Source organism: Pinus tabuliformis, chromosome X (genome assembly GCF_031772625.1).
Source record: "Pinus tabuliformis cultivar Carrire ecotype Pingquan chromosome X, CPIR1, whole genome shotgun sequence".
NCBI classification, from domain to species: domain Eukaryota; kingdom Viridiplantae; phylum Streptophyta; class Pinopsida; order Pinales; family Pinaceae; genus Pinus; species Pinus tabuliformis.
In genome coordinates, this window is record NC_142308.1 from 1,358,408,165 (window position 1) to 1,358,480,253 (window position 72,089).

A 72,089-nucleotide genomic window follows, 5' to 3' on the forward strand; every position below is an offset into this window, starting at 1 on the left:
GGACACAATGGAATCGAACCAACAACCTCATGCTTATAAAGCAGGTGCTCTACCATTGAGCTAGAACCCTTTAAAGAATTATGTGAGAATTATGGTAGTTCTTGAAATTGCATATATAGGCATTGATTTTAAAACTATCAATTGCATTGAGAAGTGAAAAGGAATGTCGATAAAAGTGGGAATGTGAAATTTCATATATAAGCATTGATTTTAAAACTAGCAGTTACACTGAGAGGTGCAAAGGAACACCGATAGAAGTGGGAATGTGGAAGCCCATAAGCAAGTGAAATATATGGAAAGTGCAATTACAAAAAGTCAAAGACATCATATCAATCCATTTTACCCTACCTTTCTTGCCCAATAAAAGTTTTGGAGTACTTATTCTAGCATTTTATAAGCTACTTGAAAAGAAAAAAGGAAAAGACACAAAAACCAATGTAACCTGCAGCTAGAAATTTATAAACAATTGCAATCTTCTTGGAAGGCAGAAGGTCAATATTACTCCAAGCTTGAACTTTTGTTTTTTAAAACTAGGCCATTATCCATCTCCAACAACCAAACTCTGAAAAACTACAACTGAAACACTATTTATTGAAGGACCTGCCCAAATAAGAAATAGTCTCCCCAAGATTCATAAGCTTTCACTTATGATTCAGCTAAGTAGGGGATTCATCTTGGCCAAAACAAAACCCTGATTTTTTCTTTCTAACAACTACTCTTGCTTCTTTTGCAAAAATGTCCTAGTAAAAATTTGTACCTTCCATAAATTGTTGAATCAATGAATGTGTTAATCTTGAGCCATGTGCAAAGTGGAAATTTTGGTATATTACAATACATATTTTGAAATTTGATATCATATGGATAATTTACATAAGGGAAATAATGAAAATATTTTACAAGTGAAGTTTTTGAGACTGAATATCAATTCTCCAACACCTTTATTAGAGGTAATAATACTTTGATATTTTCTCCAAAGAATATCTAGAATTCAAATAATGAGGTGGATATTGCAAGTTACCTTCAAACTATTGTTCATCACTCATTCCAGTGACTAAAATGGTCTATATATCAATGCATGTTTTGTACATAGTAAAAGTGGCCAGCTTTTAGGAGCTCTTTTTGGTGGACAAATTCTTGAACTAGCCCAGTGATATTATAAGGTTGTGAAAGGCTTGACCTAACACTCAATCCATTCCCTACATCCCATCAACATCTAGCACCATTTTGTGATCTTTCTTCAAGAATGTATCCAATCTTGAAAAATCTAAATACCTTCCTAAGATTGTATCTAGATACAACAAATCTTGTTGCTCTTTGATTTTGTGTTCGACAAAGAGAAGAAAAGAAACAAAATTTAGGAAAAACTATCTTCTATAATGGTAATTGTGTCCTCCATCTCCAGGTAACAAGATACTAGAAATAAAAGAGAACAATGGGGCATGAAACTAGATCATAATAGTGATTTCCAACACCAAGGCTGGCACTATCAAGCAAATACAATTTTATGTTACCTGTGTCTTCTCAGAAAGACTGGTTGGGCTTTGGGAATGCTAATAGAGGTCTCTAACAACATCTCACTAGACAGAATCCAGATGCAACAATCATGCACATAACAAGTAAAACAAAACAGTTCAACATGCTCAAACTTATATGCATTACTGGTAGTGAAGCAACATCTCAATTTAAACATACCAGCCCTTTAACAAGCTCCATTTGACCCCTCCTAAATGTATTCTCCAACATCCACTACAGGTTCACAAAGGAAATGAAGATACCATAAGGGAGAAAATATATTTCTCCTCACCAAATCATTAACACACAAGCTAAAATCAACAATACGATTTTGCATAATTAACTTCTTGTATTCTTTTGAAGTGAACACCATTCAATCAAAGATTTTTACCTCAGCGCAAAATACATGAACCCACTGGCCATCAGTAGTCCTCTTAAAACCACCATTCAAACCACCACATAGAGCACAGTGCATACCACAAACAAGCATACCATGGCTAGCTACAGTTGGACACCTCATGCCTTGGAGTTGGTATTGCCAGTTTAAAGCTTCATATGGTTGGCAGTACCATCCTCCAAAAGAATTCCTTAAAATACCATAGTTTTCTTGGTGAACTGCTACCTGCAATATAATGTTGACATGAAAATTTTCAAATACCCACTATAATCTACTGTAACAATATTGTAGTAAATAGAGAGATAAAAATAAAATAGAGGAAGGAATAGCTAGATTACCCAATAGTAATTGAAAAAACAAATCATGTTTGATCGAGTAGATTATGGAAATATACAAATATCACACAAAAGACATTCTTCTATTGGTTAGATAGATGACACCTAGTAACAATCAAAATGCCTTTCCAATGGAAATTTTGCAACAAGGGGCTGGGACATTGTCTCTTTAGCCCGCAACATTGTCTTAGAAGAAGAGCCTGGGCATCCAACAATAATTTTCTCTTTATACAATCAGAGAAATATTACCGAACAACTAAATGTATCAAAATAAATATGAAGAATCGTGTGCTAAGAAAGTTCTCTGATAAAAAAGTTTAACAGAGTTAAAATTGCCATAAACTTAAATTTAAACAGAAACATAGAACAAAGACTTCTAAAAAAAATCTCAATTTAGATGATTCAGGGTTAGGTCAAAACACACATGTTATTTAACGCACTGCATAATTAACATTTTGGATGCAATGGAGTCATCAAAGATGGGGTCAATGATTTTTGAACATAGTTATAATTGTAATTTATGAAACAAACAAACAACATATTGTTTCTGGGAAAACTTGTATTCTTAAAGAATGCTAGCCCTCTAGGTTTGGCAGCTACCCGAGAAACAACAGTTTAAAGCAATTCAATGATTTCTTCTATGTATAACAGATAAGAGAAAGATAATGGACCCAATTGGAACTTCTGCTTAATCCTTTGCTTGATCTTTCTCTCCTTTGACAGATCCTACAACTCCTCCCTATAATTAACACGCTTGGAGAGTACCTACACAAGTACAGTAACAAAGAATCGTCAAAGCGTCGTGATCTATTACAACATAAACATTATAGAATCAGATATATAATGAACAAATGATAGCATTCACAAATGATAACATTCATAATTGCACAATCATATGGAAGAAAACTTGAAGAGCTTTATTAATAGAAAGGAGAATTACAACCCAGTTTTTTGATCCAGCATCATCCTCCCGGCTTCAATCCTTCTTCACCTCATGAAATAGCAAGATCATTCCAACAAGAATACAATTCTCTCTCCTCAATTACAAACTATCATCACTTACTTGCAATTCACAACATTCGAGCCTCTAGATCTCTTGGATGAGGGATCCATTTATAGATGTGTGCAAGGGTGTGAGTCATCCATGGAGTTTGATTAATGTCATTCCACTTGTTACAATTGGTTCCACAAGAGAAGGGATTAGAGATTTTCTTAGATCCCTTACTCTTCCTTGGGTGAATTCAGAGAGGCAAGTGGCATAGAGAAGTTTCTAGAAGATTCCATCAGCAACCACTTAGCAAACTGTCCCAGATATTTGTCCATCCTTGCCCATTGCACCCTATAGAAGGCCTAAATAGTATGCAACACACCCTGGTAGTGTACCACTCAGTATGCATCGGACTTTGCCAATGGAGCAGCTAGTATGGTTCAATTTAGGCAATTTCTGGATGGTTTCTCAGGTGGAACCTTTGGGGAATGATGTATTCAAATGACTATGTTCCTTTAGGGTATGAAACAACTCTTTTAGGGGTTGAATGAGCCCTAATACATTGACATATAAGTTTGGTGTTGATGTGCCCAAATATGTCTATAACACATATATTTACTATTTTCCTAGGCACTTATAAGTGTATTTTATGAAACGAACAGACATTATACATTTACCATTTCCATAAGCACTTGTATGCCTAAAATATTAATAACTACCACTGCTCCTACATGACACAATTATTTGATATTAACCACTTCACATTTAAAAAAATATGATATTCAATTAAGACGTGCCATAATTTTTTCCATGACAAGAATGTCACTTAAAAATGAATAAATATGTTGAAAAATACATTCTTCAATATCAAAACCATATAATCCATTGCCCAATATTCTGTGGCATCATATTAGTTCTAGAACAAGCATGACTCCAAGTAAACTTTAGATTTCTTGGTTAAAATAGAGAACCAACTGCACTGTAAAATCTTAACTATCAATCAAAGACAAAGTACAAGGTTTAGTCCCTATGCTGGAACTAGCTAGAAAGCAATATGCTTAAAGTCCCTCCCTCTCAAATATTATTATCTATAGAAGATACAAATGAATTTTAGATATTACTGGCCCTCAAATTTGCTTTTAGTTCCTCCTTATTTGCTGTTAATGAACATTAACATGGCGTTTAACAATTTAGAACACTTTGTTGTGTGTTTGATGATGATCCCGTGTTTGTTGTGAAAGGATCTATCCTCACCCAAAGCAGGGAGAATATGGATGAAAGAGAAATTTACCAAACAATAACTATTTTTGGTGTCTAGTTCTCGTGACCCATTAATCCCTTGAGGAATGGATAAAGATGAAAAATCACCCACAAAGAGAAAAACAATTTTCCAAACAATGGACCCCAAGATTAATAACCACTATTAATAACTTGGGAAACATCTGCTACTACACCAACAAGATTTACCACAAGCAAAGTAGTTGGAGGGATGAGAAGACTGCTCGACTTAAAAACATAAAGCTCAGCAAATTCACCATCTTCATCTAAAGACTTTGATGTGACAATAAAGTTTGTATCAATCTCCGCTAGAACTTTAAGTAGCCCTTGAAAGACGGAAAACAGATGTGCTAATACACCTCCAATAACCCATAATTTCTCATTCCTCCACCATTCATTGATGCCAACTATACTCCAGCGTAGCTCTAGAATAGAAATTTTAAAAATGGAAATAAAATATAATATGAAGAACACACTTGTAAAGTTGTTAATCTGCAGATCAAAATAAATATAAAAATCAGGGGAAAAATGTGAAGCATTGTATAAGAACAAAATCCAAAAAATCTAAAAGACAGGTTCCATTAGAGGTGAGTAAAGCTTGACAAGATTAAGGTAAGTAAGGGTTGACAATCTTACCTCAAAAATGATAAACTTCACTATAAGAAGACAAACAACTGGCAGGGTACAAGATGCAACCAGTTAGAGGGCTGTGACAGGATAAACTATGGTATTGATGTATGCTAGCCTCTGCAATTGGTGTAGCCATACCAAATTGGACAATTCCTGCTCAGTAAAATTTCAATAGAACCAAGGGCCCGTTGGAGCACTTAATTCGAATGATTTGAAATATTGATTGGTGTAGATCCCTTGAATGCAGGACGTGCATGCATGCAGCATATTGAAATCTAGCCTCGAGCATGCATTTTAAACCCAGTCAAAATATCTTATGTGACAGAACCATAAATCCACCCAATCTACACAAAATATGAGAACCCATTCATATTAGATATTTTCTTCAAGAACAGTTGCCTGGTGCTTTGTTGCCTAAACAAAATGTTTCCTTATTTTGAAGAGAACTTATGCACATTCAGGAAAAATGTTTATACAACATCAATATAGAAAAAACTAATTCAATGAACTAAAAAAAAATCCATAACATCATCAAATAGATGTAGATCCACCTCTACTCATACCTCTTTTCCCATTCGGACTTATCTTCATATCCACAACTGATAACATGAATGGATCCTTTCAATAAAGAAGCAGGATTCACAGATTGTGGAATACCACCATTTTCCGTGAGGGTAGATTGAATAAACACTGGTGATTGACCAAATATTTTCTCTAAGCTCCTTTGGGACATGAGCAATGATTTCTAATCATCAAATCTTGCAATACAAAATTTCAAAGAAGGGTGAGGGAGAACAATGTTTAAGGGTAAATGAGTTGTCAGAAAATACAAATCACTAGTTTGGACTTGGGCTCACCTTCAACACCCTCTTCTATGTCTCCCAAACTAAAGATGGGTAAAGTAGATTTAGTTCACTTGGTTCTCTTCTTATTGTCATCATACCTTTTGTTTGCTTTGCTGCTCTTCTTTCTAGATCCCCAACATATAAGAAAACATGTTGGTTCAAGATCCTTTTCAGTCAGAACATGATCATAACCATAGAGTGCTTGTCTATTAAAAAACACCCTGTACCCACATAAACAGGCCCTTGGATACCATTGAAACCTCTGAAGATGATCTGTAAAGATTTCAGAATTAATATGCTAGGCTGAAATTATATGAAAATTGCATAATTGCATATAAGAAAACATTTTGGGTGTTCATCAATGCTTACATCAAAGAACATAGTGTTACGATTAGCATATTGATCGCATGAGGGATTCACTCAATGAACCTGTGACATAGCACCTATGTTCATGGCATACTAAACAATACATTTAATTTGACTACATATTAGAAGATACCTCTAAAAATCACATTATTTAACCCCCTACCAATATGAACCCAATACACCTTCCTAATTTAAAAAACCCCTATTTTCAATAGATATTGTAGGTATCAATTTTTTCATTAACATTGTTTATACCCCTTTATATTTTTTTGTTAACTTTGAGCTCCATTTTTTATACCTTCTAATATAAAAACCCTTTACCCCCGATTATATGCTCAATATATTATCTCATTTTTTCCTCAATATATATCCCCCAATATGAATGCACGTGGTATGGTATTGCTTCCCTAGTGAAGACCATGTGATCAATCGTATTGATCAATGCCAAAAAATATTTAAGGAAATTGTACATAGCAAGTTTTCTTCCCAAGAACTGGATCTATTAGAAAACACATTGCCTAACGAATAACTTAACAATGTAAACTTTGAAACGGGAACTATAAACTCAAAACGGGAACTCTGGCCAAAAAACCCCGAAAAAACATAAAAAACAGTGCTAAAAACGAAAAGTGTTGATGCTGGAATAACACCTTTTTTTTTCCAAGCTAAATTTTCAACATGTTTTAAAAATGACGGTGAAAACGAATTTTTGGTGCAAAAATTGTCCAAAAAATGCCCTCAAAATGAAGTGTTGATGTTCGAATAACATTTTTTTTTTCTCAATGGTAAATTTTGTGCAAAAAACACCCTCAAAACGAAAAGTGTTGATGCTGGGATAACAATTTTTTTTTCAAGGGTGAAATTTCAACATTTCAAAATAATAGCATAAAATATTTTATCATGACCCCGAAAAACATTAAAATTTCAAAAAATAAAAATAAAAATAAAAATTAAAACAAAAACAATGAAAAAACACAAAACAAAAAATAAAAAATAAAAATAACAAAACATAAATAAAAATATATACTAAAAACAAAACATAAAATATAAAACACAAAACAAAAAAAATAAAACATCAAAAATAAAATCAATCATAAAAATGTAAAATGTAAAAAAAAAAAAAAACAACAAAACAAAATTAATCTATAAAAAATAAGAATTAAAAAACTAGAAAAAAATTACAAATTATAAACAAATAAATAGTAAAAAAAACATATCTAAAAAAATTAGGGAAAAAACAAATATGTAAACCATAAAAAAAATTGGGAAAAAAAGAAAAAACACATTTAAAAAACTATAAAATTAAATAGGTAACAATAGAAAAATTAAAAAAAAACATTAACAAAAAAACTAAAAAAAATTAAAATTAAAAACAAATTAGATTTAAAAAAAAAAAAAGGAAAATTAATCAAAAACAAAAAATAAAAATTAGCGAAATTAAGATTAAAATGATGATTACTTAAAAAATAAATGTAAAAATACATATATATGAGACAAAATATAAATAAAAAATATTAATTTTTTTTTTTGTTTAATCATAAAAGAATTTGGAAAAAAAAAATAAAAAAATAAAAAATTTATATATATAAATTTAAGTAAGTAAAAATATAAAAATTAAAAAAATCATTAACAAAAACTAGCCAAAAAAAAAAAAAAAAACTAGATTAAACAAAAATAGAAAATTAACAAAAAAATAAAATTAAAAACTAGTAAAATTAATATTAAAAACATGTAGAAAAAAATAAAAAGACAAAAATAAGCTCAAATTATTAAAAAAAAAAGAACTAAAAAAATATGGAAATTTTAAAAATATAGGTATTTTTCAATAAAAATAAAAATAAAAATTATAGAACATTTTCAACTTAAAAAAAAGTCTTTTTGATTTAAGAATAAATAAATAAATAAATTTTTTTATTAAATTTTCATTATTTATTTAAAAACAAACAAAAAAAATTAAAGATAATTTTTTTTTTTAAATGTAATTTTTTTTTTTTTAAATTTGAAAGAAAAAATTCATTAAACCGTAGCAATAAAAAATATTAAATTTTAATTTATTAAAAAAAATTAATAAAAACAAAATTAATAACAAAAATTATTAAAATATTTTAATCAAAATTAAATTTTAATTTTTTTTATAACTTTTGTTTCAAAACAATATGTTATTTATTTTAAAATATAAATCATAAAAAAAATTTAATTTTTTTAAAACAAATTTTAATTTTTTAATTTAAAATTTAAAAAATTAATAATTTTTTTTTTAAATTAATATATTAAAAAAATTAATTATAATTGTTATATAAAAAAATTAAAAAATATTATTAAAGTTTTTTTATTTTTTATTTATTAATTTTTTTTTAAAACATATTAAATTTTTTTATTAAATATTAATGTTTTAATTAAAAAATAAAAAAACTGCGCGCCCCTTGGGCCCCGGTCGCGCCACCAGCCGGCGGCGGGAGGGGCTCGTCGATTCCCGGAATATATTTTCTAGTCATTTTCTTAAATATATTATTGATATAAGTGTGTAGCTTATAGATTTGTGGGTGACTATTTCTACTAAAATAGAAATTAAGCACATGTTATCACAATATTATTCATACTCACTATGAGGTATTTCATAGTCGAATAGGAAACATTAGCTATTGCGGCATGTATGCCCTTTGAGGTTCCAAGGTTGAGCATTAATGTAGTCGACGGGTGATATTGCATGGAATAGTGGTAGTCTCTATGACCAATGCGGTATGCAAGCACGATGGCATGGTAATTAACGATTTATAAAACCTATGTATGCTCATTCGAACTCAGCCGAGGAAGGCCTGTGGAAATTGGTCTACAATAACAAGAGATTATCGTGGGGGCTAGAACGTGTCGGTCATGTGTACAAATGTATTTTTATACCGGTGTGGCAGTGTCATCGATGCTACATGGGTTGTAGGTGGAAGTATTACTCTATGGAATATGGCACACTTCATCCTATATCAATACCCTTGTCGATAGAATACATCCCCGTGCCATGGAGTTATTTCGCTCAAGATTCATATGTCTCACGCAACTGCGAACAATGAATGAGGATAATTCAAGGGTATGGACAATAGGTATGCCGATCACTAACTATGTCGGACTATAACACCGGCGGATCTGCCGGAATGAACACCGGTGGACAGAAGGGGTGTGAACGATAGAATGGATGGTGAATCTATCCGACATGAGCATTGTGGTAGTAAAAACAAGACAATACGAGGAGTGGCGCGCATATGATGTTATGCATATACACCGCGTAACGATGTCTGATGTATGCATCGGGAAAGATAAAACTCGACCCTGTATGGCATACGATGATGTATGACATATACACCTGCATACCTAAGATGTCACATGGTGTAGAAGTAATCTCCGAAGAGTATCGTTTGAATGACAACTGGCATGGGACCATCGAAGAACGGTGAACCCAAGTGTGAGTCTAGTGAACAATTTTATCAATAATATATTTAAGAAAATGACTAGAAAAGCATTAAAGCACCACAAGAATCCATCATCAATAATATATTTAAGAAAATGGCCAGAAACGCATTAAAGCACCACAAGAATCCCATTATCACTTCTCTGGAGATTCAAACCCCTCTGAAACTCGATCTTCTACGAAGATCGCTATCTAAAGCATTTAATTAGCATTATCATTGATAAAGATTTCGATATTTTTATTAAAAACAAATTGAAGTGCTGCCTTGCAAGTTGATTTTTCATATTTACAATTAATTAATCCTATTTTCTTATTATTTAAAATTTTAAAAATTTGCATAAATCATGAAGTGTCTGCATGATAGCGACACGTGTAAACTCCATGATTTTGCTTGAATGGCCTTGGGAAGAAAGGAGTAATTAGTATTTCATAAATTTAGCGTGTCTCTCTGCCCATCCATAAACAAATATCCCAACTGTTACACAATCTATGCAAGCACATATCCTCACTATCAAATTCTCTATTCTGTTATGGTACCAATTCCATATTTAAAGAATTACTGTGCATTTTCTTGGAGTGCTTTCTATGGCTCCTAAGGTACCAGAAAAGAAGAAACCCACAAAGAATAACCCTGCTAAGAGGAAGCCTATCGAAAAGAAAATTATTGCAAAGAAGAACCCCACTCCCGAGGCTAAGAAGAAACTCCCCAAGGAAGGAGCAGGCAAGAAGGTTAAGAAGAGGCATAAGAGGAATGCGCGCAGCCCCTTGGCCCCCGGCCGCGCCACCAGCGAGCGGCGGGAGCGGCTCGTCCACCAGCGGGCGGCGGGAGGGGCTCGTCGATTCCGCTCCCGCCGCCCGCTGGTGGCGCGGCCGGGGTCCAAGGGCTGTACCGTTTTTTTATTTTTTAATTAAAACATGAATATTTAATAAATATTATAAATATGATGATGGATGGGATATTAATTCAATGAACTTCGCTATTGTTCATCATATTCCAAAATCTATTTATTAAGTTCGAATTTCACTCGCTTCATATTAGAAAATATACATTATTCTTCCGAGTTATTCCAATACGTGTAGAATAATACAATGAAAATTGGATCAGTATCTCTAAATGCACCTTCTCTACAAGGAATTTATAGACATAAGTCTCTCCAGGGTTTATGGCACACTGTGTAATGCCTGCAGTTCCATCTGCCCACGGAGTCCCGATCTGCCATCATTACAACCAAACCAAATCCTATATAATTATAGCCCACACAATCCACGACCAAAATTAGTGTTCATGCAGAATTCATATTTGTCCACAAATCAAAAAATAAGACCTGATGGATGCCATGCCAGTGTATGACAACGCCTTCAGTGGGCATCAGATTCTCCACTTCCACGACGATTGTATCGCCAGCTCTGGCACGAACTGTGGGTCCTGGAAATTGCCCATTGATTGCAATAACCATTCTCTCCACGCAATCCGGCGACCAGAACTCATATTTTATCTGCCATCTGTAGTGCTTGTCCGTTGTGCTCTTGCTTTGTGTCGCGCATGCTTGCATCGCCGCCGCCACCATCACCACCAGCAGACGCAAGAATCTACTTTCTTTGCACCCCATACTCACTGCAAAAAAGCAGATACTTGCACTTTTCTGCACAGTGTAGCCAAGTTTAGTATATTATAAGGTTGCTTTCTGGCAATCATATTCTAACATATTCAATGAAATTTTTTAGATGCTGAGAAATTATGGGTTTGATCAGAAGCCGAGGGCTCGCACCAGGAATAGATGGCCTTTTTCTATTGAATATGCAATTTTGGGCTTAATGGGGATTTGTATTTCTCTCTACCTGAACAGACAAACTGATTTAAAGTGAACAAACTGTCAACATGGGGAGCCACTTCATAGACTGGAAATGAAATATACAAAAACATTTTCTGTGCAAAGGAAAATAATGGAGTATTTGAGAATATGTATACCTCACTGATGTGAATGCAATATACTGAAACGCTGGAGTGCTTTTGGAATAAAAATGCATCAATCAATTACCATGATGTGGTTGATGAAAGCGCTTCTGTTCGAGCCCGAACAATACCAATCCTCATTTGTGAAGCGTGAGATTAAATAAGAAGCTTCAGAGATGAGGTGAGTGCAGGTCGATTTTTCTGAAACGAAGCGGAACGGCAATGTTCTTCTCACTGCGCGCAGCCCCTTGGGCCCCCGGCCGCGCCACCAGCGGGCGGCGGGAGCGGCTCGTCGATTCCCGGCCACCAGCCGCTCCCGCCGCCCGCTGGTGGCGCGGCCGGGGGCCCAAGGGCTGCACCGTCTTTTTATTTTTTAATTAAAACATTAATATTTAATAAAAAAATTTAATATGTTTTAAAAAAAAAATTAATAAATAAAAAATAAAAAAACTTTAATAATATTTTTTAATTTTTTTATATAACAATTATAACTAATTTTTTTAATATATTAATTTAAAAAAAATTTTATTAATTTTTTTAATTTTAAATTAAAAAATTAAAATTTGTTTTAAAAAAATTAATTTTTTTTTTATGATTTATATTTTAAAATAAATAACATATTGTTTAAAAAAACATTATAATTTTTTTTTTTTAATTAAAAAAAGATGGTTTAAAAAAAATGTAAATTTTTTTTTTTTTTAAACATAAAATGAAGGTTTAATTTTTTTTATTTTTTTTGAAAATATAAAATTAAGTTTTAATAATTTGAATTTTTAAATTAAAAAATAATAATAATAAAAAATGTTAATTTTTTTTTTTTTTTAATAAAAGACAAGATTGTTTAAGAAAAAAAATTTATTTATTTAGTTTTAAATAAAATAGGTATATTTAATAAAAGATAATTGTATTTTTGTTTTTTTTAATAAAAAATAACCATTTTTTTGGGTTTATTTTTTTTATAATTTAATTTAATTTTTGTTTTTTTAATATTAATTTTACTAGTTTTTTTATTTTTTCCTTAATTTTCTATTTTTTTTTTTAAACTAGTTTGTTTTTATTTTTATTTTTATTTTTTTTCCTAGTTTTTTCTAATGTTTTTTTTAATTTCTCTATTTCTACTATATATATATATATATTTTGTTTCTTTTTTCCAAATTCTTTATGGTTTGTGAGATTTTTTTTTTTTTTTACATTTTTTGTTTTTTTTTTAAATATTAATTTCACTAGTTTTTTAAATTTTTTTCGTTTTTTTTATTTTTTTTTTAAACTAGTTTGTTTCTATTTTTTTTTTTCCTAGTTTTTGTTTATATATATATATATATATATATATATATATTTTATTTATCAATATTTACTTACTTAATTTTATATATATATATTTTGTTATAATTGTTTTTTTTTTTCCAAATTTTTTTATGGTTTATGATATAATTTTTTTTTAACATTTTTTATTTTTTGTTTTTGTCTTTTTTATATATATTTTTATATTTGTTTTTTAGAGACAATTATTTCATGTGGATTGAAAATTTAATTAATGATGTATAAATATGTAGAATATCGAAAATGTAAAATATCGACCTTCTTCTTTAAATATGCAAATCAATAAAAGCCCCACTACAAAAAAAAAAAAAAAAAAAAAAAAAAAAACTAGAAAATATGAAGAAGAAGATCACTTCCAAAATTATTAAATTTACGAAATAATTATTTACATAGAAAATTTAAAGTCAAAAAATAGGTCTTTTAAAAAAAGGGTTACGAAATAATTATTTACATTTCACACACTAGAAAATTTAAAGTCAAAAAATAGGTCTTTTAAAAAAAGGGAGTGATGCAGAATACTCACTTTTTAAAATCAGCATGAAAATCACTACCATTCTAAAACTTGATTTCATCCTTGAACATGAAAAAAAATTAAAGTTCCAAAAACCATGTTCTAAAAAAAACATGTGTATTCTGCATCACCACTTTTGAAAATCGGGTCATTTTTTGCTATCTCTACGAAACGGGTAACAGTATCAGTTCTCGTTTCAAAGTTTACATTGTTCTTTGTTGTTGTTTATATAATGATCACAATCAAGGTTCAATAGAAAGAGGCCATTTGTGAGGACAACAGATACTTGAACCTAGGTGGAGCAATGGATAACAATCATCAGCATTAGTGTAATAGTTAATAAATTTCATATGAGGAAATCAACAAAAAAATAGAGATGTGTACATAGCTAGGAATATACCATTGCATTCATTGTACCAACTTTCTTGTGGTGTTGGAAACCAGACCTCTTTTCACAGGATACATAAACTAACCATGGCAATTCATTTCCATCATTGTCAACTCCCCCACTATGACCTAAGAATACCTGAAGCGGAAAGTGAAAAATTCAGTAGTAGTAATTTCCATTACTTGCAACATATTTATAAGCATGTTAACAAAAGGGAGAGAAAATTATGATACTACATATAGATTACAAAGGAAAGATAACACTTTGGGGTAAAATATGAGTATCTAATACTTGGATCATCCCAAGATGGTCTCGAGTGTTGTTGTCTAGCCATGGAGTTCCATCCTGCATGGTCCATCCCTCTTCTTACACTTTTTGTGCTTTGGCTACAAGAGAACTAATTCGGACCTTGTACTCTTCATATTCCCTCTGATATTGGCACAAAGATGGAAGATGTCAAGAGAAAGAAAAACCAATAAGCCAATAGAAGTAGCTCTTACATTTGGATACTTTAATGTGCACTTGCCTTCATTGCTCTTTGCTCTTTAACAAAGGAAGGTTGTAATTTATCCTTCAAATAATCAATCTTCTAGGCAAAGTAGAATTTTGGACCCCTGGGCTCGATACTATATTTTTTGCAAAATGGCACCCACTTCCTTGTGAATTATGAAGTTTTTGAAAGGGTTTAAAAAGTTAACATTGCTGCTCCATCATCAAAAACATAGCATGAAACTTTATGGACAGGATAATCCACGACAATGATAGATAGAACAATATTTGTTGTGACAAGAGGAGGCTCCTTTAGAGGGTCCACTGTACTAACAAAAATATCAACACTGACCAATTGAGATGGCTCTCCTTCTCTGTCAAACCTGTGAGATTGCAAAAGAAGAAATTCAATCTCACCCACAAGGTTCCTAAAATACACATGTTGTCTGCTTTAATAGCCTTAAATGAGTGGCTTCTTGAATATAATCCTAAAAGTAATATGGCCACATCTGAAGCTAAATGCCAGGGATTATTAATTGATTAATACTCCTCAATATGGTAAACTAACCTCAAAGAAAGCCTGTCAAGATATGTTTCTTGGTTAATGGGTATCCATTTAGGAAACTGGTCAAGAATCCATGATACAACAAACTAGACCTCACATATCACGAAGACCAGCCAAAGTGGGTATGCATCATTAACAGGTGTCAACACTCGGTATTGAAAGAAAACTCCCATGATTATGAGACGAAGAATAATCACAATCCTGTAAGGAGTAAGTTTGGTGGAAGGAAGAGGCACAACCTTATTCTGAGGTTTCTATGTGTCATCAATTGTGGCGCACACACACACATACAGACACCAATCAATAAAATAAAATCTACTATCAAAATAAATATAGTATCATAGAATCACTCCAGAAACTCAAGATTTACGAGAAAAAAATTCGACAAGGAAGAATGATATTCTTATATTGAATCTTAAAGAAAGTATTGGTAAGAGATATTGTTCCATTCCATGAATTGTGACAAGTAGCATACATTGGGAGGTCTTCCCCATTGGACCCAGTGCCCTCCATGTCCCCTTTTCCATCAGCATATCTAGCTCCACTGGTCATTTGAAGCATATTTTTTTCTTGTTTAATCTTCCATCTTTCAACTCTTTCTTTCCAGTCCACATTTCCAACTCCATAAGAATTCAAGTCCTTCGAAGGGTCCACAATCCTTGCATTGTAAAAAAACATCATGAAATCCACATAAAGCATCCATATCTAATCAATTCAAACCCCAAATGAACATAGTTGAACAATGAAATCCCAAGACCAGTTCAAGGCTATGTTGTTATTTATTTGGTTTAATCTTCAATCCTATAATTAGCAAATATCGCTTATATTACATAAATAATTCAAATACCTGGTTGATTGGGATCAACATAGGGGACCGAGTGAACACACTTTCCATGTCCAATACTAGTGACTTGCACATGCTCGGGGGAGACATCTTGAAACTCCCCAAAAACCTGCCAAAAGGAATTACAATTACAATTACAATTAAATCCATACAAGCTAAGTTGATTATAAATAGTAGTCCATACAGTCACATTTCAAGTCCCAATTCCAACCACAGATGCAGCTAAAGGAGAATGATAGTGCAATTTTCTCAAAAGTTATTAGAAACTACACTAGTTGACCATTTGTGAGAAGAGGAAGTGGAGTCTGAGGATCTTGTGTCGCAGAGGTAACCAAATCGATATCCTCGTGTCGCCCATGCATTTGCCACAACATTGTCACTTCTGCCCTTTGTTTCCTGTCATATCTTCCAGCATGAGTGTAATTTAACTCATTCTCCAAATCATCAACATCATCTTCTTCCACGTCACCTTCCACTCTCGGACTCCCTATGTCAAAACACCCAATATCAAAGACATCTATCAGTTACTACCTAGACGCTTCTACTAGACAACCAAGTAGACTAAAATTCTCATAATCCAGATTTGCAAAAATGCCACGATCATTTGTGTAGTATATCCTTCATGAAATTTGGGGCTTCCATGACTTGCTAAACACTAAAACAACAAAAATATATATATTGACCTATGTGTTTATTATGTTTGGTCTTGCATTGAGGACAATACTGGTTTCCATCCTTACACTCATATTCATAGCAAGGCCTACAAACTGGGAATCCACACTCATTGCACGCCACAAAGAGCTCCCCATCTAATGTGTTATGAAACCAACTCACAAAAAGATAGAAAAGAGAGATAAACTGTTATAGCTTTGATACCACTTGTTATAGATCTAATCCAAAAATATATGAGAATAGAGAATAACCCAAGAATAACAAGATCGAAATAGATAGAAATGATTCACTTTATTGATCAAACCCTTAAGGTAGGGCAACACCATACATTCACTCCTTAAGGAAGGAGAACACTCCACAAGCCATATGCTTGTTCATACAATAATCCTTGACTATACTCCTTGACTTGGAGTCTCTAGCCTCTATAGCTCTAATACCACTTGTTATAGATCTAATCCAAAAATATATGAGAATAGAGAATAACCCAAGAATAACAAGATCGAAATAGATAGAAATGATTCACTTTATTGATCAAACCCTTAAGGTAGGGCAACACCATACATTCACTCCTTAAGGAAGGAGAACACTCCACAAGCCATATGCTTGTTCATACAATAATCCTTGACTATACTCCTTGACTTGGAGTCTCTAGCCTCTATATAGGCCTCATACATACAATACCATGGTTCCCTCATACCATCGACTAATACCATGGGCCCATTACATTATTACTAACTACTTGTGGTCCCTTACATGATATGGGTTAACCACCTTATTTATTACTATGGCCCATCCCATTATTACATTATTACCTTGGGTACCTCCCTTGGTACCCCATTTTATCCCCCCTAGGTATATAACATTCCACCCCCTAAGCATGTTTCGTCCCTGAAACATGGGAAGAACACAAATAATAAGATCTACTCAAAAGAGTAGTCCACTGGTACCATGCATGTGCATCTAGCCATCCAAGAGAAAGGTGAACCCTCGATCTCGCTGGTGCCTCGCTCGCTTGAGATGGAAGTTGACCATGGCAGCTCTTCTGTGCTGATGTGTAGTAGGTGGATCTTCGCTCCTCACTATTCATCATACAGGGGTTGTTGTCCTTGTGGCTAATTGGTTGCCATCTTGTTGGTTGTTTTCTTGCGGGGTGATGTGGGTGATGATATGTTGAAGTTTTAACCCACGGTGTCTTTTTCTTTAATTCTCCCTGCTGTGGTGCTTGTTGTGGTGTCTTCTTTTCCAATATGACTTCAACCACTGAGCCCTCCTCTGATGTATCATCACTTGTAACCTTTTCTTCTTCAGCCTCTGTTTGTGTTTGATTGTTGATCATCAAAGGCTCATCATCTGATAGGTCAGTCCCTGGAACATCTTCTGCTTCCGCCTCCATGTACTCTACCTGTTTATTGATGGAAATATCCTGTAATGTAATTTTCTTCTTTTTATACCAGAGCTTCAGGAATTTCTTCTGCACATTAATATTGATTGTACCCGCAGATTCCATCCAAGGATATCCAAAAAAAACATCCATATTATCCATATTTGAAGCATAAAAATCACCATGAAACACATACTTATCCATAGAAAGCTTCAAATCCTTATAAATTTGAACATCCTCATCATCAACCTGTGTATTTTCAATTTGTTTTGTTGGAACTTGCAATTTTTTTGCCAAATTAACATTGATAAAATTATGTTTACAACTAGGATTGATAGAAACAATGATCTTCTCTTTCTGAATTAATCCATGAACCTGCAATAAGGATATACCAGTAGGAAATAACCCCACATGTTTCTCCTTATCTTGTTTTCTAGCATGAGACCATCTGTCTAAAAGTAACTTTTCAAATTCTTCATCGGGCAGGTTGGAACACTTCTTTTGGTTAAGTAATCCCCACCATGTGGTTGCCTCATCTCTAAAGTTCTGCACCATCCACCATTTCCAATTGTTGTTCCATAACCACTTCTGTTTTTTTATGTATTCTTCAATAGTAGGACCATTATCTTTTCTTGTAAATAATAGAACCTTGCTAGAAGCCATGAAGAGGGTTTTGAAAATTTGAATTTGTCACAATTCTGTCAATATTGCTCAGAATCCCTATTATGAATTGTTTTCAGAAATGGAACAATCATTCTGCATCTACCCATGTGATAGAAATCTTGATCCAGACACTAGAATTTCAAATCTATGCTGCAACTCTCTCGCCGTCACCCAAAATTTCTGAAAAAAGAACCGATTTTAAATCAGCGATATCTCCCTCATCTGGACTCCGATTCGACTGATTTTTTTTTTTAAATTGGGTATGTTTTCACAAAGAATCCAGATCTACAATTAGATTTTGCAGATCTTGCACCAGGACATCCAGATCTGTGCCGCAAACTCGCTGCCCTGAAAAATTGTCTGCAACCCCACTAATTTTTAGATCAGCGATATCTCCTTCATCCGGACTCCGATTCAACCGATTTTTTTTTTGAAATTGGCTATTTTTTCACAAAGAATACGGATCTGCAATTAGATTTTGTATATCTTGCACTAAAACGTATAGATTGATCTGCAAACTCGTCGCCCCCGAAATCCTGCAAAAAATTAAAAAAATTTCTCCACTTTTGTGCCTAAGAAAGTGCTCCGATACCACTTGTTATATATCTAACCCAAGAATATTATAGATCAGATACAAAAATATAAGATAATGCAAATAAACCCAGAAATAATATGAAATGATTCTTTATAGATCAAACCCTTAAGGTAGGGCAACACCATACATTCACTCCTTAAGGAAGGAGAACACTCCACAAGTCATATGCATGTTCATATAATAATCCTTGACTATCTCCCATGTGGAGTCTCTAGCTTCTATATAGGCCTCATCCATACAATACCATGGATCATTACCATGGTTCCCTCATACCATCAAACTAATACCATGGGCCCATTACATTATTATTAACTACTTGTGGTCCCTTACATGACATGGGTTAACCACCTTATTTATTACTATGGCCCATCCCATTATTACATTATTACCTTGGGTACCTCCCTCGGTACCCCATATTATCCCCCCTAGGTATATAACATAAACACATTAGAATTCAACCTCTTCGAGTGGAAAACCTCCTTTACATTACACAAATGAACAAATATTAGATGATACAAATGACAAGACCTCCTTTTTATATATAGGAGTCGAAGGGGTCATAATATAATTAGAGTCGACATAACAATAATAATGTAAGGGCACAACAATAACAATAATGGGCTTTTATGGGGCACAATAATAACAATATGGGGACTACATGGGCACAACAATATAATAAGGGGGTTGCACTAATAACAATAAGGGGTTACACTAGTAGTATAGGGACCTAACATGCCCCTTTCCTTCAAAAGGTGTTGTCCTCAACACTTGAGTAGTTCTGGATGATTTCGTGTAAAATTTAGTGGGTAAGTTCTTCCATTTGATGAGATAATTGGAAATTGATCAATTTCGTAGCCGTTGATTTCTTGTTTCTGTGGCTGCCTTAGGTTCCAATATGATTTTTCCTTCCTCGTCGTGTTTTGGAAATATTATTTGAATTGGGATCTTCTGAAACTTTTAAGTGGGTGGCCACACTTCTTCATCATTCTTCCATTCATCCCTTGCTTTGTTTATCCAATCTAGCTAGATAATAGAAATAGCACAAAACAATGTTTCCACATCCTCATCCTTTCTTGAGAGTATATCTGCAACAACGTTTTTCTTCCCTTTTTTGTAGATGATTTCAAAGTCACAACCCAACATATTTGTGACCCATTTTTTATGTTCTTTTGAAGATAATCTTTGTTCTAAAAAGTATTTGAGACTATCATGATCTGTTTTTACCTTGAAGTGTCTTCCCATTAAGTAAGGTCGTCATTTGCTAAGTGCATGTGGCATTTCCAACATTTCTTTCTCATAAATAGCTTGATCGAGGGACATTTGTTTGTATGGATGTAGTCGTAAAAATACCCAATCACCTACATCAAAAATTATTTCACAGTGATGTTGATCTCCATGTTGTTTCATTCGATTCTGCACCAAAGTGGCATTATCCTTTAAAAGTTGGAGAATTTGTTGTTGATGCTCGATGTGATATTTCACTGCTTGAACCTTTTTCTTCTTGATATGTCCTTCTATCTTGAGAGTTTGAGGAGTGGTAATTTCTGCCAATGCATTACAAGATATGGTGACATTCATTTCTTGATGCTCGATGTGATCTTTCACTTCTTGAACATTTTTCTTCTTGATATGTCCTTCTATCTTGAGAGTTTGAGGAGTGGTAATTCTTGCCAATGCTTTACAAGATATGGTCAGATTCATTTCTTCTTTCTCTGGGGTTGGTTCCTGGTGTACATCCTCTTCTTTTGATGTTTCTTGATCCTTTTCTTCTCCTCTTCACAATCTATGTCAAATAATTTCTTCTCAGCACACTTATGACCATTAGTGTATTTGCTATCACAAATGAAACAAAGCCCTTTTTCTCCTTTTTCTTCCAATTGTTTTGGTGTAAACCTTGTAGGTTGTGTAACTCTAGGTGCAAAAACACTTCCATATTTATATTTTTTAGTGGTATGATTCCTTGTTTCCATAATTCTGCTTTCAATTTTTCATGCCAACTTGAATGTCTTCTCGAATGAATCAGGTTCCCAAAGATGAACCTCATGTTGAATGTTATTCTTTAATGTCCCTATGATGACAACAATCCTTTTCTTCTCTGGAATATCATTTACCCTTATATTCAATTTTTGGAAGTCCTCAATGTGCTCTATCATTGATACCTTTTGTTTGAGATTTATCAATTGGCTAAATAAGGTGTTACTCTTTGTATCCTCATAATGTGCTATCATTTCCTCGATGAAAATTGACCAATTGACAAGTGCTTTACGAGAACAAAGCCCTTTATACCAAAAAATTGATTTGGTTCTAAATATAAATATGTAATATGTACCTTTTGTAATCGTTTCTATTCATGTATATCAAAGTATTGCTCCATCTATAGTATCCAATTTACCAGATCCTTGACATCAAACTTCCTCATATCACTTTTTCTTGATTTTGGGAGCTTGATCTTGAAACAACTGTAACTCTATAATTTTGGAAATTTAAGTTCTAAAATTTATGTCTATTATATCCCTCTAAGTCCTCTTTCTAACTCCACAATTCTGATCACAATTGGATTCTCGAAGGAAGAGTTATGCCCAATCTCCCTCAATGACCTAATTATAGAATGGTTCAGTAGAGCGATCTTGTATGAAGCTCCACATGTCACTGTTTTGACCTTAGGTTCTGAAAATGATACTTAGCAAATGAAAGTTTGTCTACTTTATGTCACATTTACAAAATTTCAATCTGATGCTCAAGGATATTGTTATGATGATTTTCCCAAAGTCACCTGTTTGGGATGTAATTCGAGACCATGCAAAAAACCTAAATGTCTTGGACTGTATCTCCGAAAATATAGGGAAACAAGATCTGAAATGAGGGACCAAGATTCGCCAAGATTTCTTCTCAAATGGGTTTTAATTTTAGAGTTTGAACCTTCGTAGAAAATAAGTTATAGTGAACATTGCATGATGACCTATTTGAGATGGAAATATGGAGATTAAAAACACCCTAACTTCCTCAGATCATATCTCCTAAAATATAGCGAGACAATATGGGAAATACAGAACTAAGATTCAAAGCGAGTTCAACTCAAATGGGTTTTTGTTTTAGCTTCTAAAACTTCTTAGAAAAAAACTTGTATTGAAACTTCCACGAATACCTGTTTTGAGTAGCGAAGCCCTAGAATCCAAGGCTCTGATACCAAATGTTATGAAGCCAGCTCAAAAAAAGATAGAAAAGAGAGATAAATGCCTTAGAATTCAGCCTCTTCGAGGGGGCACTCCTTTACATTGCACAAATGAACAATTCTTTGATGATACAAATGACAAGGCCTCCTTTCTATATATAGGAGTCTAAGGGGTCATAATATAATCAGAGTCGACATAACAATAATAATGTAAGGGCACAAAAATAACAATAGTGGGCTTCTATGGGGCAAAATAATAACAATATGGGGACTACATGGGCACAACAATATAATAAGGGGATTGCACTAATAACAATAAGGGGTTACACTAGTAGTATAGGGACCTAACATGCTATCATACCAACATTATCTCCATAGATCTGGCATACTTGGTTGCTCGAGTGCTTCAGAGGCTTCGCTTGCACACCAATAAACACCTAGTCTCAATTACATAAACCAAACAAACAAAAGTTGAAAAATAAAATCTACAACTTGGGCCACTCTTCTCTGGGCTACACTGCTGAATGAGAGAGAACATTGGTAGCCTAATATAGGATCATGTTAGGGTTTCAACCTAGTCAACCATTCATCAGTCTTTAAGTCATGGGATCTGAGTCTGTAAATCCTGTAAGTTTGCATTGTTTTAGCATTATTATTGAATACCAAAAGAGAAGGCAGATTGAGTTGTCTTGTGTGCTCATGATAATTGCTCCATTCGGATTAAATTGCACTGTTAGCTTATTGTGTTTATTTTTATTCTGTTTTAAGTCTTAGCTCAGTTTAGCTTGGACTTTTGGGAACCCAAACGGCATAATTTTTCTAAGGTATTATCAGACCAAAAATCAATGCAATGTCGTTTCTCAATTGCACTCCCAATCCCAATCCCTATTAGGGGTTCTCTAGATCAGTTTATTATGTAGGACTATTTTCAACCGAAAATACGAAGTGGGTACTCTGATAAAACTAAAATGAAATGCCAAGAGAGTGGGGGGCTCCTTCTATTACTATGTCCAAGCCTTTTAAGGAAGCCCTCAAGCCTGGTCCGAACTCTTCGAATTTTAAGGATCTTTCAAGTCCATGATTTGTGGTTGAGCACTCACTTGATACCCCTACCTTTTAAGCGATGGATACTAACACTACTATGAGGGTGATAGAATTTGTAAATTAACTAGCCAGTAAGGGAATATATGTGAAGTTCCCAATTGATTCAGAAAGCTTGGGGTATTTTCTTGATAAGGATCAGAAGCAACATTCATATTCATTAAAAGTGTCATGTCATGAAATTGAAGAATGTGAAACTACACTTGAGGAAAAAATCATTTAGTTCTTTTGTTTCCCACTTAGAATAGTACAAATCAATGTGTCTTGGAATGTCTAGAATTTTCTTGCGGAGTGAGATTGGAATAGAAACTAAGATCATATAGGAAACTTTTGAATTCATTAATTGAAATTCTATTGGGATTGGGATTTCTATTGTAATATATGTGTGCATGCTTCGAATTAAAATTGTTTGTGATCTCCTAAATTCTTGAGTAGGTGGAGATCACTAACCAAATGGTAAGATAACAACATGTAGGCTAACTGGCAAGGAATAGAGATTACAGAATTGAATTTATGGAATTGCATGAAATTTTCATAGATTTTGTAACTATAAAAATTATTGTACCCAAACTTTCAATGGGAAAGGTCCAACTTAGAAGTACAACCCCCAACATGCCTTTCAAACCCAACTGATGATAAGGTGGAACTCCATTATCTAAAACTGGATTTCTTTTGGAACTCCATTATCTAATACTAGATTTCATTTGGATTTTTATATGTTGTCACATGCCATGGTTGGGAAACAAAAGAAAAACAACAACATTGGTCAACAATTTCATATGGATATTATGTGGAAATTAAGTATTGGAGAGATACCCTCCCAGTTATCAGGTTTGGGGTTTTGTAACCCGAGGAGGATAACTAGAGGAAGATAATCATACTTATCTTTAAATGATAAGTAATCTAATTAGAATAATTTGAAGATAATCTAAGAAGGATAATAATAAGCCTTTAATGATGAGTAATCCTATCATGAATATGAATTGAAGTAGTGAAATTTTCAAGCACTAGGTTGGAACATAAACACTAATTTCCATGGATGGGAAAGCGTTGTGGTGCATGTGGGCATCAATCATATATTCCCTTCTCTTTTAGAACCTTCAAAAGAGTTTCCAAATGACATTCCTACATCTATAAAGAGACAAGTTTCAAAATCACATTCCTACATCTAGAAACACACATCATTTTCCTCTAATTCAAAACTTGAATCGTTCGTTATTAGATTGTGTCAGATTTGTATCCTTGTTTGAAATTGATGTTAACTCCATAGTTAGTAATCAAAATTTGTTAATAAAATAGTCATTGATGATTATTTTCTACATCACTATCATTTGTCATTATGAAATAAATAACATGAGATTAACAAAAAGTTTATGCACAATTTAAGGATGGTTTTGGATTATTTATATATTTCTATAATTTGGTGAGATTGAAGTCTTCTAAGCATAGACATAAATAAATTAACAAAAATGTATTTTTGGTCAATCAAATTCAAGTCATACAAACATGGGATACCAAGGATCACAACTCCAACATAGATAAAGAAAGCAACATGGACCAAGAACTGGGATTGCCATGAAAGAATGGATGATATCCAGATCAAAGATTGCAAGCTTTATGCTTAAATTTAGAAATTACTAGTCAAGCCATGTCAAGCTAGTGCAAGCTCAAATCTGAATGTACACTAGGAATCTTATCGCTTACCTACTATCATTACTGATTACATAATATAGAAAATAAGACATGAGCATTATTGGAGAATGATTGGATTTTTATAGTGGCAACAGAGGAAGACATTTAACATGACGATCAATAGAAGTATGTTGGTATCTCTATGCTAAAGGATGTAAGAAGATAATAATATTTTTATAATTTTATTCATACATGTACTCAAAACTATCTCTGTGATTATCGAATCATGCGTCTCTATAAACTTGATCCAAAATCCGCTAACTTGTTGCCTATATTACTATCATAAACTATTTCCTCTAATAATATCATTATTTAATTATGATATTGGAACAAAAGCTATAAAACCAACCAGTCTTCCACTAATTATGATAATCTAAAAGTATGAGATGTGTAGTGTTAATGGGCAAGGCAAAGGAAGTAGCATCATATCACAGATAATATCGATGACAAGTCCCTAGACATATAGATGATCTATCAGACAAAGAAAAACAAAAACAAAAACTACATCACACTGCACTAATAGAGAAACAAAGCTAAACGCACAAATGGGCTGAACTTAATAAACTCACAATTGAGTTAAACATTGTTATATATGGAAGGCATAAGTGAAGTTTGACATATAATAATGTTTTTCTTTGACCCTGCAGGAGTTGGGAAAAGGCTAGCTGTCAAGGCAAGCTAGTGGGTAACGAAAACATTATTTTGGTTTTGTTTGATGGACCATTTCTAGGTTTCATCTTGTCATGATTTGTGGCATCGTTAGAGTAAGGAAAAAAGTAATACTAAGCATGGGAATAGTAAATTGAGTTTGATTTTTATTGTCTCTTAGCAAAGGATGCCACCTAATTTCTTAATGTTTGGTACTTGTAAATCTCTCACTGATAGACTTTAGTGGGCTTCAAATACATCTTGAGGTTAGATGATTCACAGTACAATGTTATAATCAAATCTCACCTATATTCTTTAATTATAAGTTCTAGAGTATGTCCTAGTGAAGTATTGTGGATGGATGAATAATAACTATCAAAATACCTTCAAGATTGCTTGGAATCTCTAATAGTCGAATCTTGGTTGAAGGAGATTTGAAGAAAAATGATGGTTGGTCACTTTTATATAGATATCAGAGCTATTATGGAGGATTACTCCTAATCAAGATTCATTTAGTGAACAAACTATGGATGAATTGGTCACCTGGAGGATGCATCATGCAACAAAGTGATTGTTCACAGATATCTAAAGAAATGTGTTGGATGAAAAAGTGAGGACAATAGTTTACAGCCCAAGCATACCTTGCAATCAAATTTATGGAAGCCTATATGAAAAATTGAAGAGAAGCCATTATGAACTAACTAAATCTATGATCATTGGGTAATGGTACTTTGCTGTTAATGCTTATCTCGAAGGTGATTTGGGAAGATAAATTTTGGTGGATATCTCTAGCATACTAGAATGATAGTGAAAAATGTTCATGGTGAATTACAAGTAGTTACGATGACCAAAATAAAAACACCTTATCATTAATATTATAACCAATTTTGAAAGTTGTTATTTATGATGTTTAGGGAGTGACTAAACTACCCATTTTCAAGGTAGTTGAAGTTTTTCTTTTGTGTTGTAATCTCCCCAAATCCTTTTTGAGTTAGTCTCTTATCTAGTTATCCTTTTCTAAAATGTAGACATTCAGATTGTTAGATAATGAATCCATACAGGTCAGGATAGTTTTAGAAGAGGAGGAATGACCCGTTATAGAGTTTTGTGAACCCAACGTTTCGGACTACCAAGTGAGTCCATCATCAGGGGATGCGTCAATAGATATTCTCAGATATTATTGATTTATCCATGAGCTCTATATATATATATATATATATATATATATATATATATATATATATATATATATATATATATGTATGTATGTATATATATATGTATATGTATATATATATATATATATATACATATACATATATATATATATATATATATGTATATGTATATATATATATATATGTATACATATACATATATATATATACATACATACATATCTATATATATATATATATATATATATATACATATACATATATATATACATACATATATACATACATACATACATATACATATATACATATATATACATATATATATATATATATATATATATATATATATATATATATATATATATATATATATATATATATATATATATGTTTTTAAAGAAAAGTTATATGAAATTTGGTCGGCCTATTAGTTTTTCATTTATTTAATTATTTATATTTATTTATTTATTTAATTATTTGTTAATTTATTAATTTGTTGATTTATTAATTTGTTTAATTAATTAGTTTATTAATCAGTTAAAGGGATAAATTAATTTTATTATTTATTGAATTAGTTATTATGTTTACTAATTTTATACAAAATTAATTATTTAGATAATTTGTTTAAATAATTAATTTATTTATTTGATTAATGTTTATTTATTTATTAATTTGATTAATTAATTAATTAATTAATAAGTTAAAGGGATTAATTAATTAATTAATTGCATCATTTATTGATTTAATTATTATGTTTATTAATTTTATGTAAAATTAATTTTTTAATTAATTTGTTTAAATGATTCTTTAATTTGTTTGATTAATTAACTAATTTGTTTGATTAATTGATTAAAAGAAAATATTAATTAATTAATTTTATTGTTTATTATTTATTAATATGTCTATTGATTTAATTTTATGTATTTTATTTGATTAATTAATTAATTTAATTAATTAATTGTTAATTGATAAATCAATGAATTAACGAATTAATCAATTAATAAATTAATTAATTAACAAATTAATAAATCAATAGTGAGTTAATTATTGATTTTTTAAGATTTCAATTAAAGGTTTCCAGGTGTTGCTTAGTTTTAATCCATTGTCCCGGTTCAAGTTGTTCTTCCTTTTTTCTATTTCAATGGCTTCTTTGATATTCATTTCAAGATAGTGGTCTTCTCTTCTAACCAGTTTGATTTCTTCCATGCAGATGTAATGAGAGAAAGAATGAACATGTTCAGCTAAGGTTGATTTTGAGGACCTTTCTCTTCTTAAGTTAGCAGTGTGTTCTTTAATTCTAATATTAAGAGACCTACCTGTTTCACCTATGTATTCCTTACCGCATGAGCAAGGAATCACATAAACACCTTTTTGAAGGTTAGGGTTTATGGGATCCTTGACTGAGTTGAATAATTGTCTGATGGTGTTAGCAGGGGTGAAGGCTACATTAATGTTATGTTTATTAAGAATTTTAGTAATTTTATCCGTGGTGCCTTTTATGTATGGAAGGGAGACCTTAGGAGTTGATAAATTTTGATCTTTAATATCTTTGTTATTCTTGTTTAGGGATAGGTGCATGGCTTTCTTGATGGTATTTCTATTATAGCAATTTAGTTGAAACACTTTGTGAAGATGGTTGAGTTCATCATTTAAATGGTCAGGATTAGATATTTTGGCCGCCCTAGTGGTTAAGGTCTTAATGATGCCAATATTCTATTTAAGGTGGTGATGGGAATTTGCACGTAGATATCGTTTTGTATTGGTTTTCTTTCTGTAGACTTGGAAACCAAGAGACCCATCTCTTTTAGTTATAAGGATATCAAGAAAGGGAAGCTGGTTGTTATTTTCAATTTCAATAGTGAATTTTATATGGTTAGAGAGGCTATTTAAGTGATTGAGGAATAGGTCAAATTTTTCTTTCCCATGACTCCACTTCGCAAATATGTCATCTACAAACCTTTTCCATTCTTCAGGGGTGTATGGAAATGATCTAAGAGCCTTTTGTTTGAAGTGCTCCATAAAGATGTTGGCAACTATGGGGGATAGAGGAGAGCCCATAGCCACACCATGAGTTAATTAATCAAACAAATTAGTTAAGTAATCAAACAAATTAATGAAACAATTAAACAAATTAATTAAAAAATTAATTTTACATCAAATTAATAAACATGATAATTAAATCAATAAATAATACAATTAATTAATTAATTTATCCCTTTAACTTATTAATTAATTAATTAATTAATCAAATTAATAATTTAATAAATGAATAAACATTAATCAAATAAATTAATTAATTATTTAAACAGATTATTTAAATAATTAATTTTGTATAAAATTAGTAAACATAATAAATAATTCAATAAATAATAAAATTAATTTATCCCTTTAACTGATTAATAAGATAATTAATTAAACAAATTAATTAGTTAACAAATTAGTAAATTAATTAAAAAAAAATATATATATATATAAATAATAATAATAAATAATTAAATAAATGAAAAACTAATAGGCCGACCAAATTTCATATAACTTTTCTTTAAAAACCTATATCTATATATATATATATATATATATATATATATATATATATATATATATATATATATATATATATACATACATATACATATACATATACATATATACACCATAAATAGATCTCATGGATAAATCATTAATATCTGAGAATATCTATTGACACATCCCTTGACGATGGACTCACTTGGTAGTCTGAAACATTGGGTTCACAAAACTCTATAATAGGTCATTCCTCCTCTTCTAAGACATTAAGATTTTCTATAATAAGAAACAAAAAAGGTATGTAACTTGTGTCTATATATATGGTTGACGTCATACATGTTTTCCTATTTATGATTTCACTTTGGGGAATGAATCACTTTGCCTATTAATGGTGTTCCCTTTTACATAACTCCCAACAGAATCTTTTCCAAATTGAGGTTGTGAAGTAGATATCCTACTATTCACATTAGAATTCCACCATTGGAGTCCAATTTCAAACAAATAGAGAGGAGGAGTGGTTGATGGAGGGGTTTTGTAATTCTTCCCATTTGGTTTTGAATTTGTCACAATGACCTAATTAGATAGAGAAATCAATACAAATACCAGTGAAGCTTCCTCCTTATGATCAATTTGATGGTGAAACACAAATGTTCCCATGAGGTATTGCTAAGAATTTCACATGAAAATAAAACCGAAGCCCCCATGTGTAACCATGAACATAACCTATCATGGTGATTAACAAATCAGGCCAATTAGCTAAGCTAAAACTACGCCATACTACAAAAGTGAACACACAAGCATATTGAATTAGGGTAAAACTACACTAATGGCATGGAAAAACAAGAGTTAAGAAACTTGACCCTCCACATGAACGAGATGATGTTAAGGAGACAAAGTAGCTTTTAAATACCCTGCCCCTTACCATCATTGCAAGGTTGGACATCGGTTTGCTACCATTAACAAAAAGAAAGCTGGACATGGGATTGCAGAAACTAATACAAGAAAATCTAGACTTGGGATTGTTGAAATGAAAGGGTTGGGGCTTCTAAGAGGAAATGTACCTGGAATAGAAGCCCCAATATTTTTGAGAAAGAGCATTGATCATTGTTTCCAAATGGAGGTTCCTATGCAACACAACAAAAAAACATTAAAATATTGAATGAAACCCTCAAGGCAATGCTGAATAATTTTGAGAGAATAAATCAAAGTTCGTGCATGATATCTAGATATTTGAGAGAGATAGACATATATTTAATTATTAGGTTCTTTAGAAAACCTTACATCGCCACGATGGAAACTGGCGATAAATTTTTGCAGGGAAGGGTGCAGAGGTTACCTTGCCAAAAATCTGGAACCTGTGAGGGAGAAGCTGTTTGGAAACCCTACAGAAAATAGCGTGAATGAACCTCAGCCAGCATGGATTGGGCGGGTAGTTACCATGACCAAGCTCAAGAAAACCTTCACCATTGGATGGGCATTTGTGTCTTGGACTGTTGATTAGATCCAACTCTTGAGATAAAGATAGGTTTAAGGATTATAAAAGGTCTCCATAAGTTTCCAGTGCGTAAATTCATTGTGGGGTAATGTCTCTAAGAATATGATAAAAATTCATTTTACTTCATTGAATCCAAAACCATCAAGGTAACTTAACACATTATGGTAATCATTTTACGGAAAGATAAACTCTTGTTCATTTTTATCTTCAAGTGCAACCTCCCAATGAGCTAATGCTCAAATACAATCACTATACTTAACCAATCCAATAAGGAGGACTCAAATATTATTCATTTATAAAACCTAAATTTTAACCATTATTGGTGCCTATGCTAATGAATAGGCCATATTACATTTATCGCATGAAAACTACCTAGTGTGAATTATTTAATAATAACTAACATAACAAACTTTGTAAATATTACATTAAATGACCACCATACTTATAATATTATTAACCATTATGGACCCCATTACATCACTAGGGGGGATCCCACCATTTCATCCCCTTTGAAACACATTGCTCTCAAATTTTATATCTATGATGTATCTCCATAAGCCAACTTCCTGTGTATGGGCATTGCCCCCAACCCTAAGAGTGAAGTAGTCCAAGAAATGTCTCCATAAAGGGATCATCCATAAACCAAGGTCTCGTGTACAAGTACTACACTCCACACTAAGAATGAAGTCATCCAAGCAATGCATCCAAAAATCCAACTATCAAGTATAAATGTTTCCTTCAATGTTGACAATGAAGTCATCCAAGAAAGGATTACATAATCTTATATCCTAGGTACAAGTGTGCATGTTGGGTCCTAATTAATCACACATGAAATTGTGAATATATATGAGGATTTTGTTAAATAGTATCACCATGGTCATATGGATCCAAACGTCTTTCCACCAAGATACTATGTCATCCATAACCAAAATATCATCCACATAGATACAAACGGTTAGTTATTGATATGGAGTTATGTACTCTATGGTACAAGCATTATTACACCAGAATGTCATGACTAATCATTAATGAACTTATTTTACCAAGGTCCCTTGAGTTTGTGGTAAAAACTTAGCAAGAAGAATTGAAGTGGAACTTCAAAGTTTAATTTGATTTACTATGACTAGGTTAGGTGTGAATAGGTTAGGTATAAGGCACCATCTGAGATCCTGACAACAATATCAATAGATTTTACCGAACAACTCTCTTTCACCTGGTTTCTCAATTGAGGCCCTAAATTTTGTTGAGGCCTACTCACATTGCCTAGAAGAACATAATATGCCATCCTCAAAATCCTCCACCTCCTCAAGTTAAAAAATAATATTAGGGGAAGGAAAAATTACTTTGAATCCTAACACACCAAATAGGATTTTTTCTACTTGTTTTATCAAGAAATATAATTCTATTAATGAAACAAGATAGCTATGTAATCAGAAAATGTTAACGCTCAAAATAGTTTTGTCAAAAAATTCCATCACCTAAGGATAACATATAGATGGAGGAGATACTAAAGATGAGGCTCCCATAATAGGTACAACTTAACCTCCACCCATCAATATCCCATTCTAGGAGTTTGAGTTAATTTGACTGTCCCTCTTTAATGCATCCATCACTATAACACATGAAATCTTGAAGCCTAATATTTTCATATATTGAAAAGGCTTGGTTGATCCAATCCCTCTACTCTAGTACTTCTCACATGGATACATTGTCAATATATTGTGTGTAAACTTAAGATAATTTGTGATCCCATTTTTAGTATCATGAATTAAATATTCCCATCCATTCTCTACTTTATTTTGTATAAACATGAGAAGGAGACATGAAAACTTGACTTACTAGTGACGTGACTTCTAAATAGTCCACAACATCATAAGATGATCCATAGAAACATCACTAAAAGTCAACCCATATTAAATAGTTATCAATTTAATAATTCATTATATAGTTTAATATATGTTATTTTCTAAATAAACCATGGTTGATAATAATTTTGTTAACAATAACAAAAAATCTTATATAATAGAATATGTTTGTGTGTTTTTTCATTAGCAAAAACAAAGTTGATCATATTTCTATTCGATTTGAAAAAAATACACGTAGTAGATACTTATAGAATTCACATAGAATTGAGGTCATTATATTCTCGTTACAAATTTCTATCTCAATATTTAAAGTTCCAACAAAAAAATTAAGAAGCCCATAACCCTTTATAAAATTGATTGTAAACATGTATTATTTTAAATATTTATAATTAAATCATACCACAAAAAAAGTTTAATTACTTCCAATAAGGAAATAATGTACTCTATTGTCACCTAGAATAGAGTACTCTCGCAAAGGCCAATGTAGGTATGACATTATATTCACTCAAGATTGATTATTGCAACAAATATTTGGAGCTCTACTCTTCGCCTAGCCATAGACCTTATTGCTCCAGATATTTCAAAAACAAATCATGCATGAGTCATCAATCCATTACTATGTTGTCTCTTCTTAACCTTGTCCTCAATTACACAAGAAAAAGTGATGCCATATTCTCTGTCTTCTCCCTCATACAAAATACAACGATTGTAAGGATCCCAACCCCTATGGTCCATCTATCATTATATAATTATTCCTTTGTCTTAACATTTTCCATTCACATAAACCTACATTATATATTATTCTTCCTTTGTCTTCAATTTTGTACTAATCAATATAATAATTAATTAGTAAAATTTATACTTGTTACAAATTTCAAATTTATGAATGGAATGTCAAGAAAAGGTATCATGTAGATATTGAACATTGCATGTCTTAAATCAATATAGAATTTGCATATCTTTAAAAATTGCACCACTAAAAGCTGCACCAATGCTCATTTTGCACATACCAAACAAGATTTAGAAGGAGACCAAAATGCAAGATGAACACCACCAGCGTAGAACTTTAATTTGAAAACCCCAAAAACCCAACTTTCCCATTCAATAAGAAAATGATAGATAGGAAATTTTGGTGAAAATGTTGAAAATCATAACCACTTGGTTCTTTCTCATATAACTTTTCTTGATGAATGAAAATAGTGTATTCCTTTGTAGTAAAGTATGAGCTCTAAAATGTTCCATGATAATTGCATATTCTTGGGGCTTGGTTTTCAAGGCAAAGACTAACGTTCACTCTAAACTAACTATTATCATCAATAACCACTTGGTGAATGCTAGTAGTCAACCAGTAAACCAACCACACTAGAATTTGAAACTGAATAGGTCAAAATGAAAATTAAGTATGTTAACACAAGAGTTCAATAAGAACTTGAATTTGGTTACTCGTGCCTACTAGGGAGATATTTCCATTAAAGGAAATCACAACACAAGCAACGATACAACAAAGTATAAGCGATCTAAATGATGACATTACAGAAGATGTAAGTGAAGGACTGGGAAATTTATGGTGATCATGGGAATGATAGATCTCGAACAGAACATGATGATGTTGTTGGATAGCGACATATCATTATGGAGGGATGGATTTAGTTTCTAAAAGGGTCTCAACTCAATCTACCCAGTTGGATGGGTTATTTATCTAAGATATAGTGAGATTGGTTAAATTCAGCTTATCAGGTTCATGAGCGTAGGAGAGGGAGGTGAAATAGAGATGGGAAGCCTAAAAGTCATCCACAAGGAAAATATATGCTTGCTTGTAAAGGTAAAGGGAACGTTAGGGGGTAATTTGATTCAAAGCAAGGGTGGATTATGCCTCCATGAATGCACATCATGAGCTTATGTTTAAGATTCGCCATTCTGAAGCTATGAGAAGACTAGAGTGTAAGCACAAGAGAGAAGCTAAACATATTGTGGGTTGAGAAGAGGGCCAAGATGACCCTTTCTGGTTCTTCCTCTTTTAGATTGGAGACACAATATTTAAGAGTGTTGATAAGGTAGCATTAAAGATGAGCTAGATTGTCAAGCATATGCTTGTTGGGGTGTTGTTGGACTATCACAGTGGAAAAAATGATCTAATGGATAAAATTAATGACTACTTCCAAAGAAGATTTCAATATTCAGGAGAAACTTGGGAGGGGTAGTTGATGGTTCCCTAAGCTAGGTCAAGTTCTTGCAATGGATTAAAGATCAACTTCTGTTGCAAAGTCTCACGATGAATATGATTATGCAATAAATGCACATAAAAAATTGGAAATCAAAGTCTAGGACTCATTACAAAGAAGCAGTTCAAACAATCACTACTAAGTTTTGAATGGGATCTAAAAGTTGACTTTCTCAAAATTGAATGAAGTTGGAACCACTCTGAAACAACCTGAAACAATTAATGTTTATATTAAAAGTTTAAGTAAAAGTTGACGTTATCCTTATCTTTCCTTTTCAAAAAGGAAAGATAAGGAGAATGTCAACTTTTACTTTAAATTTAAAAATTAAATATTACCATTAATTACTAGGGTTAAGATATTTTTTTTTCATTTAAAGTAATTTTTAGAGGGGACACTTTTAACTCAACGGTTGAGTAACGCCATGGTAAGGCATAAGTCATCGGTTAAAGTCCGATAAAGGGCTAATGTTTCCCATGAAGAAAGAAGGCTCGGGTGTCCATTTCTCATCGTATGATCCACATCTTTTCAAGATGAAAACCCTTTTTCGGGGACGAAAACTATCTGTCATGATAGGTTTTAGGCAAGACATTTGTTATGGCGGAGTCTCACAACTAATATGGGGGCATGACCACTATATTTTTCTCAATAATAGTCTTCTTCATCCTGCTACTATAGGATCAGTATATAGTTTACTCGATCTTTGTCAATTTTGAACATATCAAAGGTATTATGGATAGCTGGTGATTTCAAATTACCAATCTTCAAAAGAAGTGGAAAAAATGGAGGAGAAGCAAGTGAACTTGACCCATTAGGTTATGAATATATCAGCTACTCTGGTGTTGAAATTTGATCGAGATTTGGAAAGTGGACCTTTCCTTTCCGAAATTAATCGGTCTTATTTAGTTGATCAAACTCCCTATTTGGTTGTTGATTGAATGTTTTGTCGGATCGATTTTTATGATCTCTTCTCCCTTCCCTACACAGAAAGAGATATAGATCCTGAAGTAAGTCCATTCCGAGTGGAATTACGAACAACATATTTTCTCTGTTTAGACAAAATTGATACACAAATAAAATACATGATTTTGTTACGATGTACTAAATATTTTCATATGAATGAACCGTATGGTGATTACACCAGTAAGAAACAGATTGAAATTAATATGCAAAAAGAGAAAACAAAAGGGAAAAAAAGTTTTTCACTTTTGGATCATAGTGGTTCAATATATAACTTCTTGCTATAGAAGGAGAAGAACTTTGGAGTCATTTCATTTAGCTCTATCAGTTATGAAAAAATCAACTCATTCTTGCCAATAGACTCATTCGTACCAGACCACGATGTAATATACATATATATTGATGAGAAAGAATAGAAATACTCTTTATTTTGTTGCATTGCAGAAGATTCAAGACAAGAATGAATAAAAAATATTGAATGGAATAGATATTGTGAATAGAATCTAGTCAATCAAAGGCAGAAAGCACACTTCCCTCCCATAAAATTGTTCCATCAATGTTATTCAATAGGTGATTTGAGGATCAGATAGAAACTTTGAATACTCGGGATCAAGCAATCATGCATTTACCTATCTTGAATCGGTTCGTTCTAGTTTTAAATATTTGTTCCAACAACGAATCTTCGGAACCCTTTTTTTTTTTTTTTTTTTAAAGGATGATGGATGAAAAATTGTATGCTATTTAATGGAACTATAACTTTAGTTGGTCATGATCAAGAAACCACTAGTTTCTCTTGGTGGGCCGGTAATGCTCGACTTATCAATTTGTTTGGTAAATTGCTTGGGGCTCATGTGGGTCTTGCTAGATTAATTTTATTCTTAACCAGAGAAATGAACCTATTCGAAGTGTCTCCTTTTGTACCGAAAAAACCTATGTATGAACAAGGATTGATTATGCTTCCCCATCTAGCTACTCTAGGATGGGGAGTCGGTCCTAGTGGGGAAATCATGGATGCTTTTCCATATTTTATATCTAGGGTACTTCACTTAATTTCTTCTATGGTTTTAGGTTTTGGTGGTATTTATCATGCATTCATAGGACCCGAAACTTTAGAAGTATCTTTTCCATTATTTGGCTATGTATGGAAAGATAGAAACAAAATGACCACAATTTTGGGTATTCACCTAATCTTGCTAGGTGTTGGTGCTTTTCTTCCAGTGCTAAAAGATTTGTATTTTGGAGGTGTATATGATACTTGGGCTCTTGGTGGTGGAGATGTAAGAAAAATTATGAATCCGACTCTTAACCCAAGTGCTATATTTGAGTATTTACTGAAATCTCCTTTCGAAGGAGAAGGATGGATCGTTAGTGTGGACAATCTAGAAGATGCAATTGGAGGACATGTATGGTTAGGTTCCAATTGTATCTTCGGTGGTATCTGGCATATATTAACCAAACATTTTGCATGGGCTTGTCGTGCATTCATATGATCTGGAGAAGCTTATTTGTCCTATAGCTTAGTGGCTCTATCCCTCTTTGGTTTTATTGCTTGTTGTTTTGATTGGTTCGACAATACCATTTATCCCAGTGAATTTTATGGGCCTGCCTACCGAGAAGCCTCTCAAGCTCAAGCGTTTACTTTTTTAGTTAGAGACCAATGTCTTTTAGCTAGTGTGGGGTTTGCCCAAGGACCTACTGGTTTAGCTAAATACCTTATGCATTCTCTGACTAGAGAAATTATCTTTGGAGGGGAAACGATGCGTTTTTTGGATATCTGTGCTCCTTGGTTGGAACCCCTAAGGGGCCATAATGGTTTGGATTTGAGGAAGTTGAGAACAGACATACAGCCTTGGCAGGAACAATGTTCAACATAATATATGACTCATGCTCCTTTAGGTTCTTTAAATTTTGTGGGTGGTGTAGCTACCGAAATCAATGCGGTGAATTATGTCTCTCCTCAAAGTTGGTTATCCACCTCCCATTTCATTCTAGGATTTTTCTTCTTCATAGGTCATTTGTGGCATGCGGGAAGGGATCATGTAGCTATAGCAAGATTTGAGAAATGGATTGATCGTGATTTCAAATCTGTCCTTTCCATGAATCCTCTTAACTGAAACAATAGACCAAACCATATGGAAGACAAATCGATTCAATTTCATTACATATATCTCCCATATCAGTAGGATAAGAGTCTTTTCAAATATTATTTTTCCAACTGGATCCTTGTAGCTCGGCTATATACAACCAAGTTATTCTCTTTTTTTTATTGGACTAGACCCATAAATGTGATCGTTGTAAAAAAATAAAGGAGAGAGGGAGGGATTCAAACCCTCAATAGGATTTTTTACTATATCAGTTTTCAAGGCCGAAGCCATTAACCACTCAGCCATCTCCACCGGGGACAGCTTCTATTCTACCCCTTCAAATAATCCCTAACTATAAGCATAAAGTCGAGTTGATACTAACTATACCTATGACATATGATGATTTTTCATCATCTGTAATGGAAAAAAGGAAATGAATTTGCATCTCCTCTCACACTCAAATATCAAATTGAAAAAGTTTGAAAGCTCGATCAATTTCTGGTCAAATCATTTCCTTAATGCATTTGATAAGAATTGAAAATTGGGGATCAGATGGTATAGTCAATTCAATCTGTTGGGAGCTTGTAAGATTAGAATCATGACTATTGCTTTCCAATTGGCTATGTTTGCATTAATTTCTATTTCATTTTTACTAGTTATTGGTGTACATGTTGCACTTTCCTCTCCCGATGGTTGGTCAAGTAGCAAAAATGTTGTATTTTCGGGTGTAGCATTATGGATCAGATCAATACTTTTTGTAGGTATCGTTAATTATTTCATATATTAGATTCGTTTCTTTTCCTCACTTATAATTTAATTCTAAAATGATAAGTGATAGAGAAATCCTTTCCGAACCAAAATACTTCATATGTTCTGGTCTGGCAGAGATAGGATTTGAACCCGTGACCTCAAGGTTATGAGCATTGTGAGCTACTAGACTACTATACTCTACACCATTGATTTATATCATAATCAAAATGGGTACACAAAACAATAATGGGATATAGTATCCCTATCCCTATATAGGGATATAGGTACTATATCCCATTATCACAAGAAAATTCAATTACTTTTTTTCTTTTCCTACCAACTCGATTTTGTTATGTTGGGGAATAAACATGCGTGGGCCATCTCATGGAGTATGTGTTCGGAAAATCCAAAGTCTCGATACTTAGCTCTAGGTCTTCCAGTCGAAGAACAACATCAATGGAGACGTGTAGGTGCACTATTACATGGTGAATATTGCACTTTTTCTATGAATTTCCCATTTGTCATCCAATGATGAAACTTTCCTTTTTTCCTCCAAAGATTGACGAATTAAATGATATTTCCGTTCCAGTGCTTGTCTATTCTTGTCTCTCTGAATGAGACTCTTTCTCGCCATAATAGTTCAGTCAGTACTATTACCTACAAGGAATCAAATTATAGATCATATTTTAGATGGATTAATATTATGTTGATTACTTTTTCTCTTTGAGGTATTCATTTTTGAATCAATAAGTAAACTTCATGTTCAAAAATCTATGGACCTAAAGATTCATCTCAGCCAATCGAAATTTCTCAAATTGTTTCTTCTTAAGGACCAAAAATATCTATGCCAGAATGATAGATGCTAAGAATAATAAAAGACCTTTAACACGTAATGGATCTTGAAGTACTAGCTCTACATCTCCTTGATCAAATCCACCAACATTATGGTTATTCATTAATGGCTCATCGACCTTGATCAATTCACCTTTTGAAATAAGAAGCTCAAGTTGTGGAGGTACAATGTCAACCACTTTCCCATTGTCTAATGTATTATCAATAGTTATCTCATATGCACCCTTTTCTTGACGTAAATTTTTTCTCACTCTTCCCGTTGCTGAAGCACCATAGACCGTATTGTTGCTCTTACTCCTGTCGGGTAAATTCGTCTTCTTCCTCTATTACCACCCACATATATGGGATATTTCAGGAAGTGAGCTTCTTTACCAGTACAAGGATCTAGTGAAAGTATGGGGAACACAAGTTCACTATATTTTTGTCTAGGAACAAAGCCTATTACAATAATTTATTTTTGATTGGGAAGATAGTTGTGAAAATAAAGATTACCCGTATTTTTTCTAATCTCAGGGGAAATACGATCTGGAGGAGCTAATTCAAAGCCCTTGGGTAAAATTAGAACAACTAGTACATTTAAAGCCCCTTTCTTGCCATAAGAAAGAACTTGTTTCATCTACGTATCATAGGGGATCTTAACAACTTCTTCAAATACGGTAATGGGAAGCACGGATTGTGGAACCTCAATATCCACAGGTTTTTTTGCCAAGTGACAATTGGCACATACAATTTGTCTAGTGGCTTCTTAGGCATTTTCATAACCCTGCTGTGGAAAAATTTGATATGCATTCGAAATGGATGTCTGAGTTATGATATGTATCATGACCAAGATGGAAATTAACCGAGTCATCTTTTTTTCCCATTCATAAGTATTTCTATTTTGCATGGTTCAATTATTAGTTCCAAATTATTTTTTGGGTGAGAGTAGGTAGCTATCATAGTTACCTATCAAAAATTTTGCTACTATATTGATTCAACCAAACCTAAAAAGAAGAAATCGGAAGTCTCGCACCAGCAAAATAATGAAGGGGAGGAATAACTAATTCCTAAAAATGGAAAATACTTTATTTTTCTGTTTCAATTGTTTCAGTCAGAGAAAACAAGCTTCCTATTCTTTATTCATTCATCGAATGATAAATTACTACAAGTTAAGGAGATATACAATTGAAACGACGGAAGATCCAATATTTCAGAATCGTATCTAAGATGATTGGAAAAGTTGAAACATGACCAGATATGATTCGTTCATTATGGGAAAATCCATAACTTTCGGAGATCGAATTGATCATCAATTCCCAACCATGGTGTGAATAAAACCCAATACATAGATTGGTTGCTAAAAGAATTACTTTCATTGTATCACTCAGACAATAGAAGAATTCTTGGTTCCAAGAATTGATAATAGAAGTTTATTCTTACCCAAAATGATATAATCACTTATAAAAGAAAAACTTATTAGATTTGTTAATAAATGTGATATTATCTGGATACAATCTTCATTGTACATTTCAACCACTTAGATCGTTTCTTTGTTAATCTCTATACGAAGTTATTGTGAATGTGTTCCCAAAGAATTTTCCACCATTCTTTCTAACAAGAATAGTTCTTCTATTTTCTCAAATCTTCCCAGAGCATTTTGTTCCTGAAGATAATAAAAAAAATTCTGAGATTTACCCGTATTCCACCAATTTGTAACCCAAGGCTCGAAACCTTTCCGTAATTAAATAGGAATTAACCAAGGCAGTACTACTAAACATGTGAGATATTGTAGGGAAGCTGATGCTTTATATTCGGACACTTCCAATTCGTGAATTTCTAACAAACCTGATTCACTTGTCAATTTTGTCCAAAATCTAAACAAAGTACGAGTGATAGAATGAGGTATGGGATCCATAGATTGATCTATTATGTAATTGTTTGATCACGATCAAAAAAATATCCTCGGGAAAAAAGGTAAAAGGTTTGTTCAAAATGGGTGAGATGGAGCATAAGAAGATCATTCCAAATCATTTCTATCTGGACCAATTATCTATTCATTTTTTTCATCTCCTTATTTTTGAGAAGAATAATTGAAGTAACATAAGTATTATTCATTGCCAAGATCCTTTAAATCCTAATCACTAGATCCTTTACGAATATTTCCCTAGTTGTCTCCAAAGAAGACATGACAAACTCTCTTAAAAAATGATAGAACGAAAAGAATCATAATTGAATTGTGATGAATAATTGGGATGAGAGGGAAAAAGCGTTTTAGTTTTAGGGAAACCAGACCACTCTATCTAGTACTTGTTGTTTCTGGTACATCATATTCATATACTGGTACTAATTCTATTTTAACTTATTTCTTTTTCTATATTACCTCTTCCTATACTATTTATTTCGAGGATAAATACACCCCTGATTTCAAAACCCTTCAATGGATACACGCAAGAAACAGGCCGATTCATCGGATTTCTATTCGATCTCCCTTAGGTTCACATTATCACTAGTACGAGTTAAAGGAATGTCTTGTCAGACCTTTATTTCCATATAAATAACATGATGAGGGGAAACACCTTCTTGAATTTCCATTTTGATCATATGAATATCCTTCATAAGAAATCATGGGAAAATACAATGATTTATTCCAGGAAATCCCCAATGAAAAAGACATACAATTCCTCTTTTTTTATCAGACTTATTATTGAACATACCTGCAATACCTTAAAAAAAACATTACAATTCCTTGTGGAACAAAGAGTATTTGCTGAGATGACAATAGGGGCATCGGGTTATCACCAAAATAACTCGAGATCCTGACTAGGAAAAATCCTAGTGAACCAAAAAGAGGATACAAGCCCAAAAGAAATTAATTCTTTTTCGAGACCCTATTATAGGTTCTATCTAGAACCATTTGGATCGACGATTCATAAAAAATTGTATTCAATTCCATCCTATTGAGGTTGAGGGAATAGCCAACTTTTTTATCCTTTAGTTCCCAAACTCTTATGAATTATCTATCTATATAGATAGATAAATTTTCAACTAAGTCAACCAAGTTTGTCTTCTTATCCATTCTTACCATCCATTTCAAATGGGTCCTTCCCTAATTTCTCAATTTTAGAAACAACATTGGATTAGTGGAGTATAAATATATCCTGGAATAGATATATATACTGTATGAAAAAAGAGAACCGACCACCTTAACATATTGACCCATACCTATTTGTTGACATATGTGTATATCCTATCTGTATATGTATATGAATATGAATAGATATCCATATTCACACACACACACACACACACACACACACACATATATATATAATTTGGATATTTAGACCTATTTTGTGTCTATAAGAGTTCTACTTTATATCATCTAAAATAGATATAGATATCCTATCTGTTCTGCAATTAAAATATCTAAACCCATTTCTTAAATCTAATTTGATCAAATTCATAAAATATGGCCATTTTGAATATACAAATGAGAAAGAACCATTCTAATTTCCGAAAGTAATAAGCCGACTATAGGCACCAAAATAGAGGGTAGGATAGGGAGTAGGTTGGGAATTATCATAGAACGAGTACCTTACTTAATCAATGAAATTTTTATCCACATTACAAAGAAAAATTATAAGGTCAAATAAGTGATGGGATGAAATAAGTGGCCCCATTCACCCTTCTTCATAGAATACATGTATGTAAGTGTTTGTTGTTCCTTTCCCTGTATCTCCGGAAAATATTGAAAAAGCATTTTGAGTTGGGGTTTTTTTTTTTGAATAAGATCTCAATGAGATCGAAAATGAGTTCTATATTACAATATAGAGATCAATTTGAACACTTATTCATACCATATAAGTAAAATAGTGGAAAAACATGAATCCTAACCAAAAATTTTCTGATTTCGGAAAGCAGAGAATTGGCTATATGGATTTTTCTTATCGGCTCGAGGATCAAAAATTGTTAATAAGAAGGGGGTGAAAATAAATTCTCTTAAATAAATAATTCTTTCCTTCGCTGCGATAAGAAACTTTATCACTGCCACTTCCATTACAAGGAACTCGATTTGATCCTTTTTCTTGATATGGAAAAAAGCTCAACATTCATTTTTTTATTTTTCTTTATTTACAAGGAAGACCGTAAAACCAAAATAGTTCACTTAGAATACCTTTTAAGAGATTATGTGGAACGATCAGATCAAATAAACCATGACCAAATAAATGCTTAGTCACTTTAAAATCTTCAATCACTTTCTGACCTAATGTCTGTTCGATTACTCTTTTACTTGCAAATGCAATGTACGCTTTAGGTTTGACAATAATAATATCTCCAAACATGCCAAAAATAATAGTCACCCCACTAGTTGTCGGTGACATCAGAATCAATATACATACACACACACATATATATATATATATATATATATATATATATATATATATATATATATATATATATATATATATAGATAGATATAGATATAACAAATTTTTCTCCTTCTGATGAATATATAATGCATAAGCTATTTTAGCCATTTTCATTATACTAAAACTTCCTTCTTGTATACATGCTCCTACAGAAGCACACACCCTAATTAATGGAAGAGATTCCACAGTAGCGTGATCGATTAGACGTTTTATTTTCTCACCTACTACAGAGCCCATACTACTGACCATGAATTGAAAATCCTTAACTCCGAGTGGGATAGTAAGACCATTTAACTGACCTATGCCTGTTTGAACAGAATCAGTTAAACCCATCTCTATTTGATAGAAAGTGATATGATCGTTATAAGATTCATCCTCAGAATTATGATTATCAGAATGAGAAGGTTCATTCTCAAAATAAAATTGAAGAACATCTAGAGTGTACATGTCTTCATCCATAGGAATCCAAGTGTCATGATCAATTGGAAGTTCTATTCTATTTGAACTATTCATTTGCAAATAATATCCACATTCTTTACAAACACTTCGATTCTCTCTCAAGAATCTAATATAGAGCAAGTTATCACAATTACCACATTAAGCCAATAACATCTTAATTTTAGCGTAATCAATACTTTTATTCTTTTTTTTTCTTCGTCCCATTGGCATCCTTACTATCCCATTCGACCAATTTTTTTAGTAATGCAACTATTTTACACTTGTCTTCGAACCACTCCTTTATAGACATAGAGCTTTCCTTCCATATAAAGGTGAAAATTGTTACTTTTCCTATCTTATTTTCTATGAAGAGAAGTCGTATATGTATAAATACAATGATGAAAATTATTAATCAATCGCGGAATGAATCATTGAGAAATCATCTCCATTCTTTATTGATTAGGAATCTGAAGTATCGATCCAAGATTATGATAGAATACTTTATTCTATTATAAAGAAAGATTCTCTCCTATACCACGATCGAAAGGAATTTTCATTTAAAATACAACATCTTTTGGGCTAGAAGGGATTTGAACCCTTGATTTCACGGTCCGGAACCATGAGCTCTGATCTACTGAGCTACCAACCCTATCGAATGATCTATAGCATCATTGTAAAAGATGAATATGATTCGTTATCGAATGCTTGACCCAATTTTTTTTCATAAATCACTCTGTTTGAGATTTTTAACCTTGGAAATATCTATTTATCAATATCTACATAGTTATTGATATATAGATATTAATATATGGAAATCCCGTATATTGATATCTGAAATCCCATATCTCTGCTCACAATTTGGACTAATCTTTGGGGAAGTGGTAAGAGATTGGGCCGAGTCTGATTGGTAGAATGAAATTCACTAGAATACAAGTTATCCATCACATCAAATTCAAATTTGATCTCCTTCCATACTTCACCAGCAGTAGCTAGTTCAGGACTCCATTTACAAGCTTCACAGATCACTTCATTACCTTCACGAGCAAGATCATGTCCTTTATTACGAGCTTGCACACAAGCTTCTGGAGCAACCTTATTAGCTACTACACTAGGTGCATTTCCCCAAGGATGTCCCAAAGTTCCCCCACCAAATTGTAGTATGAAATCATCCCCAAATATCTCGGTCAGAGAAAGCATATGCCAGACATGAATACCTCCTGAAGCGACGGGCAGAACAACTGGCATAGATACCCAATCTTGAGTGTAGTAAATACCACAACTTCGATCTTTTTCGATAAAATAATCATGCAGTAGATCAAAAAACCCTAAATTTACGTCTCGTTCCCCTTCAAGTTTACCTACTATAGTAGTGTGAATATGATCTCCACCAGACATACACAATGCTTTAGCTCGTACCCGAAAATGCATACCATGATTTCTTTGTATGTCAATAACTACATGCATCGCATAGTGAATGTCAAGAAGTAGGCCATTGTCTCGGCAATAATGAGCCAAAGAAGTATTTGCGGTAAAACCTCTTGTCAGGTAGTCATGCATAATGATACAAACTCCCAATTCTCTTGCAAATACTGCCCTTTTTATCATTTCTTCACATGTACTTGCAGTAGTATTCAAATAATGCCCCTTAATTTCACCCATCTCAGCGTGAGCCTTATCAATTTATTCCGCACAAAAGACAAAATGATATTTCCAGTGCATGAATGGTGGGGAATTTACGTTCTCGTCATCCCTGGTAAAATCGAGTCCACCACGGAGACATTTGTAAAATTATCTACCATAGTTTTTGGCTGATAGACCCAATTTTTGTTTGATAATACATCCCAATAAAGGACGACCATATTTTTTCAATTTATCTCTTTCAACTTGGATACCATGATGTCGACTGTGAAAAGTTTTGGAATAAGTAGGGGGAATCCAAAAATCTTCCAAACGTAGAGCCTGTAGGGCCGTGAATCCAAATAAATTACTTGCAATGGAAGTGAATAATTTAGTAACAGAACCTTCTTCAAAAAGGTCTAAGGGGTAAGCTACATAGGAAATAAATTGATTCTCCTCTCTCGGAACGGGCTCGATGTCATACCATCTCCCCTTGTAACAATCGAGACTAGTAATTTCATCGGTCCAAACAGTGGTCCATATACTGGTGGTAGATTCAGCAGCTAATGCTACTCCCGTTTCTTTAGGTGGTACCCTGGGTTGAGGAGTTACTCAGAATGCTACCAAGATATTTGTATCTTTGGTCTAATATTCAGGAGTATAATAAGTTAATCTGTAATATTTAACACTAGCTTTGAATCTGACACTGGCTTTAGTCTCGATTTTTGGTGACATAAGTCCCTCCTTTATTAATAATTATTTCTCACAAGGACGAGGTTTGATCGGCATGGACCGAACATAAATAATCGATTTTGACAGAAATATCCTACAAAAAGTCATCCATTATTGGACAATAAGATCTGTTAGATACACTCTCATTGTATAATTTTCTTTATGTATGACGCAACCCAATCTTTTCTCTTGAAGTTCTTCTTCCATGGATTCACCTGAGCACCTTTCAGTGGTTAAACTAGTTCATGAATGAAATCAAGGAACCAAATTGACCTTTGACCGGGTGTAAATTGTCCATACGAAAATACATATACAGATGTGTGTATGAAGAGAAGAGATAACGATCAATGAGAGAAAGGTCATGAATAGGGTTCAAGTTTCATATTTCATAGATGATCTGGACATAATGTTGAAGTATCTTTAGTTTTAGTTATGCAAAAATTGGTTCTAGTTATAGATAAATCGAAGACTTCCTCATGATCCTTATTTGTAGCCATCTACTTACTTCATATTCCAAATATGGATGAATTTAAACTTTTCAATAAAGTAGGATTTTACCAAGGTGGTAACTTCCATTTCTTATTTATTGATCTGATCAACCCAATATGGAACATTTTTTTTATTGATGATATTGGAAAAATCATATTTATATATACTTCATGGAAATTATTTCCATTTTTGTATGAGAACCAATTCTCTTGTTCTTGGGGTTTCTGCACTTGTAGAAAAATGTGGGATGTATTGCTCAAATCATTGGCCCAATATTGGATGTCTGTTTTCCTCTAGGTAATATGCCTAATATTTACAATTCATTGATAGTTAAGGGTTAAGGTATAGGCGATCAGGAAATTCAGGTTACTTGTGAGGTAAAACAATTGTTAGGAAATCAGAAGGTTAGAATTGTAGCTATGAGTGCTACAGATGGTTTGACGAGAGGAATGAGAGTGATTGAAACAAGAGCTCCTCTAAGTGTTCCAGTTGGTGGAGCTACTCTCGGATGAATTTTCAATGTTCTTGGAGAACCTGTTAATAATTTGGGTTTTGTAGATGCTCGAATAACCTATCCTATTCATACACCTGCTTGCGCCTTTACAATGTTGGATATAAAATTATCCATCTTTGAAATAGACATTAAAGTAGTAGATCTTTGGGCTCCTTACCACCATGGGGGAAAATTTGGTTTATTTGAAGGAGATGGAGTGGGTAAAACAGTACTAATTATGGAGTTGATCAACAACATTGCTAAGGCTCATGGAGGGGTATCTGTATTTGGAGGATTAGGAGAACATACCCATGAAGGGAATTATCTTTACATGGAAATGAAAGAATTGGGAGTAATTGATGAACAAAACATCTCAGAATCAAAAGTGGCTATGATCTATGATCAGATGAATGAACCACTGGGAGCTTTCTTGAGAGTCAGTTTAACTGCTTTAACCATGGCCGAATATTTCTGAGAAGTTAATGAGAAAGATGTACTATTATTTATTGATAATTTATCTTCCATTTTGTCCAAGTGAGTTTAAAAAATTATTATTTGATGGTCATTAGCTATGTTGCACTAAATTCTTCAGAATTGGTTAGTTTATTAGAGAACTAGCCACTTTGGTGTTTAAAGGTCAGTTCAATAGAAGACCAACCTTAGTGAGTCTGAACCACCAAACTAGACTAGTATAACTCTAAAACCATTGGGACCAACCAATTCCACTAGTTATAGGCTAGTTCCAATAAGGGTGTGCCCTTCTCATCTTCCTCTCAAGTTGTTTTGTTGGATCCTTTCAGGATTGGTGATTTGGAGAGTGCCATAAATTGTCAGATTGTTGTGAGCACCTAAGATCATAAGTAGTTAATCCGTGACAAACAGAAATTTACAAGGAACTAGTATAGACATCCCAAAACATATTTAGTGAGGATGTGCATGCAAGGAACTATTACAGACCTCCCAAGATACTTAGTGAGGATGTGCATGACCAAAAATCATTAGAAAAAATTATCCACCCTCAAAAACCCTACACAAAACATTGAAGTGTGGTGTAAAAGAAATTTCTGGAAGGATATTAATGCTACCAACAATCATTCCCTCTCCAATTTCGTAAGAAGCTCCTACTCAAGCTACCTCCTCCATTATGGTTATAGTAAGTTCTTGCAACTGTGTGAGCTACAAGAAATTAAAACTACCTTGGAATCTCTACCAATCTTAGAGAACTTGACTTATCTGCATGCCCCATATATTTTTAGATGATTGATCAATTAACTGGATGATCACTGAGTTTGACTAAAGTCCCACTACTTAAATGAACTTCCACTAGTTCCTCCAAAAGTTAGGACTAATTTAATTGAAAATAATGTGAGATAATTGACCTTTATTGCTACAAATTAGCAATTGCATATGCATAACTAAATTATAACTCCTCCGACTTGAATTTACTGAGTAAACTAGGTGACACAAGCCATGTCACACAAGTTAACATCATCCAAGTTGTCTATTGATGTGGAAATTCGAATTTTTTCAATTTAATCAAGGAAAAATCAAATTGAGAATTTCTTTCTGCATTTTTCAACACATAGTTCATTGGAATGTACTACTTTCACTATTCATAACTTGGCATAGTTCACATGTTAAGTTCATAAGGTTTTGGGCTGATGTGGTTCTATTTGTTGTGTATATAAAGAATAGGTGTCCATCTCTTGCTATTAGAAACAAGACTCCCTATGAAATATGGTATGGCCACAATCCTTCGGTGAGGCATATTAGGGGTTTTGGTTCCTCCTTTTATGCCTTCATACCTAAGGAACAAATAAAAAAACTCAGTGCAAGGATTCAAAAATGTATCTTCTTTGGGTGCTCATACCTCCAAAGAATACCATCTCTATGATGAAGTGAATAAGAAGTTTATAATATCCAGAGATGTGATATTTCTTGAGTCTTCCAAGATTGACAATGTCGTTGAGTGGCAACTTAATTATTTGGATAGATTCAAACATGCAAATTATTTTCAAGAGTTTTATAGTGAGATTCCACATCTCCTTATCTTATCTCTATACTCTCTATGAAGAGCCTTGAATAAATCAGGTTGAAGGAAATTCCTTCCCCTGCTTTGTCAGGAAAGAGCTAAGAGACTACTTGCAACAGGTAGCCAAATATGACAAGTAGTGAGGGTACATGCAAGATACAAAGAAAGGATTAATGCAAAGGAGTAATGAAAAGGAGTGTACTTACTATATACATATCATCAAACATATTTCATCCCACTTAAGATTCCTTGCATCGTTCCTAGTTAGTCATAAGATCATGTTGGTCAAAACTTCTGTAGCCAAAATAAACAAGTGGTAATACTCTTCATCTTATAAGATATGTAATAAACAAGTGAAAGGGAGCAAGACATGTAGAAGAAACACATGGAGTGACTTTCAGTTCTTGCAACCATGCATGTCATTGAAGACAGAGGAATGCGACAATGATAAGAAAACTTTTAAGCTATAGTAAGAGGTGTATTTCAAAAGATGTGCTTTTTTTTCCATACCTAGCCTCCAAAGGGTTATGCATCAGATGGAGTCTTCATGCGGTCCCAATAGTCTATCATACCTTGGGTTCCTTGGTCTGCTTATTTTTCTTCTCAGCTCCTTGAGAGTCATCTATCATGTCATATTTCTTCGTGGCCTGTGAGAGACATAATTGTGTAGGTTTAGTGGGTAGTGAATGTTGCAGGATGAGGCCCTGGGAGAAAACATTTACATAGTTTTAGGATGCAAGGCACTACTATGTGATGAGACCCTGGTAGGACACATCTGTGCAATTTTAGGATGCAAGGCAGACTGGGTAGTCAAGGGACAAAACTGCACAGTTTTTGGAGATAGTGGGTTCCAGCTAAGGGAAGGAAATTGGAGGAAACCACTGTGCAGTTTTGAATGCTAAGGGAGGTTGGTATGTTTTTGCATTGAACAGTTCCAATAGACAAGGGAAAAGCTTGAGGGTTACATATGTGAAGTGCACAGTTCACGGAAGTTGGATGAGGCTAGGTTGCTAATTTGAAATTTAGCGAAGTGTGGGATCAATGGAACTAATGTGAATAGTGATAAAACTTGACTACGATCACACACTTGAAAACTTAACGATACAACATAGACCATCCAGAACATATAACACATACTTCACTTAATGCAAAAACCTTCGTGGAAGCTTCTAGCAAGTGCGGCTGTGATGATAGACTTTGGGAGGATAAAGGTGACACTTGTGTAAGAGTGTGTGAAATGAGTATGAAACATGTTGATATGGTGAGGAAAATCCATTCTAATAAATATTTCCCCTTGAAGTGAAACAAGCCTACCTTTGCATGACAAGCAATAACCCCCATGCCCAAAGATGACACATTATATGTAAAGATAAAAGCATGAACAACTCTTAAGATCGAAAAGGGGAGCTTGAGATCACCAACTTACCAATAACTGACTAAGGAACGATCAATCATAATATCAATAGTAGGCTCCAAAATTTAAGTGCAGGCCAAAATTTTGGAGGGTGTTTCAGCCGCTACAACAAAGCTTTCAGCTTCTTTCTAGCTTCTTTTTCAACCAGTGTCTTCAATTCTATGAACTTGGAGAATGTCTCATCTTTCTTCCACATGAAGAAGATCCAACACTTCCATGAGAAGGCATGAATAAAAATGACAAAATATTTGTGTCTGACAGTGTATGCTGTCGAGAAAGGTCCATAAACATCATAGTGGATCCTTTCTAGGACTACATGTGCGTTGTTGCCCTAATCATGGAATGTGGATTTTATGTACTTCTATAACTTACATCCTTTGCATATTTCCTACTACTTAATTTCTCCTTTAGGGAGGCCAGTGGCTATTTGTTGTATAATATTCAAGGTACCATGATGTGAATTACCAAGTATTTTGTGCCATAGTTTATCAACATCGCGACTTGCAATTTCTCCGCCTTAGTGCTTAATGCAACACAGTCTTCCACATCTAGCTTATACAATTTATTCACACGAACTTTGACCTACTTCACCTGCCCTGTGGCTATGTGTCTTAGGAATGATTTTCCTTTCTTGGATATCACTTCACAACCATGGTAAACCAACCACTTGGTGAATGCTAATAGACGGACCCCTAATCCTTTACCTTTAAATTTTTTACTAGCGACTCGTATTGAAAATTTGAAGACAAAATATTTCTTTTCTCTTAAAAAATTGAAATCCCCCTCCGTGTAGTAGTGTTGAATGCAACGGTAGACAAGTTGTCTTCAATTGTATCAGCATATATGAAAGGGATAGAAGAGGAATTGATGTCCGAGAAATCTTGTCAGTAAAAGTTGTCACGTTCTTCTTAGTTGACTACCACCACAAAACAAAGAGCCCAACAAATTGTCATCTTTATATAAGATGACGTGAGTGGTACGTAGAATAAGAACCACAATATAGGTGCAAGACAGTAGTTGCCTGCAAGCTGGCGGACTTAGGGTGCACTGTCGGAGTCAATTTTGTAGTTGTTAGATAATATTGTCTTAAATTGATATGTTTGTGTCTTAATTGTTAATTGTATTAAATAGGTTTCATCTAAAGTGGTCATTGTATTAAATATAAAGTTTTGTCTTAAAATATTTTTGTCTCAAACTATTTTTTCCTTAAATATAAAGTTTTGTCTTAAAATAATTTTGTCTTAAATATAAAGTTTTGTCTTTAAATGTTTGTCTCAGACTACTTTTGTCTTAAATATAAAGTTTTGTCTCAAAATATTTTAGTCTTAAATATAAAGTTTTGCCTTAAAATATTTTTGTCTCAAACTGCTTTTGTCTTAAAATATTTTTGTCTTAATCTATTTTTGTTTTAAATATAAAGTTTTGTCTTAAAATATTTTTGTCTCAAACTGTTTTTGTCTTCAAGTTTATATTTAATAAAATTCAATTGATATTAATTTTTAATGTAAAATAACTAAAATAAAAAGTGTTTTTTAAGACAAAAGATTTCTTTTGTCTTAAAAAAATGTCTTAAAATTGCCCTTGGTGTAGAAGTGGGAGGTGCAATTTTTTTTTAAAACAAAAAGAGATTTGATGCTTGTGAGAGCCCAACATAACCATAAACCACCGTAACATTAGATTTTTCAAAAATACATTTTTAATTACAATAATCATCATCCCATGTGCACATTCAAAAGACCATTTCAAATCCTTATAGGTTGGAACCATCACCCTAGGGCTTAATAACCTACCAATAACTTTAGAAGGAGAACATTTTGTAGTTGTTGTCTTTTAGAAATATTTTTGTAGTGGCATGCCAATTGGTGTCATGCTTAAATGGCCATAGATTTTGTCTCTATTTTTAGACATTTTCAATTTTTGGTTAGTTTTAGAACATTAAAAAAGGGTTGATAATTCCCTTAATAATTCTGTTTTTCATTATAGGAGGAACAAATTTCTTCCTCCAAATTTTATGGGGCCACTTTCCATTGAGGTGTGAACTTGAAGTTTCTAATTCTTCATAGAGTGAGTTAAAACCAGAACATATCAATTTCTATATCTTTATCAGATTAGGTCAATTGTCCATTTGGAGAAGAAGAAGATTATGAATATTATTTAAGGTGTTATTGATATCCTTGTGAGAAGAGATTAGGTTATTACTCCTCCTCATTCGTAATGATATTTTATTGGTTGTAGAGGACATTGATAACTCTGTTTCACTTAATTCTAATCTCCCACTTACTAAGTTATTGGATGCTCTTCTGGTTTGAATGAGGAATTTTCCTCCTAAACATGATCTTTCTAAATTTTGTGCAATCATTCACATTCTAGCCTAGGGATATTGAATGTTTTTAGTTGTTAAATTGTATGGATCAAAAGCCTCTCAACCATGTTTTTTTTGCATGGAGTATTATTTTGCATATATTGATCCTTATAGAATAGATAATTCCTCTATCAATGATTCTAGAAGTGGAGTAATTATCACTCAAATAATACTAGTTTCCAATGGGGATATCCCTTTCATTGAATCATTACTAGGTGAGGAAACATTCTCAGTTTTGTAATACCATTTAATGGAGAGTTTAATCCAAGTACATGACTTTAGATGAGTATAGTGTTTATCAATAGTGGTGGAAATATTTGAATTGAGAATAATATAGGAGGATGTGTCATGCATAATAGTATGTCAAGTGTGGGCATACACTACCATATTCATTTGTTATATATCCTTGCCATTTTTGGTAGCTATTAGCCCATATAACATGTCTCATTTTACCAATGAGTTTATTAGCCATGGTATTCTATCGCTATCCATCACCAAAAAGATACCATTGTACATTCTGATGTGTGAAGGTAAAGACAAATAATACCATTGAAATCATAGAGTGAACTTCCATTTATGGTCTTCCTCAAATAACATAATGGAAAATAGTATCAGGTTCATAATTTCCCAATGAACCTTTGATAATGATTATGATTAAGTGGGATATGAAATTTACATGTGCATCTCAAAATTCATTTCCACACTTATAAATTTATTTCCAAACCCACTCTATGGTTTCTTTTCTCAGTTGGAAAATAAAACCTTATTATAGTGTAAGGTTTCTACAATAATGGCTTATAATTGATTATGTTGTTATTCCAATAACATAAATTCTAGTGCAAAACATAAGATAGAAAGGTAAGAAGGAAACAAGAACCAATAAAATTGAACCAAAAGAAAAAAGGAAGCAATGGTATCTATATACCAATGGAAAGAAATTTATTGTTACATGATAGAGAAAGATTTATTGTTGGTGGACTCTCCCTACCTCCATTGGAGAGTTCTTTGTGTTCCCTAGAAGCGAAGTGTGCATGATCTCTTTCTGGAAAGAGGTTAAAAACTATCTCATGACAATGTTTTATCTAAATTATCACTCAAGGCTTATGGATATTTAAGGATGATTCAAATAGAATAAACTTAACATTTCCTCTCTTCTTCAGATGATGTCCCATGTCATCCTTTTTTAGGATGTCTTCAAGCTCTAGAAAATCTAGTTTCCAATGTGAATGAACTAATTTTGAATTGTGGTTCCCCATGTATGAAGAGACTTACAACTACCCAAGGACACATATTCAATAGTAATTTAATTCAATCTTGTGTAGTGTGCCACCTTCAAAGGACTTGTGATGATATTTTTACTATTATTACACCACGTTTACAAGATATTTTGCTTGAGGATCCATTATCAAGGCATCTAGAGCTACCATGTTGCAAAAATGCATGAAAATCCAGTTTTCATTGTTTTTGGTGCATTATTGAAGGTGGTGGAAAGCTTTCATGTAATAATGTTTTTTACATTGTATCAGTGACTTCGTTGGTGATACATATATATCTTAGTGAGTTCTTTTTAGGTGATAGCAATTTCCCCTCATGTGTGAGTTTAAGAGAATACATATAGTTAAAATACATCATAAATTTTCTATGGATAACATTCATGAATTAATTATTTGGAGAGAGAGAGAGAGAGAGAGAGAGAGAGAGAGAGAGAGAGAGAAAGGAACATCCTTTTGACAAAGAAATATAACTTATCTATAAATAAAAAAACATCTGTAAAAAAAATAATTTCTTTAGAGAAGCAAAGTGGCCATGTCCCATGCTCATAAAATTTAATAAAATAGATATAAAAGTGATCCAGGGTGTTAGGGTCCTATAATTTATAAGATAAATTCATGATTATCTATTGATTTTCTCCCATGAGATGTTGTGACTAATTATAACATTCTGAAAATTATTTTCAAAAGTTCAAAGAAAGAATAAAAATAAAAAATATGATATAAAAAAAAGAGAGAAAGAAAAAGGAAAAAGAAATAAATATGGGATAACTATATATATCTATATATATCTATATATATATATATATATATATATATATATATATATATATATATATATATATATATATATATATAGATATATATAGATATAGATATATATATATATATATATATATATATATATATATTTTTTTTTTCCACTGGAAAAATCAGTAACTTTCATTAATATTGAAAATTACATAAGTAGATGCCGAGGCATTGCTGATTTGTTCAAAAATCACCTCATCAAGGTGTTATTCTGCAAAAAAAAGACTGCTCTAATGATGCATTAATCCTTGCACACCTCGCAGGGTGTATGGATTTCATGAAATAAGCTGGTATATGCAAAAAGTAAAATGTTGGGGAAAAGTCAGACTTTTCGCCCTTTTTTCTTCTCCACCTTTCTCCATATCCCCTGTGGCTCTGTGGGAGTTATGAGTGCTAATGCATTTTCAGCCACAGGTTGTGGGTTATCAGAATCTAATGTGTCTGACGTGTGTATGTGTTTATTTCTTCCCATGTCCATTTCTGCTCTTCTTGCCAAAGCTGCCTCTATATTGTCCTGTGCACCTGTGTCTTCTATAACTGATTCTTGATTCATCTGATTGTTCTCTTTTGGGTTGTCATATTCCATCTCCTCTTCCTCCTCATCATCCGGGGGAGGTGGTGGAATGTACCAACCTTTTGCTTGTTTTTCCGTTTTCTTTTTTCTGCGGCTGTCTTTTTTGCCTGTTGGACACGTACTTTGTAGGTGTCCTGTTTGTCTACATGTTCGGCATCTAAATGCAGTGTTTTCATAATCTAATACTTGTGTCCAGCTGCTCTGTCTATGCTTCAGCTGGATTTGGTCTGGTAGGCCTTTACTAAGGTCTACTTCCACACATATTCGTGCAAAAGTGAATATTCTTTCCTCCATTCGCTGGGTGTCCATTTTAATGTAGCGCCCAATTGTGTTTCCAATTCCAGTGAGTACTTGCTGGTTCCAGAGATGTATTGGGAGGTTGTGTAGCCTCACCCACACTGGCATCTTTGTGACAACCATTGTGTTTGCATCAAATCCTGGGAACCATGGCGTGATGAAGAGTCCAGTGGATCCCCAAAACCAAGGCCCATCCTGTATTACTATATCTCTCTCTGCTGCTGTTAAAAATTTCACAATAAAAAACCCCTTGGAGCATAGGTGTACTTCACATTCCGTGGTCCAGTTCGTGTAGATCCAAATGAACAGATCCGCTGGTTTGGGCCAATAACAGTTAAATCTGCATATTATTGCCTGACTTTCGTATATGGAGCATTGCTGGTCTATTTCTGGTGTATTTATGTTGTATTCGGGAGTGTGTTCCAGCTGTTCCACTATGTATGGCCTTGCGTCCATACCTATTTGGTTTGGTCCTGTTCCTTCTGTGTTTTTCCCCTGTAGGACGTTTTTGAAGGAAATGTTGCCTGGTTTTTTCCCAATTGAACCAGTGCCACTTCCTCCCGCCCTGTCTGAATTCTTGTTGTTGTTAGCTGCTCCTCCTCTTAGCCTCAGGTTGAGGATGATTGTTGACAGAGGTATTATTCTATATTCCCAGAGGTATTTTGTTTCTTGAAGTACTTTGCCCCCATGTATCAAGCTTTGTGCTCTGATGGGATAACCCAGCTCTTGCATAATAATATCCTGCATTTCTTTAACAGTATCTGTATCTTTTACCCAGATTAATTGCGATTTGCCTTCTAGGTTTTTTATAAAAACTTGAAATCTTTGATCTCTTACCAGGTTTCCAGGCAGATCTAACCCTGTAGTTCTGCTCTGCTCCTTTTTCTCGCCTTGATACAGCTTGGTTGGTGTGGTATCTTCCCGATCTGGCCTATTAGAGGGCCGATCTACCGCGAGAGGGTCTGAATCTAAGGGTCTGGGACGCTGCCTGTTCGCCATATCGCAGATCGGTGGATTTAATGCCTCATTGGGGTTCCACGACGATTTGCTTTCTAGATCTGTATCATAACAATACAGATCCATGCTTTGGTAATTCGGGATCTGAAGATTTTCTTCATACCTTGAATGGTGTAGGCGGATGGCTCCGTAATTGCTCCAGGCCTCCTCCTTATCATGCATTTTCTCGCGAGCAGCTATGGACTTTGGGCTGCTTGTTAAGTGCCCACTCTTGATCAGGGTGCCGTGGAATGGAAGGAGTGACTCCCATGCAGGGCTCCATGGTAGTATGGAAGCCAGATCTATACCAAACAAGAACAGATCAGCGTTCAGTTGTTTAAAGAAAAGGGTTTGCCCTCCATACCTTATACAAAGTCTATGATTTTCCTCCCTGCGGGTTCCATTATTTCAGAAGACCTCTTCCTTGCCCAGCTTGTTCTCAATAGCAGCTAGGGCCTGTAGGCAGCCTGTCGAATAGCCGTTCGAATCGTATATTTTGACCCAGAGATAGTCGGCGGTCGTTATCAGATCTTGGCAGATAGAGGGATTCTGAAGATCTGAGATCGCTTGAATCAGATGCTGCAGTGGCGGTCGATCGGCAACGGCTCTGGCTCCTCCATACGCCAGCAAAACCTCTAGGGATTCAGAGGAACAGGGGAAGCTAATAGCCGCGTCCATCTCCAGGTTCGATCTCGGATCTCTGTTCCTCGCTCCTCCGTCAGTTCAACAAACCCTTATCAATTCTAATTACTCATATATATATATATATATATATATATATATATATATATATATATATATATATATATATATATATATATATATATATATAGACGTGAAAACAAAAGAAAATAATTTAAAAAATTAGAAAATAAAAAATAAGCCCCTATAGCGAGCCGATCAAAATTCCTCTTTAAATTTAAAAATGTCAATTTCATATAATATTTTTAAACTTTAGTTATAATGTATTATGATATAAAATAATACGACAAGTTTTGTTTGTCATTTGTGGTTAAATAGAGTGCTCAAACCAACAACCTAGGTTAGTCCCACCAATATCTATGGTGGAGGGATAATTTTGCGCCCCCCCCTGGGCACTCCTGATGGTTAACACGAGGGGGAGGCCCGAAATGTGGTTTCCCCCAAACCACTTGGAGTAACGTGGCGACTCTTGGAGAATTTTGGGGGTTCCCCTCTTCAAACTAGTTACCACCTACATGCCCCCCGTGAAATATCGCCATCTCCTGCCAACTATCTGTTACATCTGCCACTCCAGTGCTGCCACCTGTATTCTCATCCGCCACTCCACTCCCGCCATTTTTCCTGCCACATTACCACCTCCACGTCGACTTGTCATTTAACATTCAAATATTTACCACAAAATCCAATATTGAATATTGTTTCATTTAAAGTTCCTATTGTTTATCCGTTTTCTCAATAAATTCCCCCACTCCATAACGCTAAGCTTTTCATTATACAACCAATAAAACTTCTATAAAAAACCCCTAAAAGCATGCAATTCTCTCCTTTCACCACACCATTGATTCTGTAGGTCCAAGATCAAGCTTCCACCAACTTTCAACACTCTACAATAGTTTTTCCTCTACGAAGTCGACCAAATTTCACTCGGGTAACCTTGTCCTTTAGAATTCTTTCTATCAAGTATTTTATGATATTGTTCTTCTGGCTTACTATTGTTCCATTTCCAACATGTTGACATGCAAGGGAAAGGGAAGAGTTCCAGAGAAAAATCCCATGATTCCCCCTGTACCTCATTTTAATAAATCCCCTTTGATCGACACCTAGTATAAAATTGCAGAGACCCAATGTGAATTCGATCTATACGAACTTCAAAACTAGGCCAAACAAAAATTCCTTTAAAAAGGTGATGATATGAACGTTTGGGAATCCCTTATCCCTCAAGTTATTTCCCCCAAACTCACTTTTTCCTTGAATTCTCCACTCGGTTCCATCTCTGATACCTGCCAAGACAAAAAGTTGTCATTTCCAAAAATAATGACATCATATTCTCCATTTCCACTCAAGGTATTTTCTAGGCTCTGCAACTTGAACACCATTCCTCCCATCCTCCTTCCTCTACTTATGTATTGATGTAATTATACAAGAAGTTGAATTTCCCTCATAAAGTGAAAATCTTCGAATGTTTCCTTCTTGAAAATGATGAATAACCTTAGACCAATCCCCCATACACAGTGTTGATCTTCCCATAAATTCCCAAAGAAGTAATTTTTATGGTAACTCGATTACTTGGGTATTATAATGATCAATGGCTAGATGAAAAAAATTTGGGATTTTTGTCAATTTTTGCAGTTGGCAAAAAGCCATCCATTCTTTTCAATTAGTGTCAATTTCTATCTAATGCAATGCATGATCAATTTGTAAATTTCAAAGCCCAAGGTGTTTTCAAATATCAGTCAGTATTGGTTTATCTTATGTTATTTCATTAGTGAGATAGGTTCAAATTTCCTTTAGAGAAGACAAATAATGAGGGCAATCCCTTTTCAGTGAATCACTAGACTTCTCTGGTTAGAAATAACTCAGAGGAGTATAATTACACTGATTTTTTAGATAAGTTTCTACATACCTCATTATGCTTACTTTATAGTGATGTGATTCTGAGAATTTCACCAGAGATAAAGAAGATATTTCACTTGTCAGAGAAACCAAAAGTTGGAGACTAGTGTTTATAACAAAATTATACTGAAATTAGAATATATGGATCAGAGTTATCTCCTTATAGGTTACCGATGTTTGTACCAGTCTGAATATTTGCATTAGAATACACTAGACAAATTATGAATGTGGATGAGATTCCATTTGTATCCTACAAGAAGAGAGCATAGTTCAAGCTAAAGGCTAATATAGGTCCTTATATTATCAACACCAGAGCTGCAACAACGGAGGTGGAAGATATTTTAAGAAAAACAAAATTTAAGCGTAGTTTCTCTTGGTCTTATGATCCTCTGGGCATGATTTCAAAATATAGATTGGAACATAAGAGTAGTTCCTATGCACATACACCAAAGCCTGAAATTGAACAGTATACTAACCAAGAGGAATGGACAGAGGGAAATTTAGAAGAAGGTGAAGAACAACTAGTTATTCAGTCATCCATGCAGACTCCTATTCCCAAGGAAAAGGAGGGGAAAAGGGAGAGAGAGGCCAAGTCCACTACTAAGTCTGAAACACAAGGTGCATAATTTATTTTTTTTAAAGAAGAAATATGGACCCAAATAGTACCAAAAATTTAGACCCTCAAGGTGATCCTCACTTGATTACTATCCAAGATGAATCTCTAGAAGAAAGGGATACACAACAGCCGCCCACAGTAGTTTTGACAGGAACTCATGTCACTCATTTTCCTCAAGTAGAAGAAACAATTTAGTTAGCTACTGTAGAACCAATAGTTCAGTCTCCAATATCTTCTAGTTCTCAAATTTCAACTCAGCAGAGTATATTTTCAAGGTACAAGGAGATAAAGTTGAAAAATGAAGCTTTAAAGGCTTCAACTTACTCAAAATTTTGGAAGTAGACAACAAAAACACAACATAGATTTATCTATGCATTTGACTCAGAGAAAGGACAATTCCAAATGGACTTCATGGAACCTTTAGTGCTAGCTCCCAGCAATTCTGAAGACTACAAAGACTCCATTTTCTCAATTGATACAAAGAAGATACATGAAATTGATTAAATCTATTTACACAAACAAATAGGGGAGCTGATATTTTCAACAATTACTAGTTCGGCCATGACTCTTTCCAAATTATAGTCATCCTTGAACAACATCCATTCTTAGTTGAAGATTGAGAAGATGTCCTCATTTGCTAAAGACAACATAATCAAATCTCTCCAATATTTGATAATAAAGCTAGGATATGACACTGCTAATATCAAGGCAGCAAAAGATCTTATAAAGAGAAAAGAGGAAGATATTCAAGCATGAAAGAAATTGAAGCTACCATCCACAGAACATCCTCAAGCTAAAGATGTTTCTAACATAGAAACAGAAAAGGAAAAATTATTTACAATAGTTGTTGAGCAAAATGCACAAATACAAAAAATGGAGCAGGACATGGAAACACTGTTAAGAGAAAAAGAACAGTGGGAAGCAGTAGGGACATTCACATCAGGCAAAGGTACAATAGTAGAGATTTCAGCAAAGGCAACATCTTTAGATTCTATAGTAGAGCTTTCTAAAGCTTTGGAAGAATTATCATCTGTTAAGACAAAGAAAGAGAAGTTATCAACATCATTGATTCGAATGGAGGAGAATAAAATTAAAGATGATAATGCCTATTTAACAGAAGAGCAGAAAAAATTCAAGTTCATTCAACAAATTCATAAGTATCAAGACTATTTTTTTATCATTCAGATGTTGGGAGAGGAAAACAACATTTGGTAGAATATAAATGCTAATATAACAGATATGTGGCCATCAATTCAAATCACTTTTGAGCAAGAAGAACTCATGCAAAGAGTTAAGCCAACAATAAAAAATACTAAAGCAGATTTGGAGAATAGACTAGAAGAGGCACAAAGGATTATTACGCTGTTAACCTTCAAGACAAAGGATGACTTAGAGGAACTAAACATTCCAGATAGGACACCAATAGTAATGGAGGTTAAAATATTTTTAACTACAAATAATTTGATGATACAGTTGGAGAGAAAATGTAAAGAGATCGAGTTGGAAGTCAGAAGATTCAATAGAAAGTTCATGCTACTACAAGAAAAGGGTCTACCCACTATGAGGAATTTTAATGAAAAATTGATTCCATTAGAAAACTACTAGGAACAATTATGTAACATAGCTGTTGATGCTTAGAAGTTTGTAAAGGCCAAAGGAGTTATTAGTGGAGAAGCATTTATACAAGGCCTACAGTTTGATTTAAATATTCAACATGAGATTCATCACCTTTTTGTTAATAAGCCAGCATTTTACATTTACTGAAGTGGATGAAAGGTTTAGAAACATGATAAACTTTTCTATCCCACATGAAGAAAGGTGGAACCTGTTGCTAGAGTTGATTGAGTAAGTACAACTGAAACCTTGAAATTTCAGTAGTAGAGAAACAAGATTTGTAGCAAAATAGCCACAATCAGCACGAAATTCCTTCAAAGCCTCAACAATGCAAAAATTTTTACCAGAATTTCTTTATCTTCTTCTATATCTAAAATATTTGTGTCTTTAACATATATTATTTTGTAAATCTACTTTAATTTGGATTCCGATCTGAGATGTAAAAAGTTTCTATAAATACTTAGTAAAAGGACTTAGAAAAGGTTGGAACTTGTATGAAATAGGAGCCATATTTTGATGTAAGCAATGCATTGTATTGAGGTGATCAATTTACAATAATACAAAGATTTTTGTTCCAGGATTCCTGTGTCAAGCAATTGGTGACCTTCTCATGTGAAATTGTTATTTTCTCAATCTTCCATATGTTTTCAGTCTCTATTGTTTCAAGAAGATAAAGGGTCGAATTTTCTTAAGTGTAACTCTACTCTGGCTTGCAAACAATATCAATGTTTTCATTTTGATGTTAAGCATAAAATCATTCTCATCATACTCTATATTTAATTGAACTTAAAACACATTCATCCCATACAATCCATAAATAATTTGAAAGATCCAAAAGTTTGCCTATCCTTACCTATTACAACTGCTCTGTTATTTTTGTATTTCATCATCCAAAGACTCATGACTCCATGCCCAATGGTATTTCCCTAAAATTTTCAACCAAATATTTGTAAAACAAACCTCAGAACTCAATAACTAGCCTAATATCTTAAAACGGAAATCTAAAAATAAAAGAGAGATCCCTCTCTGAAGCTAGAATGGCTAGATCCCAACTTTGTAAGTGGTTTTGTGGTTACCTCTGGGTTTCTCTCCACATCCTAGGGAAATTACGAAGGATAACATTACATCCAACTTTAAAATAATATCATTTAGTTTAAAATCATTTGCTTTAGTCCTTCTATCATGATTTCTCTTGATTTTATCTTCAATGACCTGAGTATTGTTGTAAACCACTTCTCTAGTTTGTTGCAAATGTATCAATTTATTGATCCTTCTCTGGGCATCATTTAGTTCTTCTTCCTCTTCCTGCAACAATTTTAACACTTGAATTCCCATGGAAATAGAAAATACTACATCTACTCCATAAACAAATTGGAAAGGTGACATTCCAATTGATTTCTTCGTCCTTATCCTATCATCCCATAGGGTATTTATTAATTTCTTGTGCCATGATTTCTTGTTTTCTTGCAATAGTTTATTTATGATGTTCACTAATGACCTGTTAAAAGATTCAACTAACCCATTTCCATGGGGATAATAGGCAGTAGAATGACCTAACACTATATGATACTTGTACAAAAATCAATCATCCTTTTTGATTTAAAAGAAATAACATTATCTGTAATAATTTTGTAGGGACAACCAAACTTGGAGAGAATATGGTCTTCAATGCACTGAATGATGACAAAATCTATAACTTGTCTAGTTGGGAATTCTTCTATCTATTTGGTGAAATAGTCTCTTGCTGTTAGGATCCACTTATGTCAAACCTGCAGGAGCTTATAAATTCTGCAAAACATACACAATATTTGCATACCAGGGGGAAGTAAGAAAATTTTCCGATACATGTGGAGTTGCCATATCTTGTTGGTCATCTAGAGAAGTAACACAATTTATGTCCAGTGCATCAAAATTTCACTCAGTCGTTAGTTTGGATAGTCCTTGACCTTTGATTACTTTACTAGGCTTTATCTCAATGTCATATTCTAAAATTACTGCAATCCATTTTCCCCTTTTCCCATCTAGATCAATCTGACTGAGGATGTCTTTCACCACTGCACTTGGAATGAAATTAATTATGTGGGAATGTAGAATATACACTCTTAAGTTCTTCAGTGCCTTTACTAAGGAAAAAGCTTGTTTTTCCATGATATTATACTTCAAGGAGGCATCTCTTAAAGATCTGTTGAAGAATGCTATGGATTGTTCATGTCCCTCATTGTTTTTCTACAACAATACTACTACAATAGTGTGCTCTGATGTAAAAGAAAAAATCATGAAATATTTAGTAAAATCAAGGATAATTAAAACATGAGCACATGTCAAAGATACTTTCACTGCACTGAAAGATTTTTTAGCCACATTATTCCATTTTATATCAGTATCCTTCTTCAACATGTTGGTGATGTTAAGGCCTAAATCTACCTCAGGCTGATAAAAGCAGGATCTAGGATAACATCAAACCACGCTTAACCTGGTAGCTATCCCTACCAGGTCGGGAGAGGGCTATCTCCTCGTCAATCTCAGAAAAGATGGCCAATGAAGCTCGAGATGACTGATGTAAGGACTAATTTTAGGCTAGATATGTGTATAGAAGTGTTTTATTGAATTTAAGATGGGTTTGCTAGCTCAAATGTGAAAGGCAGATTTGGGTCTGGGGAATGGACACAGTTTTGCAGAGAACTCTATGGGGCGAGGTAGGAAAATGGTTTAGCACTACAGATTAAGTGAGATGGAGAGCTTTTAGACTGGTGAGGAGTTGGAGAGGGCATAAAAACTTATGGATCCTCTTCAAATAGCTGAAAACATAAATAACTAAACAAACCCTAGGTAGAGCACTACAATTTCAATGTATTCTACCTTTATCCTTGTTTGATTTAGTTAAGATGAAGCAAAGAGAGATAATGGCATACATAAATCACATGTAAAACTTGCAATTACAAAAGAAAACAAAATACCAAATCAAGATGCCACAAGAATCCTATAAAGTGCTACAAACCCTGGTCAATTCCTTAGCCAAACTGCTAAAAAGAGTGTACAACAATGCTCAAAGCATTCACAAGAGTCCAACCCTTCTCAATGACTGAAAAACTACTAGATATAGGCATCAAACAACTCATGCTAGGCTTGATGGGTCGATATCATGAGTCTAGGAGCTATTTCAATAAGATGTAAACTAAGAACTAAAAAGTAGGCAGTGGAACAACATGCCTCTAAAATCTAGGAAATTGATTCATTCAGTTGCAAACTACTTTTTCATGATGAATCTACCTATATGAGTGAAAATTTAGCATAATTACATCAAAATCCATCAATTAACATTAAATTACATCATGAGTTTGACTTTTAGAAGGAAAAAAGTCAAACTATGAAGAAACTAGGCGAAAAATAGAGTTTTTTGGCCAAAATGAGCAAAGTTCCTCCAATGCGCCGTGCTGATTTCCCAATGCATAGCGCCTTTTTGCAGCTGATTTTGGAGGCCTTCCCGTGCACCAAATTTGTTCCACGTGGGCTTGTTGGAAAGGTCTACCTGTGTTCTTTCCAAAAAAGCTAGAATTTCTAAATTTGGCCTCCATTTTCCCATCCAAAATTGAGTTCTCCCAACACTGCTTCCTGTGTGTCCAAAAAGGCGCAAAAAGGTCATTTTTGAGGTGTTTTTGACCTTTTTGGAAGCTCAAAACCTGTCAAAATTTCTTGGCCATGTGAGGGAATTCATTTTTTTCCATGAAAAATCCAAAAATGCAAGCCATTTTTCAAAATTCCTAGCCAAGTGAATGCGTAGCACCGGTGGCATAACGCATTCGGCAGAAAAATCTGTTTTTTTAGCCCAAAAATTTGAAAATTGCAAAAAATTTCCCAAATTTATTGAAATTTGGGTTGACTATTCCTCATCAGGTGTTGTGTTGGGCTAAGGAAGCATCAACCAAGATCTGGAGTCTATTTTTTTCCTTTCTCTTCGTCATGACTTTCTTCAATTTGGCCTTCAAATTCCTGATTCTTGTTTTGCACACCATGTTTCTTGCCAACTAGTGGTATGCGATGTTCCTCAACATGTTTTTCTCATTGTTGGCCTTCTTCAGCATCCTCTGTAGGTGCATGTTTGTCCTCTCAAGCCAAGATTCATGATCGGCTTGAATTTCTTGCTCAAGTGTGGTCAATTTGATTTTCCTCCTCTTCGCAGCTTGCCGGTTTGCCCTTATGTTTTGGAGCTTCATGATAGTTTGCTGATCTTCTAGATACTTTTTCCTCTGCACCAAATAATTAATGATCCACTTGGCTCTATCTAGGTTAAGAGACAAATGTTGAATTTCATCTTGCTGCTCCTGAATGATCTCTCTAAGCTTTGAGCTTTGTGAACCCAAATCAGTGTACTCATCCTGAATGAGGATGAAATCTGTCTCATGACCTCCTGAAGGTCCCTCATCATGCAAGGGTTGCTTACCCTTGTCTTTTACCTACTCTGTTGATGGAGGAAATGAGACCCCTTCAACCCCAGGTGGAGATAGTACTCGTTTTCCTGCTACAAACAACCTTCTAGTGCCCTTTTGATATGTGATAAACACTGGCACACTAGTGGTTTGTGTCTCATGAATCTCCTGCTGATGTGAAGGCTCTCCCGCCTCATGAAAAACTGCTGGGGGTACTTGAGGACCTGTAAAGACCTCATGTGCAATGAAATCCTCCCATGAGATGTTCAGTAAACCAAGCTGATGCAAGACCACAATTTTGATTAGTGCAAGATGATATATGTTGTTATACTACTATTGAAGAGGCTTCTTTTGTACTAGGGTGGTCATCTTCTCAATGTTCTGGCAAATGAAATAAGGGAGGTTCATCATCCTCACCCTAGTAAAGTGCATCAACAATCTGATATGATAGGCATATAGGCGAGAAAATCTGCCCTCACAGCTAAAATATCTAATTATGAGTTTCATCAAGGGAGCATATGTGTCCTGAAGATACTTGAAAGGAAAAACTCTGCTGATATGTCTCTGAAATCTAGCCTTGATGTAAGGCTCATAATAATCTCTGTCTATTAGTTTCCTCTTATACCATTGCTCACCTACATTTGGAATGTCGATTTCTTGAGCAATAGTCTTAGGTGTCAAGGTGAATGTCACACCTGCCAAAGTGACTTGGCCATTATGAAGATGGAGCACAAACAATGTAGCCAACTCAAGGTGATACTTGACTCTCTCCACCATCTCACAGAACTGATAACAAGATTGGTGTTGAAAGCATGTGATAGCAAGAGGACAGGCCAACAACTCAGCAAGTGAAGTAGGCTCTTCCCTGTTATGTTTTCCACCCTTGTGATGCCTCCTTGGTGCATGCATTTCTCTAGAAGAATCACTAATTATCTCCTCATCTCTATCATAGGAGGATTTTGACTCCATGTTTGCCAATGTTTGAGTTTTATTAGATGAGTATGAAGAGATTTTATGGTGTCTTTAGGTTTTTTGTTGCCAAGGCTATGAATGTGTGAGGGACCGTGAAGGGAGTGTGTATGAGGAATTTTGAAATGTTGCTGACAGGTTTTTGAGGAATAGAAGGGTTGAAGGGATCATTTTTTAGAGTTTGGGAATAGTAATTAGGGTTTTGGGATAATAGGATTAGGGTTTTAAAGTTAGAAATTTAGGGATATGGGGTTAAGGGAATGGGTAGATGAAAATGTAAAGAAAGGGACAAAATGATTGAGGGAATGAAGGAGTGAGGGAGTGGGAAATGGCTAGGAGTGGAATTGGCAGCAAGAAATCCAATTCATAAACCCTATGCAATTATATTTGACAAAAAATGCAAGGAGGTAGGGTTTTAATTTTTCACCATTAAATCACCATAAGCACCAAGAGAAATTCATTCATTGGTCATGGAGGGATGTTGACTTACTTGAACAAGTGAGGATTTGGCAAATTTGTGAATTTGGAAGAGATTGGGAGTGATTTCGGGCCTTGACCCTTGTGCGTCGTGCCACCTCATAGGTGTGTTGTGCCTTCTGAGTGCGTCGTGCCCATTATAATTTTGCACTGCAGAGCACTGCCCAATGCGCTGTGCCGGATGAATGCGCCGCACCCACGACCCAATGTGCCGCGCCCTGATTTTTCTCTTGCTTTTGGCACAAACTCACTCTCTTGGCACTTGGATGACCAATACACTTGTTCTCTTTGTCTTGAGGATACAAATGAGCTTTTTAAACATGAAAATAGTTTATATACATATAGCTTTGATTTTTCATTTACAAAAACCCACTTTTCTAATGTTTTCTTCTAACTTGTGTTAAAAACTCTGTTTTTGGGCAGTTCGCTTTATTTTTGCCTTTGATGGACTAAATGCTTTGGTGGTGAAGTTGCAGAGGCTTGGCAAGGTGACCAGGGCTACCTCTGAAGTTATTACATATGGAACAAATGAAATTACATCAAATTGTACATGAAAAGATAAAAATTCTGTTTTTCCTCAAAACAAGGTTTTGAGGAAAAATCAATCACTGAGCATGTGATTATGGAAATTATTGTTGCTGAAACTTTATTTGACCTCCTCATGTGCCTGCTGACTGTTATTGAGCGTTTTGAAGAGATTATTGATGAAACCCTAGACCTAATGAGACCTAAAACCCTAACAATGACTTTTGTAAATTTAAAGACAAAAATTGACTGTAAATGATCTAGATGTATGAAAATGGGCTAGCAGGGAAAGGACATGAGGGAAAATGTACAATACACTGCTACCATCAGATGATCCATGACCCTAATGTAATGCAGTTGATCAAGTGAGACACCTAACATGCAATGCAACAAGAGAATTTGATCACTGATGGAGGGATGAAGATACCGACACTAACATTGGCTCCAATGGGGATGGTAGCTCCCTGGAGGTGCAAAGAACTACAGACCTCTGGAAAGAAGACAATGCCTACTTACATTGGGCTATGGAGTCAATAACTTCAACAAACCAAAACCAATATTCGACTCAATTTCAGGACTGAAATCTGACTCAAAGCTGACTCAATTTCAAGACTGAAATACGACTCAGACTGACTCAATTTCAAGACTGAAATCTGACTCAGACTGACTCAAACAATCCAAACCAAAACTGAAATCAAACCTTCAGTTTTATAGCCTTCACTTCGGGCCCCAAACTGAATGAGTGATTACAGTACACACTTGCAATGAAGGAAATAAAACGGTATATACAGTGATACATATGACAGCAAAAGATATTTCAAATATGGTACCGTTTCAGCAACTGACCATTAACCGGCCCACTAGGATAATTGTCTCCATCCATTTCTTTCAACAAGAAAGCTTTCTGACCTCGGTATGCAGCAATCTTGAAAAGTCCTTTCCACAGATTTTTGAACTTGCCATGTTTCCCTTTATCTTCATTTCGGGCATCCCATTTCAGCACTATGTCTTCAATTTGAAACTTATCTGCCTTTGCCTTTCGATCATATATCTTTTTGATTCTCTCTTGTAGCTTGAAGGCATTCTGAAAACCTCCTCTCTAGTCTGCTATAAATGGATCATTTGATTGATTCTCCACTGCAAATGATCTTCCTCACTACCAACTTCCTGCAGAAGTTTGACAACCGGAACTGCGAGAGATGTAGGAAAAACCATGTCCACACCATACATGATCTCAAAAGGGGACATGCCTATTGAATTTTTCTGACTCACTCTATCCGCCCATAGTGCATTGACCAATTTCTTATGCTAGCTCTTCTTGTTTATTTCCAACAGCTTTTTGATGATGTCGACTTAAGATTTATTCAAGGATTTTTCCAAACCATTACCTTGTGGATAGTATGCAGTTGAGTGGCCCAAGGTAATTTGATATTTATTACAAAAATTGATCATATTTTTAGATTTAAAATCTGCTGCATTATCTGTAATTAGCTTACTAGGACAACCAAAATGTGACAAAATATTGTTTTCAAGAAACTGAATTATTACCGTATCAGTGGCCTGCCGAGTAGGAATTGCCTTTATCCATTTAGTGAAGTAGTCTGTTGCTGTAAGGATCCATTTATGTTGTGCTAAAGAAGTAGGATGGATCTCACCAATAAAATCTAAACCCCACTGCTGAAAAGGAGTGCTTACTTCAACCGGTTTGAGTGGCAAAGGCTATAATTTTCTCTTACCTTGAAAAATCTGACATTCGTGGTAGCTTGTAACTGTTTTGTACACATCAGAAAAGAGAGTTGGCCAATAATATCCCACTCTCAAAATTTTATTATCTGTTGTCTTCGAAAATAGATGACCTCCACAATCTCCTTTGTGAAAATCATCTGTGACCTGTTTTGCTTCTTCTTCAACCAAACAATCCAACAAGACACCATCAGGATCTTTCTAATAGAGTGCATTATTCATTATAGAAAACTTTGTAGCCTTTAATTTTAGGGTCCTACTTTTGTTCTTAGCCAATCTGGGTGGCGGTGAAAGATGTTGGAGCACATAAACAATATCTAAATACCAAGGAGAAAGTAAAAACATTTCAGCTACCTGAACAAGAGAACTTTCCTCATCGTCTTCAAACATAGCAGCAATGAGATTTATTTCCAAGGCATGCAAATTATATTACGCCATCAGTTTGGCCAACCCTTGTCCTTTGATGAGCTTTGTTGGTTTGATCTCCACATCATATTCTAACAAAGCAGTGATCCATTTGGCTCGTCTCCATTCTAGATCTGTTTGTACTAAGACATATTTAATGGCAGTGTTAGGAACATAGGCAAGGATATGAGAATGCAGAATATAAACTCTAAAATCTTTCAATGCCTTTACCAAAGCAAGGGCTTGCTTTTCAATAATATTTTACTTCAACAGTGCATCTCTTAACGTTCTGCTGAAAGAAGCAATTGGTTTCTCAAGCTGGTCCCTTTTCTGCATTAAGACCGTTGCCATAGTATGATCTGAAGCAAATGAAAACAAAATAAAATCTTGGGAATAATCTGGGCTGATCAAAATTGGAGCTGAAGAGAGGGCTAACTTTACCAAATTGAAATATTTGATGGCTTCCTTAGTCCACTTCACAACACTATCTTTCTTTAGCATGTTTGTGATCTCCCTCCAATTTTCTGCAAGATTTGGCACAAAACGATGTAAGAAATTCATCTTACTGTTGAATGACTGGATCTCATTTTTACTTCGTGGAAAATCAATTTTCTGAATGGTCTCCACTCAAGTTGGATCAATGTGGATGCCCTCCTTGGATATGATATGACCGAGAAGCTTGCCTTCATCCATGGCAAACAAGCTTTTCTTTGGATTGAGGGATATGCCATAATTTCTACACTGCTGAAATACAATCTTCAAATGATAAAGGTGCTCATCATCTAAATTAGAAAAAAATGTCAAATCATCAAAATAAACAACTAAAAATACATCTTTCTAATTTGCAAATGCAATATCCATAGCCCGTTGAAAGGTTCCACCAGTATTTTTCAATCCAAAAGGCATCTTGGCATAATGGAAAGTTCCCCATGGGGTGGTGAATGCTGTTTTGTCTCTATCATCCTCATGGACCCGAATTTGGTTATAATCAGAATAACCATCGAGCAACGACATGCGAGATGCTCCAACTACTCACTGAAGTA

The 72,089-nt window shown here is 33.9% G+C and overlaps 2 pseudogenes across 1 annotated transcript; both read right to left on the reverse strand.

The window, feature by feature from the left end:
• Positions 1 to 4,414: 4,414 nt before the first annotated feature.
• LOC149145141 (putative cellulose synthase A catalytic subunit 1 [UDP-forming]) lies at positions 4,415 to 46,247 on the reverse strand (annotated as a pseudogene).
• Positions 10,842 to 11,436, reverse strand: LOC149145142 (L-ascorbate oxidase pseudogene; annotated as a pseudogene). Its single transcript, XR_016264549.1, has 2 exons — positions 11,137 to 11,436; positions 10,842 to 11,024 (listed from the first exon to the last, which is right to left on the reverse strand). The product of XR_016264549.1 is annotated as an L-ascorbate oxidase pseudogene (transcript).
• Positions 46,248 to 72,089: the final 25,842 nt, after the last annotated feature.